Genomic DNA, 72,089 nt, shown 5'->3' on the forward strand with positions numbered 1-72,089 from the left:
GAACCTCAGAAACCATTCTGTTCCTTTGACAAATGAGGAAGCTGCCGCCCAGGGATGGGCTGTGGTTTGTTGCCGACTTTGCACTCGGTGACAGGCAGTCACGGTGGCTCTGAGGCTGTGCTCTTTCTGCTGCCTTGTGGCCAGACTACGTAGTTCGGCAGTTGACTGAGCACGCTCTGCATGCCTGGGATGTCTTGCATCTAGTGCCCGGCCACCCAACGCCTGCCTTACTAAGTAGGCATTTGTCTTTTCTGCAGATGGGGAAGTGCAGGCCCAGAGAGGTTAATTTTCCCATGGGTAGGAAGAGAATGAGCTGGAGTCCCCATTCTCCTCTCCAGAGGGCTCTTTTTAAGTGATGACAACTTCAAGAGCAAAGGTCATCAATTCTCTGAATAGAAGGATATGACTGGATTAGCGTTGCTTTAATTTCTCCTTATTTTTCAACTGCCTGAGGCTATGTCTGTATTATTGGTGAGATAAACCTCCTATAAAAGCAGGTTCTACTGGGGTTTGTCTGCAGTGGCTAGTGGCAGTAATGACCATAGGGGAGAAATATTTTATTTCACTGTTAAAATTGATGTCTCACTATGGCAACTCTATTTCTATGAGGGCTTCGACACATATTACTGTAAAATATTTTATAAACACAAACATACCCATTTCGATATGCTACTTCATTTTTTATGGAAATCATCTCCTAAAATATACACATATTTTTATGCCAGGGCATTGTAGACTAGGTAATGAAATTTTAACTGTATGGGAATATATAAAGTTAGAGCATGTACTCCGGAGGATATCATAGATTCCTGCAACTTTGCCCTATCATTATTTTTTAACTGTTCACAATGACTTGAACAATGCCCAACACAGAGTTGTGCTCGAAGCCTAGTTGGTACATTAGCAGGGGTTACTGGGCACATTGGTCAAAATGTGATCACAGTCGGGTTTTGTTTTCGCTGAGCTATATTACCATTCGGGTTCAGCTGATCAGGTACTGCCCCATTTTATCACAGTGACTTCTGCAAATCTTTTTTTGGTTTTTAAAAGGCACCACTATTTCTGTGTGCATCCGCTGCTGAAAATCTCACAGCCTTTATGGGTTTTGGTTCAAATAATGACTTTTAGGTCCACTAATTACATCATTTAATGAGAAGTTCAAAGCTGCATAGATTTTGTCACCTCAACTTCCTCCTTTGTCACTCAAAATAGTTCTGCATTTTTATCCTTTCTGGCCTCATGCACGTATTATCTCTGAGGAAGCATGTTCTGACTTCCTTTCCCTCTGCCTGTGCTCCTCAGCCCAACTCCTTCCTCCAGGACGTCAGTCCTTCAGAGAAAGTGGTTCTTGCGTCTTCAGTCTTTATGTGTAGTACTGTACCACAGAAAGTGCTCGTCCTGGCGCTGTTGCTTGCCGCTTTTGTCATCTCACTATTCAAAGGATGTTTGAGAACATGAGATGATTTGCAATTTATAATGTACTAAACAAACAATATTATTGGAAACCTGTGGATGATTAAAATGTGCTGCAGTGTCACCATTCCCAAAGCCCCTTCCTTCAATCTGGCAATGTCTCCAGCCACTGCCTAGTCCCTGCCTAACCGCCCGCTGCTTCCAAGCTCCTCGTTCCACTCTGTTCCTCTACTTCCTCACCACCCACTGGCTCCCAGGGCTTCACTGCCGGCTGCTGCCAGAACCACTCCGCTGAGGCCGCTCTGTCCGAGGCCTGTGCTGCAGAGTCCGTGGTCTTTCCTCCGGCATGACCGCTCAGATGGCTTTACTTCTGTTCCCCTGTCTCCCAGCTTAAAAAGCAGGAGCCATGTTTCTCTCCACCTCCTTCATCTCTGTGTTCAGCCAGTGGCCAAGTCCTGCCGCTTCTTCCTCTGTAGAGTATCTTATCTTGTGTGCGGACCATTTTCTACGTCCAGCGTCACCCCATGAGTTTGAGTCTCATTTCCTTTCCTGGTTTAGCCCCCAAATCCTACTCTTCTGCCTTTGTTCTTTCTCTTGTCTGATTCATCTTCTGTAGGGATGCTAGATCTGGCCCTGAATCGCCACTTGAAGGCCTGCTCATTCTGAGCTTGAACTCTTTGTCTGGGCTGTGACTGCCTCCTGGGGAAACCCATATATGGCCCCCCATGGCCTTCATGGTGCAGCTCTACAACCCTTCTGAAGCTGCCTCCCATCGCTCCCTGCTGGAACCACTGATCTGGACACATCTCTTGCTTTCTTCTTGGAACCCTGTCCACATTGAAATGCTCCCCTCCAGCCCCTCCGTGGCCAACCTCCCCATTAGACACATCACCTGAGACTGCCAGGCGTGACTTCTGCAAAGCCCCAGCTCTCTGCATTCCTCCCTTGTTACCAACTGTTTTCTTTCTCGTGAGCTAATACTGTAACTCCTCTAATGGGGTGAACATTTCTTAACATACGTCCTGCTAGGGTTAGATAGAGAACCTGTTTCCTGTGTGTACAGGAAATAAATGTTAAACTGAGCTTCTTCCTCAGGAAAGATTTACACATAAATGCTCAGATGCTGGACCAAAGGGTGGTCATTTCATCTCCCTTGATGATCTGTGAGATCAAGCCATTTTGTGGGAAATGGGAAAGGCAATCATGTTATATACTGGTTTTAAGAAACAATAATGACATGGCTAAAACTCATCTTTGTGGCCCTTCCTTAAATCTTCCTCGTCTGCCGTGCCCACTCTCACCATAGACTTCTGTGATAGATTTTTGTGTTGAGTTTGATGGCCTCCCAGTGCCCTCCAGAAAATGTTACCCTGTGATGTTTAAGAACATCTCAGGGTATTCACATCTAGCAGGATATCTTTGGAGACAAAGGCATTCAAAAGAAGAGAAGTTGAAATATTTTCATGGTAGCCATGGCTGATTATGTTCTTTAGAACCATGTGGTTCTAAGAGCTTTAGGATTTTAGCTCATTTAATCTTATATAAAGCAGTGGGTAATACCATTGCTCCCATCTTATAGGTGAGCAAACCAAGGAAGGTAGAGGTTTGTAACTTGCTATAGGCTTGTAGGTGGTGGAGCTCTGGTTTGAGCCCAGGAGCTCAGTAACCACGCTCTTGTCTACATGCTGCAATCTGCTGTTTTTGTAGACTGGTTCCTAGTTCATTGACCAGGCTCTCTCTTGAGAGAGGGAGTGGTTAAGGGAGTGGGTGGGCAGCAAGCCCTGGTACCCCTCCTCAGATTGTGACAATACCAGAAAAACCTGACCAAGGAAACCCTTGAGTGAAAGCCGAGCATCTCTCATCTCCAAAACCATCCAACGCTTTCCCCATCACTCCCTCCCTTTCAGTCGCTTAAACAAAGAAAACTGGTTCCTTACCTGAGTGTCCAAGGCCTTAGGGCGTGGGGCTGATTGGGATGCTTGCTGCTGAGTTCACTTCCACTGCTGGTGTCTCACGTACACAGGAGTGAGTGACATAAGGCAGGTCTGGGGCCTCTCATAGATACCAGGTGACAGGAAATCAGTGGCTTCTGCTACCTTGGCCTTTGCCCCAATCACTTTGGTTTAATGCACACTGACCAGAGCCAAAGGATATACAAAAAAGTTTCTGCCTTACCAGGAGGTTTCACTTCTTGAAAAAGACCCCCTGGGACTGCCTGGCGTACTTTACGCTACCTTAATTAGAAGAACTTTGCAGCCTCCACCCTGTAAGCAGGTGTAGATGGTGGGTCCCCAAGGGCAAGAAGGGCTCTAGAAATTCTCTAAAGATGGGCTGTTAGGACTTTTACCTTTTTACTTCACTTTTAGGAGTGAGTCGGTGGGAAGAAGGCATCCAAGCAGAGAGATTCAGGAATCATTAAACCCAGTCATTTGGGAGTGTTGTAGGTAATATTGTCCACATTTACCTACACTTAAGGTTCTAGTGTGGCCAGGTATGTCTTGAGTGGGATTTACTAGAAATGACCTAAAAGTATACCTTGGTGCCGTAGAATACATCCTCAGAAGCTTGAGGCAAGAGTTCCATGTTTTGGGATACAAACTGAAGTAGCCCTTTTACCTACAACACTTGCCCCTTTCTTCTATCTGTCTAGTTTCCTTGTGTCCCCTCTCTTTTTCAGTCTGGCCTGGAGCTATGCCACTGCTAGATCAAGTGAGAGAATGAAGGAAGCCAGTAGCCAGGAAAGCGTAAATATTTGGAAAAGGAATCAAAGAAAGTTTTGCCCAAAGATATTGTTTCCCCTGCCCCCACCATATACAACTTTTATGTTCATATGTTGGATTTTTCATTGCTTTTAATTTCCTTGTCCTTTATTTCATTAGAGACCCAAGGGTGTAATTAGGTAATTGTTTGCCTAATCCAAAAAGCTGAAATATGGCAGCTCTCCCCTCTCCCTCCCTCCTTCTATCCCTCTCTCTTCCCACCTTTTCTCTCCCCCACCTCCTTACTCTGTTCTCTGTTTCTCCCTCTGCTTCTCTCTACAACGGTTTGGATTAGAGGGTTAGAGCCGATGACTTGCGGTCATCAAGGATCCATGAGTAAAAGGCATATGGTCACCTCTCGTAAATCTTAAAGAGAGAAGAGTGGAAACACGAGATCTGCTATCTATTTAAGCTTCAGTTCATCTGCTGGAGTCCTTGAATGTTGGTGCCAGGGGTGATAATCGCAGGATATCTGAGCTGTGCATGATTGTGAGGCCTGAAGTTGGAGTCCAGGATGATGCGTGGTCATGGGAATGTAGTTGGCATGGAAATTTGGCACATGCCTGGCATCAGTGAAGCTTGGACTGGGCTCACACCACCTGAGTTTTCATATCCTTTTCTCTGTGTAGGCCCTGTTTTTCCAAGTCTGCCTCAGAGTATTTGCTACTCTGTTTTTTGTGCCAGTGAGATCAGTTAGGTAGCTCTTGGGTGATTCCTCCTGAATAAACTTGAATTTGAATCTATACAAACAAACAAACTTTCACTCTGTCTTTGCTGGTTTGGATTGATTGATGGTGTTGAAACCCCCACTGCAGTCTGGATTTGTCAGTAGCATTCCCTGTGTTCCATATTTTTTTTTCTCTGTAACATTTGAGGATATTAGGTAAAACATTTACACATTTAAAATTCCTCTCCCCTCTTGTCATTACCCCGTGGCCCTCTTGCTGGCGGATGATGATCTCTTAGAGTGTACACAAAAGTTTATGAACTAAACTTTTAGTTCATATTTGTCTTCCTTTTATTCCCCTTACCTCCTAACACTCTTTGTTGTTGTTGTTTGTTTGTTTTGTTTTGTTTTGTTTTGTTGGTCTTTAGAACATTTTGCCTCTCCTATGGAAACTGCGTTCTACGTCATAATTACTTGCGTCCTTGCGTTACTCAGCCATTGGTCTAGATGTCCCTTGAACGTGGGGCTGGTTTTTCTGGTTGCTGTGAGAGAGACTGATTCTGCTTCAGTTCTTTCTCCACCCAGATGATTGTCACCAGGCTCTCCAGTATCAGGAGAGCTGTGTACTTTATGAGGCCTTCCATGTTCCGAGGGACTCCTTGAAATTTTTAACAGGCAAATAAAATGAGTCGAGCACCTACTTCTGTGCCAAGCACTGTCCATTTAATACCTATAGTATCAATTCCATTTTATAATTGTGGGCACTAATGATCAGGAAATGAGGGAAACTGGCCACAGAAGTGATAAAAAGTGATGTTTAGAAAGCAGGATAACCTCAGTTCTACATTTATAAGAAAACCTACCATTCACTGTGTGGTTTTTAAGTTCCAGGCACTGATTAAGTTAGTCCAAGTTTCATTTAAGGCTCATGGAAAACCCATTAGGTAGGAATTAATTGCATTTTAGTCTAGGAATGTAAAGCTCACAAAAGTTAAATAACTTGCAAAGCCACTAAGCTTTAAATCACAAAACTAACGTTTAGACCTAGGTCTAACTTAAAAGCCCTTACTGTTAGGTGATGGAGAGTCTCACCCTTAAATATCCCCACACATCTCAGCCTCACTCAGGTGCCAGATATCTTTCATCAAAACATAATTCCGCTGGAAAAAAATTTTTTAAATAAATACTTTTCATTAGACTCTCACTCCCCTGCCTCCTACCCTCACATATGTACCCATAGGCCTTTCTCCTTCCAGCTTATGGCAGAAATGAAAACCCGATAGTTTATCTCTTTGCATATGCTAAGTGTTTTCTATGCCAAAAGAAGCTCAGGATAATGAGATTTGGAGTTAGGCATGTTGACTCAAATCCTGGTTCTAAAGCCCTACTTCCTTTTGTGGTCTCAGAAAAATCAACCACTTTGAGCTTCAGTTTTCATGTCTGTGACACAGGCTGGATGTACCTACCTCAGAGGACAGTTGTGACAGCTGGGATGACAGAAGGAAGATCCCTAATACTTAGCAGGTGGTTCAGTCAGCGGAAGGAAATGTGATGTACGGCAGCCGTCTCCCTGTGTGGCCTGGGAATCTCCCAGAGTCCTTGAGGCTCTCTTAGGGTGTCTGTGACCTCAAAACAGCTCTTAAAATAATACCAAGACTTTAGTTCCCCTTTCCACAAGTTTACAGCAGTCATCTCCACAGGCTACAGAACGTGAGCTATCACATCAGACTGCATGCAAAAGCAGTCACCAGAATCTAGTTGCCTTCTGTTACACATGAAGAAAACCCATTGGAATCATCTAGAGATCTTTAGAAACCATTGATGCCGGGCTCTCACCACATTCTTTTTTAAAATTTATTTTTATGTTTTTATTATGTTCAGTTAACCAGCATATAGTACATCATAAGTTTTTGTTGTAGTGTTTAACGATTCATTTTGCATATAACACCCAGTGCTCATCCCAGTACGTGTCCTCCTTAATACCCATCACCCGGTTACCCTATCCCTCCACTCCCTCCTTTCTGTAACTCTCACCACATTCTGACTTAATTGCTGTGGGGTGGTATCTGGTGCATTTGGGGGTGGCGGGAGGGTGAGTTATTAAATTTCCTCCAGTGATTTGAATGTGCAGTAAAGTTAAATTGGCCTTTTTTTTCAATGGGTATAAAGTTTTTGTTATGCAAGATGAGTAAGTTCTAGAGATCTACTGTACAACAGAGTACTTAGTTACGAATACAGAATTATACACTTTAAAATATGTTAAGAAGATAGATCTCATTTAAGTGTTCTCATCAAAAAACAAAGAAGCAAAGTCCCACAAAAGATCACAAGAAAATTTTGGAGCTGATGGATATGCTCATTTATGGTGTTGGCCATCAGGGGAGTACATACACATTAAATGTGTGCATTTGTTTGTAAAGAAACTATAATTAAAAACAATTAAAAATAAAAGAATGTTAAGTAAGCTACAAAAATTTGTAAAATTTTTTTTACAAATTTGTAAAACCATGTGTCAGTGTGACTCTTCACACTCACATTTTTTTATTTTGGAAAATAACAGTTATGTTAATAAAAGCTTACTTGTATTAATGTGTAATGAAACTTCAATAATTTTTTTGTGCGTAAAGGGGTTCTGAGACCAAGAGTCCAAGAGACATTGGTATGCTGTTGTAGGGATTAAGACCCTAGACTCTAGAGCCAGACTTGCCTGTTGATACCATGGCTCTGCCGTTGTAGGCTTTGGCACCTGGGGCACTTTGCTTACCTTTTCTAGGCTTCAGCTTCCTTGTCCATGAACTGTGTATAATAATAAAATTTACCTCTTAGACTTTTTGTGAGGTTCAGTGAGTAAAACACAAAAAACACTTAACACGGTACCTGGAATGTTATAGTGGCTTTAACTAATCTATGCCCTCCTTGTTACTATTTTAGTTGTTATGAGTGACTCACATTGGTGATTTTGCAGTAACAGTGCAAAATCTGTAGGCCAAGCCGTTCTTCCAGCCAACTGATTTTTGCACACAACCATGGTATAGGAGCCACTAGGTCGTGTCTTGGAGAAATCAGCAGGAGATGTCATAGACCTGGTCACTCCACACCGTGCTCTTTGGTTCATTTCTCTGTAGAGTGGCAACACTACATTGCTGCCCTTCCGTTCAGAGCACGAATGACTAAGGGAGGAGGTGACACTGAGATGACTGACATGTGACTTGGGGAGAGGAAGAGATGGCATTGCAAAGAGGCAGGATGTATTTTATCAGCCAAAATGTTCCCAGACTCCCCCTCTCTTAAGTCACTCCTCTTTGCTTCCCACAGTTGCCAGCCTTAAGATTCTATGTTCCTTCTGACTTTTTCTCACAAACATAGTTCACCTCTTGATGATATTATAGCACATCTTTATTCCCACGGTGATATTCAGCACCATTAGTCACAACAATAAAAGGGTCTCCTCATAACTGAGAAAGACAGAGAGATGAATAATTCAGTAATGCTGAAGGCCATCAACATAATCAAAATTCCCTGTAACAGAAGAAGAAGGAAAAAGAAGAATCATGATATTAGCACAATAATGGTTTTTTCTGAAGCCAATGAGGTAAAAATTCCCGGTTAAGAAAAGCTTTCTCCCGCATGTCTCAGGTATATCTGACTCTTGTAGAGGATCATGAGAGCATACAGCCGTTGCAGCACAGGAGAGCACAGCACGGCTCGGGACAGCACATTATTTTCTTAGAGAAAGTCAGGCAACACAATCCACTTTCTATATCATGTGCCAGAAATGCCCCCATTTCATGAATATATACAATACAAAGAAATAATTTCAAAAAGTGGTCTGTTCAAACCATAGGAGACTCTTAATCTCACAAAACAAACTGAGGGTTGTCGGGGGAGGGGGGTCGGGAGAGGGGGGTAGGGCTATGGACATTGGGGAGGGTATGTGCTATGGTGAGTGCTGTGAAGTGTGTAAACCTGGCGATTCACAGACCTGTACTCCTGGGGCTAATAATGTATTATATGTTAATTAAAAAATTAAAAAAAATTTTAAAAAGAGGTCTGTTGAAGGAGAAAGAAACATTAAGAAATAGAAAAAAAATAGAAGCAGAACTAGAAAAGGAAAAGAAAAGAGGGGAAAAACCCTACAGGTACAGGCAAAAGAGGAACATGTAGAAAAAGACACAGAAATAAGCATAGGCGAATAGGACCTTCTTCTGTTCTTTTTATCATGGCTAGAGGCCGTTTTCAAATGCTTTCAGCTTGGCAACAGAGAGCGTGAATAGGATACACACCTTGTTAGGAGCCCAGAGGCTGGACACACAAGTGTTTTGCCAGTGAATGTTTGTAAAAGTTTGTGAAGGTCAATATGGTTAATATTCTGTCCTGCAACTGTATCTACATTTTGAGTATACGTTGAAATTTTGTTCATTTTAGAGTCACATTGTTTTTAATGGCCGCATAATATCTCATGGTATAGTTGCCATAATTCATTTATTCTTTAGTGACAGGAAATTATTTCCTTTTCCTCCTCTAATGTTGTGTTTGTTCATTAATGCTCTGAATGATGCTGCAATAAACGTTCTTGTTCATATGCTCTTATATGTAGGTGTTTAATTGCTATGGAGATAGCTACCTGGATCTCTTTCATATAAGTAAACACCTCCTTGCTTTCTAAAATGGTAGTAACATTTCAGATTTCTGCCACTGATACACAGAACATCACTGTCACCATTTCCCTACCTGTGATAATTTTTATAGCTTTAATTTTTACCAATCTAATGAATGTATCTTTGTCCACGAGTAATTTAATTGGCATTTCCCTGACTACTAGTGAATTTGAGTCTCACTCTGAGTCTATTTGGCCACCACGTTTGCATTTTTGTAAATTCCTTCCTCATAATCTCATCCATTTTTAAAATTGTGTTCTTGACTTTTTGTCAGTTATATTCCTTCTTTGTATATAAAAGCATTGAAACTGCTATTATCTCCTTTACAAATATTTTCCACTTTTTAAAAAAATATATGTATTTTACCCTTTTTTGATTTCCAGATCAACATATATTATACATTCCCATCACCCCAGTAAGTTTGCTTGTGTCGATTCCCAGTCAGCGCCCCTCCCCACCCAAAGGCAACCACTATTCTGATTTCTAACACCATTTAATAACTTTTCCTGTTCATTTTTGTATCTGAATTTGTTCATTCAGTTTAGTGGACTGAGGTTCATCCATGCTCTTGCATGTATCAGCAGTCTGTTTTCTTTCTTGTTTCTCAGTAATATTCCATTGTTTGAATAATCAGTTCCTGTAGTCACTCTGTTGTTGATAGACATTTGAATTATTCCTAGTTTTTAACTGTTATGAATAGGTTTTCTGTGAACATTCTTGTATATATTGTTGAGACATAAAATGGGCCTGATTAGCTTTGATAAAAACTACCAAATAGTTTTCCAAGGTGGTTGAGCCATTTTACATTCCCGTCAAAAAGGTATAAGAATTCCATTTGTTTCACATTCCTGCCAACATTGGGTTTTGACAGTCCTTTTCATTGAAGCCATTCAGGTGTGCATGCAAACATTGTGATTTTGAATTTGCATTCCTCTGGTAACTAATAATGTTGAGCACATTTTTACATGCTTCCTGGCTGTTGGCATATCATTTTTTTTTTAAGATTTTATTTATTTATTTGGCAGACAGAGATCACAAGTAGGCAGAGGCAGGCAGAGAGAGAAGGGAAGGAAGCAGGCTCCCTGCTGAGCAGAGAGCCCCACGCGGGGCTCGATCCCAGGACCCTGGGACCATGACCTGAGCCAAGGCAGAGGCTTTAACCCACTGAGCCACCCAGGTGCCCCCTGTTGGCATATCTTTTATTGTGAAGTGTTTGTTCAAGTCCTACTCATTTTTTTGGTCTTTTTATTATTGACACTCAGGAGTGCTTAATATATTCTGGTTATGGGTCTCCAGTCAGATATATGCCTTGAGGAGATTATATCCCATTCTGTGCCTTTCCTTTTCCTTTTCCTTTTCCTTTTTTTAAAAAAATTGAAATGTAATTGACATGTAACATTGTGTAAGTTTAAGGCGAGCAGTCTGTTGATTGCAAGCATTTTATGTTGCAGTATGATTATCACTGTGGCATTAGCTAACACCTCTCTCATGTCATGTGATTATCATTTCACTTTCTGTGATAGGAAAAATTTAAGATCTCATCTCTTTGTAACATTGAAGTATAATGATACAGTATCGTTAGCAACAAGCACAATGCTGTGCATTAGAGCTCCAGAACTTTTTCATCTTCCAATTGGAAGTTTGTATTCTTTGACAAACATCTGTCCCAATTCTCTACCCCACAGCCCCTGGTAACCACCATTCCACTCTGTTTTTATGAATGTGGCTTTTTAAGATTCCACATGTAAGTGATAATTGTACAGTATTTGTTTTCCTCCATCTAGCCAGATGGAGATCTCATTTAGCATAATATCTTTTTTAAAAAGATTTTATTTATTTATTTGACAGACAGAGAGATCACAAGTAGGCAGAGAGGCAGGCAGAGAGAGAGGGGGGAAGCAGGCTCTCTGCCGAGCAGAGAGCCCAATGCAGCGCTCGATCCCAGGACCCTGGGATCATGACCTGAGCCAAAGGCAGAGGCTTCACCCACTGAGCCACCCAGGTGCCCCTAGCATAATATCTTTAAAGTTCATTCACATTGTTGCAAATGGTAGGACCTCCTTCTTTCTTGTCGCTGAATAACATTCCATTGTAAATGTACCACATATACATCCATTGATGCTTAACTTGTTCCCATGTTTTCGTTGTTATAAATAATGCTCCAAAGAATATGAAGATGTTCCTATCTCTTTGAGTTAGTGTTTTCTCTTTTTTCTGATAAATACTCAGAAGTGGAATTGCTGGATTTTATAGTAGTTTTACTTTTAATTTTTTGAGGAGAGGGTCCTCAAGATATGGAGGCATATTGTTTTCCACAGTGGCTGTACCAATTCCCATTCCCAACACTAGTGCACAAGGGTTCCCTTTCCTCCACAACCTCGCCAACACTAGTTATTTCTTGTCTTTTTGATAATGGCCTTCTAACAGATGTGATATTTCATTGTGGTTGTGATTTGCATTTTCCTGATGACTCATGGTACTGAGCATCTTTTTGTGTACCTGTTAACCATCTGTTACATCTTCTTCAGAAAAATGTATATTCAGGTCCTCTGCTCATTTTTTAATTGTTTTTTTTTTTTCTCTTCAGTTGTACAAACTCTTTATATATTTTGCTTAGTAGATATATGATTTGTAAATATTTTTTTCCTATTCTGTAAGCTGCATTTTCATTTTATTGGTGATTTCCTTTGTTGTACAGAAGCTTTTTAGTTTGATGTAGCCCCACTTGTTTATTTTGCTTTTATTGCTTTTACTTTGGGTGTCAAATCCAAAAAAATCATTGCCAGGATGGATATCAAATAGTTTACTACCTGTATTTTCTTCCAGGAGTTTTATGGTTTTAGGTCTTACATTCAAGTCTTTAATCTATTTTTAATTGATTTTTGTATACGGTGTAAGATAGTGGTCTAGTTTCATTCTTTTGTGTGTGGCTGTTTAAGTTTCCTAATACCATTTATTGAAGAGACTGTCCTTTCCCTATCATATACTTTTGGCTCCTTTGTTGTAAATTAATTGGCCATGTATGATTGGGCTTATTTCTGGACTCTCTATTCATTCCACTGATGTGTGTGTCTATTTGTATACTAATACCATGCTGTTTTGATAACGATAGCTTTGTAGCATAGTTTGAAATCAGGAAATGTGATGGTTTCAGCTTTGTTCTCTTTCTTTCTCAAGACTGCTGTTGCTATTTGGGGTCTTTTGTGGTTCCATAAAATTTTCAGAGAAAAATGCCATTGGCGTTTTGATGGGGATTGCGTTAAATCCGTAGATTCCTTTGGGTAGTATGGACATTTTAACAATATTAATCCTTCCAATCCACGAACAGGGGATATCTTCCCATTTCTTTGTATCTTCAGTTTCTTTCATCAGTGTCTTAAAGTTTTTAGTATACAGATCTTTCACTTCCTTGATTAAATTTTCTCTTAAATACTTTATCTTTTTTGATGCAGTTGCAAATGTGATTGTTCTCTTAATTTCTTTCTCATGGCTCTTTATTTTATAGATGTGCAAGTGATTTTTGTATATTGATTTTTGTATCCTGTAATCTTATTGAATAAATTACTAGTTCTAATAGTTTTTTTGGTGGAGTATTTAGGGTTTTCTAGGTATAATATGTCCTCTGCAAAGAGAGATATTTTTACTTTTTTCCTTTCTGATTTGGATGCTTTTTCTTTGTTCTCTTCCCTTCCCCTTCCTCTTCCTTCTTTTTTTCTTTTTCTTCCCTCAATTGCTCCGTACTGCGTGCTCTTGTACTATGTTGAATAGAAATTAAGAGACTAGGCATCCTTGTCTTGTTCCTGATTTTAGAGGGAAATCTTTTGGCTTTTCACTGTTTAGTATCGTGTTAGCTGTGGAGTTGTCATACATGTCCTTTATAATGAGGTATGCTTTTTATCTCAGTGTGTTGAGAATTTAAATTTTTTCAGGTTGAATTTTGTTAGATTCTTTTTCTGCATCTATTGAAATGGTCATATGATTTTCATTCTTCATTGTGTTGATGTGGCGTATCCCATTTATTGATTTGTGTATGTTGAACCATCCTTGCGTCCCTCGAATAAATACCACTTGATAAGTGTATGAGACTTTGGGGGCACTTGGGTGGCTCAGTTGTTAAGCGTCTGTCTTTGGCTCAGGTCGTGATCTCAGGGTCCTGTGATCAAGCCATGCGTCGGGCTCCCTGCTCAGCAGGGACCCTGCTTCTCCCTCTCCCAGTCCCCCTGCTTATGTTCCCTCTCTCACTTTCTGTCAAATAAATAAATAAATTCTTTAAAAAAATAGTGTATGAAGCTTTTAATATACTATTGAATTCAGTTTGCTAACAAATGTGTAGAGGATTTTTGTGTATATGTTCATCAGTGATATTGTCTTGCAATTTTCTTTTCTTGCAGTGTAGTTGTCTGGTGTTGGTGTGGGTAGTCCTGGGCTTATAAAATGAATTTGGATCCTTCTTTTCTGTTTTTGTTTTTGTTTTTTGTTTTTTTTTTTTTTTTGAAGAGCTTAAGGATTGGCATTAATTCTTCTTTAAATTTCTCGTGGAATTCACCAGTGAAGCCATCTGGTTCTGGACTTTTCTCTTTTGGGAGTTTTTGATTACTGACTCGGTATTCTGTGCTCAGGACTAGTAATTACTGTGTTCAGGACTAATTTGCCAATACCAGTTGTTTTCAGTTTTTGTTAGTCTGCTATCTTTACTTCAACTTTATTTTTAAAAAACATCTTCACTGGACATAGAATTCTGGATTGACAGTATTTTATTTCGTCAGTTTAAAATGTCATTCCACTGTTTTCTGGCCCCTATCAGTTTACCTTTGTCCCTTTGATGGTATTTACCCACCACCCCCCCAGCTTCTTTTTATGTTTTGCTCTTTATATACTTCCCCCCCAGAAATCTGAGTATTGTGTGCTGTATGTAGTTTTCCTTGTATTTTCCTGCTTGTGGTTCATGTCCTGTCTTTGATTGCTTTACAAAATCATTAGCCATTCTCTCTGTGAGCACTGGCCTGTGCTACATTTTCATTTTCTCTTTTGTAGTTCTTCAGTTGTATATAGGGCACATTTTTTCCATTCTTCTCCATATGTCCCTTATGTTTGTTCTTTCTAATGTTTTATATCATTTTTTTCTCTTCAGGGATTAGTCTTTGTATTTTATGCTGATTCTCTCCCTGTGTGTTTCTGAAGTGTCTAATACACGGTTTGCCCCATCTGCTGAGGGCTTAGTTTCAGTTCTATAAATTCCAATGACTTCTTTCTAATGGGTGTCAGTCTCCCATAATATTCTGTGACTTGTTCTCTTCTCTCTTAGAAATAACAGCCATGTTTATTGTCAAGTTTATATCTGATGACCCTATCATCTGGGTCACCTCTGAGTGGTTTCTATCACTGATTTATTTTTTTAAATATTTATTTATTTATCTTAGAATGAGAGAGAGAGAGTGGGGAAAGGGGCAGATTGAGAGAGAGAGAGAAAGAGAATCTTGAAGCAGACTCCCCGCTGAGCACAGAGCTTGAAGTGGGCCTCAATCTCAGGATCCTGAGATCATGACCTGAGCCAAAACCAAGAGTCAGACACTTAACCGACTGAGCCATCCAGATGCCCTGATTATTTTGTTTTTGTTTTTCAATTGTTCAGTCCTATCTTCTGGTATGACTAGTTTGTTATGTTTTGTTTTACACTTAATAATAAATGTAATATGCAAAAAAAATGGTAGAAATCCTAAATTATGTTATCTTCCTCTGGGGATGAATTAATTTTCTTCCATCAGACAGATTAAGAGAAGGTTACCATGATCAAAATAACTCAAGAATGAATTTCAGTTTCATGAGGCTGGTCTGTTTCCTTTGTCCTTAGTTCTAGGGTGTAGTCTTTCTTCAGAAGTGAAATTTGTGGATGTTTACCAGACTCCACTCCTCCTCTTGGTGGACTCTGGACAATGTGTGTGTGTCTGCAGTATTCTTCTCGGCTGCCAAAATCTCTTCTTGGCCTCTTAGCCTCTTAGCTTCCTATACACTTCTGAGCTTTTAATCCTACACATCTTAGGTGTCAGCAAATAACTTGTGGAGGAAAGTGATGGAGAATTTTGAATTTTGGGTTTAGTTCAACGTGTACAATTCTTATAGGATCCTTGCACTTTAAATCCTGGCTGCCCTGGTTTCTTTTGTTTGTATTCAAACAGTTGGAAATTTTTTGTTATTTTAATAAGCTTTTAATAAAAGTGATTTTTACTAGAGAGCTGCTCTAAGTTACTCTGTCACAACCAGAAAAAAAGGATTTGTATATGTTACTATTCCTATAAATGCCCTTTGCTAGTATTTTCAGGAAACCAATCATTGGCTATTTTGAGCCTTTCTAATGTGTTCATGATTTATTTATTTATTTACTAGTTTCTGCTCTAATCATTATATATTAATTCCTTTGTTCTTCTTTCTTTGGGCTAATTTTCTCTCCTTTAACCCCTGAGATTAATATTTGGGCCATTATTTTTCAAAGTTTCATATTTTATAGTTTCTATATTTCTGAACTATGAATTGCCTTAAAAATATTGCTTTACCTTCTACCCTCAAGTTTTTGAGTTTTCACTTCATATTGTGATTTCTTCCCTGATCCAATAATTCCTTTGAAGCCTACTTCTTAATATCCAACCACACAGGCTGAAATTATTTTTATCATTGTTTATTGTTTTATTGCATAGGATATACACTAGGACTTCAGCCTTTGGTATGAATCTGGAATTGTCTTGTTTACCAATATATAGTCATCTTCTGTTGGCATGTGTTACAAAAATGTGTATTCTTCATTGTTGGGTATAATAGACTAAATATATCTCTTAGTTCTAGTTTTTTACTTTTGATGATACCGTTAAGTACTAAACCATATCGAAGTCTAAAATCCTTCAAACCTTCACCCTCTTCTCAGGGAAAACTCAGTCCTTAGCAAAGACAAATAACAAAAACACCATTTGCTCCCTTCTCTACTTATATGTTAATGCTGACTGGTATTTTAAATACTTTATTTTTAATCTCAATATATATTATCGTTACTGCATTACACAAGCAGTATTCACTTGTATTTGTCCACACGTTTATCTCATCCTTTGTTCTTCATTCCTTCTTGCATCTCATTGTGCTGTCAATTTCTTTCTACCTGGAGTTCATTCTTTATTCCATTAATTCTAGTCTGCAGGAGGCAAGCTCAATATTTGTATCTCTAAAAATTCTTCATTTCACTTCATTCTTGTAAGATTATTTTTCTTCTCTTTTTTCTGTTTCAAGTTTTTATTTAAATTCTAGTTAGTTAACATACAGTGTAATATTGGTTTCAGCAGTAAAATTCACTGATTCATCATTTACATATAACACCCAGTGCTCATCACAACAGGTGCCCTTCTTAATCCCCATCCCCCACTTAGCCCAGCCCCCACCCACCTCCCTCCAGCAACCCTCAGTTTTTTCTCTATAGTTAGAAGTCTGTTTCCTGGTCTGACTCTCTCTTTATTTTCCCTCCTTTGTTCATCTGTTTTGTGTCTTAAGTTCCACATATGAATGAAATCATACGGTATTTGTCTTTCTCTGACTTATTTTGCTTAGCATACTACACTCTAGCTTCACCCACGTCATTGCAAATGACAAGATTTTGTTCTTTTTTGTGGTTGAGTAATATTCCATTGTGTGTTTGTGTGTATGTGTATATATACACACATCACAGTAATGGGTAGTGAATAATAGAGGTTACTGGTTGGCAGTTATTTTTTTCAGAACACTGAAGATATTGTTCAGTCTTCTGGCTTTTATTGTTGCTTTTGAGAAGTTAGGTATCAGTCCAGTTGCTTCTACTTTTTCCTTTGGTGATTTTCATAGTTTTTTTGTTTTTTTATTTTTTCAGTTTTAATTAAGATTACCGAGAATTGATAATGAAAAGAAACCATGATTTGAAAAATAACTGCACTTTGAGTCAACAAATTGATAAAGTGTACCAAAGCATGATATGCAAAACCAAATATCTAAGTTCAAGATTTTAACATAAGATGTCTCAGGGCTTTATGTTCAAAATAAGGCCACGGAGAGATGTTTTTATGCTAATTCCATGTGAATCCATGTTTTCAAAAAATTAGACCATTGACTCCGCAACTCATCTAGTTCACAAATCTAACCAATTCCCTTCCAGACTACTGTTACTCTCCCCCAAAGTTACCTTATGACTCCTCCAACTGAAGAATTCCTATAAATGTCCTTTTCCATTTCCCCCTATTGTGTCTGAGACCCTGTGCTCTCCCTTGATTGCAAATTTAATAAATTCAGCTTTTAACTGCAATGGTGGCCCACCAAAGGACCACCATTCCTGGTGGTCTTTGAAGGTGCTAAACAGTCACAGAGGCCCCAGAGAGGTCTAGTCAGACTTTTCATGATTATGGTTCTGGTCTGTTGACTCATTTAGTGCCTATTCCATCGACTGCCTATGAGCAACCCTGTCCAGGGTTTACACATCTATGTTGATGAGGCAAGTCCAGCACTTTTTATTAGATAGGGTCATTTTATTTGTCCTAGGAATCAGGTTTCCCAGGACTTTTTCATTATCCCTTCATATCTATTCTTGTTTCCTTTCCTCTTGGTAGGGTAGGGGTGAAGAAAAGGATGGTCTGCCGAAGCTTTGCCGCTAACCATCCTGTCTATCTGCCTTTTCTCTATATTTTTGTGTATCTATAAAAATAAATCCTGGGAAAGGAGTTATGTCTTATTAGCCAGCCACCAGGACTAATAAGTGTCTCTTTGACTAATATTCTTTCTAGGACCAATTATCTTGGATTACTTATTAAAATCTTTTAAAAAACTTCTCCAGTCTTATCTATATGTAGGAAATTGGCTGTAGGAGAGACTCCTCTTCACATATTCTACCTGTATTGTTTCTTGTGTCAGCAGGCAGGGGTGGGTTTTCCAAGGCCTTCACTGTCCCTATTACCTTCTTACTTCCTGGTAATCACTGACTAAATTCTCCAAAATTCTGTATTATATCTTGGCAAATGAATTGACTTTCGTTCTGATAACTCTGATTATATGATAAATTTAGCAGTTTTTTTCCACTAACAGATGTGGACTACTTTTCCTTGCCAGCCGTCTACTTAATCATTCTTTGTGACCTTAGGTAGGTGATTGGTTATTTTGGAGACATCATCAGGGAAAGAATACACTTGAGCCTTGCTGGAGAAGATCTTACTAAAATCAGCACCACCATCACCACCATTACCTCACTTATTACAGACATTAAGCTGTTGTCCTCTAGAAACTTTACAAAAGTAAATGGTCCAAAAGATAGGACTATCTAATACATATGTGGCCCAAACTTCTCAGAATTAGGAACTAGACCACTTCCACTCAAGGTGACTGGAATAAAACTAACTCCGTCAAAATGACCAATGCCATTGGGGCGCCTGAGTGGCTCAGTGGGTTAAAGCCTCTGCCTTCGGCTCAGGTCATGATCTCAGGGTCCTGGGATCGAGCCCCACATCGTTCTCTCTGCTCAGCGGGGAGCCTGCTTCCCCCCTCTCTCTGCCTGTCTCTCTGACTACTTGTGATCTCTGTCTCTCTCTCTCTGCACCGAGTAAATAAATAAAATCTTTAAAAAAAAAATGACCAATGCCATTGATGATGATGGGCTTATACTCTTAGCTCTTTTATCTCCTCTATGCTAATTCAAGGTTCTGGATTATTGGTAGACAATTCTACCAACACATCACTACCAGGACAGCCTTCTTGAAAATCTGTATTGTCATTTTCCTTCATTCACTCATGCTGACAGTAAGGGACAAAAACTCCTGAAACGGATCCAAGAAGAAATAGGAAAACTAAATAAACTAATAACAGGTAATTTAAAAACAAAACAAAACAACAACTTCCCAGAAAGAACAGCCCAGACCTAGGAGACTTTACCAGTGAAGACTTCTAGATGTTTATGGAAAATTCAACATAATTTTTCTCAAACTTTACCAAAAAGTATAAAATGAAGCAATAATTTCTAACTCCTGCTATAATGCAATATTAACCAGACACAAAAAAACCCCAAAGATATCACAAGAAAAGATGAGAATAGACCAATATCCCTTATAAAGATGCAAAAATCTTTAACAAAGTACCAGAAAATTGAATCCAACAACATATTAAAAGAAATTATACAGCATGACTGAGTGGGAATAATCCCAGGAATGTAAGGTTTATTTAAGATAAAAAAGTCAGTCCATGTAATTGCACCATAACAATAGAACAAGGAACAAAAATGACATGATCATCTCAGTTGATACAGAAAAAGCATTTCACTAAATTCAACACACTTGGAAAATATGTTCAACAAGCTAGGAAGAGAAAAAACTTCTTCAGCCTGATCAAATCCATCTAAAAAACCCTCAGCCACCATCATACTTTATGGTGAAAGACAAGATGTTTTCCTTCTAAGTACAGGAAAAAGATGAGGAAGGGATATCTGCTCTTGCAACTGGGATATTTTACTTCTACGAATACTCCCTTTTCCTTAGGTGATTGGTAACGTTCCAGCTTTCCTGACAAATTTTGATGGGTCTTGATGACTAATTTTTCTCTCCATGTAGATTTACATCTTTTACATTCCCTTAAACTAATCCTAGTGGTGTTATGGAAAGAACAGAAATGAATGCCTGTTTTCAGTATATGCCATGTTTTATCAGAAGCCCAGTCTAAATATTCGAGCCAAAATCAAAACCATAAAAACATTCCACTTATGACTCTAACGTATATCTGGGACTATGAATTGCTACCATACTGCGATACCTGCATTTTTCTTCCTGTATCACTCTACCTTTTATATTATACTCATTGTTGTACATGTTTTATCTTCTCTACCCATTTGTGAACTCCGAAGTTGGGAGTTGTAATGTGTTTATTTTTCTATTCCACAATGCCTGATATAACCTATCAGATATTATGATTTCTATAAATGTTTTTTTTAAAGATTTTATTTATTTATTTGACAGACAGAGATCACAAGTAGGCAGAGAGGCAGGCAGAGAGAGGGTGAAGCAGGCTCCCCGCCGAGCAGAGAGCCTGATGCGGGGCTTGATCCCAGGACCCTGAGATCATGACCTGAGCCGAAGGCAGAGGCTTTAACCCACTGAGCCACCCAGGCGCCCCTCTATAAATGTTTGTAAATAAAAAGAAAACACGTATGTCGACACCAGTATTTGGATTTTGCTGATTAGTTGCTAATAAATCTTTATGATTATACCCATTACTCCTCGCCATAAAAATGCAGCATACTCACAATGAATAGGGTAGCAACAGCCTGACACTGAGTAACTGTTTCAGTGTAGCCACAAAAGAAGTGTTGATCTAGAATGAGACCAAATATGAGGAGAATGACTCCAGCTAATGCTCCCAGGGCACTGAGAAAATTCATTAGTCGGCTCAGCTTCACCTGAAAGAGATGAAGACCATAACACTGAGTCTACAGACTAGAAGCAATGGTGGGGGAGATTGGAGGGAGGATTTTAGTCACAGCACTGCAATGCCACAAAGCAGCTGTGTGATCATATATGAGACACTTCACCCCTTCTGGCTTCAGGCTGTCAGCCAGAGAATGAGGGAATCCAGTGAACTTTCAATAACCCTTCCATCCCCCACAATCTGTACCTAAGTTAACTCCCATTTAGTTGTGGGGAGGGGTGCACACTTAGGCATAGCCACATCGCACTGCACGTTGATGCTCTGATAAAAGTCATGACCTATTTACATTTTTGTTTTATGACTCTGTTTAAGTAAACATTGTATTTCTTTGCAATTTTTATTTCTTCCTTAAATTTCAAAACTGCAGGAGAACTGCTGTGTTGGAAATAATTTATTGGCTTGTTAATATCTCACATTTTTGAGTCCTTGAGAAAAGTAAAAATATTCTACATATAATTTACCTGTAAGGGTACCTTCTGCATTCATTAACACTGTATTGTTTATTTTGAACTTCTGCTTATAAGGTTTATTTCATTAATTAAATTATTTATTTTTTAAAAATTTTTTTATTTCTTTTCAGCGTAACAGTATTCATTGTTTTTGCACCACACCCAGTGCTCCATGCAATCTGTGCCCTCCCTAATACCCACCACCTGGTTCCCCCAACCTCCCACCCCCCGCCCCTTCAAAACCCCCAGGTTGTTTTTCAGAGTCCATAGTCTCCCATGGTTCACCTCCCCTTCCAGCTTCCCTCAACTCCCTTCTCCTCTCCATCTACCCTTGTCCTCCATATTATTTGTTATGCTCCACAAATAAGTGAAACCATATAATACTTGACTCTCTCTGCTTGACTTATATCAGTCAGCATAATCTCTTCCAGTCCTGTCCATGTTGCTACAAAAGTTGGGTATTCGTCCTTTCTGATGGAGGCATAATACTCCATAGTGTATATGAACCACATCTTCCTTATCTATTCATCCGTTGAAGGGCATCTAGGTTCTTTCCACAGTTTGGCGACTGTGGCCATTGCAGCTATAAACATTGGGGTACAGATGGCCCTTCTTTTCACTACATCTGTATCTTTGGGGTAAATACCCAGCAGTGCAATTGCAGGGTCCTAGGGAAGCTCTATTTTTAATTTCTTGAGGAATCTCCACACTGTTCTCCAAAGTGGCTGCACCAACTTGCATTCCCACCAACAGTGTAAGAGGGTTCCCCTTTCTCCATATCCTCTTCAACACACGTTGTTTCCTGTCTTGCTAATTTTGGCCATTCTAACTGGTGTAAGGTGGTATCTCAATGTGGTTTTAATTTGAATCTCCCTGATGGCTAGTGATGTATTTTTTAATTAGGTTGTCTTCACAGTGTGCCCGTCATGCGAGTCAAACTATGCTTTTCAAAGCGCTTGACAACACAGAAAGAATGAATGAATGAGTTACTGGAAAACTGAGACCGATTTTACCATTTGGCTTAGGAACTTGGCTTTTATTCTGTGCCTCAGTGTTTTTATATATAAAATAAGAAACTGGATGACCTAGAAAGCTCTTCTGGAACTGGTGTTTTATGATCCTATGGACAAAAGACCAGTGCTGTTGATTGGTATCACTACTTGACAGTTTGTGGAATTATAGTGAGTTAAAGATTTTCCAAATTCATTTTCAATGCTAGAATTATTTACTTCAAAGTTATAAATTTTTAGTGAAGGGGAAAATGTAACTCACCAGAGTTTTTGTGGTTTTTCTTTCCAATGCGACTAGGAAGGCTCCAGAATTAATGAACTATTAAAAAGGATAAACATTTTAGTAATGGGCTTGCTTAACTGCTGTTGAAGTGTTATCAGAGAATAAACTTCTATGTGTTTCATTAACATACCTTCCTTCCTAGTTCACATGATCCTTAGAGCAGTGAGCAGGGTGACAGGCCTGGTAAAATTGTCCACAAATGAGTAGTGGACAAAACATTGAACTAGAAATTAGCTTTAGCCTTAAAGATATGTTTGAACATGAGATTTTTCTTTTTTTCTTTTCTTTTCTTTTATTTATTTATTTATTTTTTTAAGCTTTATTGGGCTTGTTTTCTCATCTACCTTCCTTTTATAGCTGTTGTGGACTGAGCTTTGATATCATTCCACACTGGTGTCAAATCAATTCACAACCAATAAAATCAGATTCTGTCATTCTTATAAGAAACATCCTTCATACCCATTTGCAATCCAGTGTGTCCTGCCAGCTAATATGCTGGGCATTCTAGAAAAAACAAATGCCAAGAATTTTCATGGAGGTGAGTCTCATGTAGTACCATTATTATCTGGTAGAAATTCCAAATTGGACCACAGCACATGCATTTTTAAGTTTCCAGTCCCACTGCCTGGTATTTCTTCAGCCTCATCTCTTCACCCTCACTCTTACAGTCCTCAGGATAGAAAGTGTTCTCCCATACCTTGAGACTTTTGTTCATTGTTCTCCCTTGGCATGCAGCAAGATATCCCTACCCCTTATGCCCAGCCATTTCCCTCTCTCTACCATTCCCCACCACCCTTCCTCCATGTGTGCCCTCATCCTGATTAACCACCCATCCTTTAAAACTCAGCCAAGCTGGAGTGTCTCTGGGCATCTTCCCCTCCTTTTTGTAGGTGCCTTTCCTACAGTGGCAATTCCGGTGTCTGTCACCACTCTGATCACACCCTATGGTGATGACCTGACTCTCTACTTGAGAGACCTTGAGACTAAGAACTGTCTTTTCCCTGAATTCCCACACACAGTCCATTCTCTGGCACTAAACCAGGTGCTTAAATAATGTTTATTGAATGAAATTAAGTAAATGTCTCTGTGTAGCTCAAAGGTACATCTGAGAAGCCCTCCTTGTTTCTTGACTTCTCCAGAGTGTAAACTGATCTTTCATTTCTCCTTACACGAGTACTTCCTACACCTGTGTGATGTCATTTATCACATCACCCTGTAATGGCCTGTTTACATGTTTTCTTGCTGAACCTAGAGCCCTCTGGAGGAAGGACTCATATATTATTATTTTTGTTTGTTTATTTTTTCACCAGTTTTACTGAGATGTAATTGACATACGTTACTGTATAAGCTTAGGGCAAATGCTTAATAATTTGATCTACATATATTGTGAAATGATTATAACATGTTTACTTCATATCAATTATTTCATATAGATACAACTCACCCCTCCTAAAAGAAAGGGAAAGAAAGAAAAAGAGAAGAAAAAGAATATTTTTCTTTGTGATGAGACTCTTTTAAAATTGACTCTCTTAAAAAATGTTCATATATATCATACAGCAGTGTTAATGGAAGTCATCCTATTGTACAATGTATCCCTAGTACTTATTTATCTTATTACTAGAAGCTTGTTCCTTTTGATCACCACCCTCCGTCCCCTCTCTCCTCACTCTCTGCCCATGGTAACCTTAAATCTGAGCTCTTTTTCTATGAATTTTTTAGAATTCTGAATATCAGTGAGATCATGCAGTATTTGTCTTTCCCTGTCTGACTTACTTCACCTAGCATAATGCCCTTAAGGTCTAACCATGTTGTTGCAAGTGGCAGGATTTCTTTGTTTTATTTTTTTTATGGCAGTGTATACACACACACACACACACACACACACATATATACACATGCCCATATATATATATAGAGAGAGAAAGAGTTTTAATAATTCTATATATAGAATTTAACTTTATATATACACACATATGTATATATGTATATATGTATGTATACATATGTGTATACACATATGTATATATGTATGCATACATAGACACATGTATACACACACTTCTTTATCACCCATTCATCTTTTGATGGACACTTAGTTTGTTTACATGTCTTGACTTTTGTGACTAATGCTGCTATGGGCATGGACGTGCAGATATATCTCTGACGTAGGGTTTTCATTGCCTTTGGATGTATTCCCAAAAGGGAATTGCTGGATCATATGGTCATTTTAATTTTTGAGGAAACTTCATACTGTCTTTCATAGTGAGGGTCCATGTATTATTAACCTTTGGATCCTCATTGCCTTCCTCTACGCATCTGACTTATAATAGATAGCAACTCGTTTTTGAATGAACGAATGGACAATTGACATCAAGACCCAAGGGCATATCCCCAAAGGCACCTCAGGACCCAATGATGGAACATCAGTAACTCTGATGAATTAATGGGGAAGTAATTTCAACAAAGTTGATTTTTATTTTATCTTTTCAAAACATATCCTAAAACTGAATGCAGCTCATTTGGTATTTAAGAATTCCCTAGTATCCCTGTTGTCATGGCTTCAAATTGAATTCAGTTGACTATACTCACCAAAACAGAGCTCCAGAATGGATATCCTGAAACGAATATAAAAGGGAACCTGGGGTACGGATTTTCAAGGGTGAAAAGGAAAACAACTCCAAGAGAAAAGTTCATCACTCCAAACAGGATCTGCATAGCCTATAAGTAGAGGGATAAGGCATGGTAAGGAAAAAGCAAAGTGGTAGGTTTCCTTTTAAAAAATATACAGAATCTTCTTTGGGTTAAAAGGATTTGGTGATTACCTTCTTTTATAAATAGGGGAAGGATAGTAGAAGCCCCTTTATGTTGCTCCCAAGTGTTTTCTTGATTCCTTTATCTGATATTTGGTAACAGGTAAAATGATCTAAATTTGTGCTCTGGAAAATGTAGCCCATGGATTGGCAACATTAGGATCACCTGAGAATTAGAGATGCAGACTCTCAGGCTCTATAACCTATATCCTCTGCTTACTGAATAGAATCCCCAGGTTAGACCATGTCATACTCTCCAAGCAGCAGGGAAATGCAAAGCAAAATCACAAAACGGTAGGACCTCACTTCTGTTAAAATGGCTATCATCAAAAAGACAAGATAGCAAATGCTGGTGAGAATGTGGTGCATTGTTGGTGGAGATGTTTCATTATGGAAAAGAGTATGGAGATTCCTCAAAAAATTAAAAAAAAAAACACAAATAATGAAAAAAAAGTAGAGCAGTGGTTTGACCATTGCTAGGGAAGACCGGTGAGAGTGACATAGAGAATGGAAGGTGTGCCATGTGTGACTGTTTGTTCCCTGCCCTCTTACTCTCCACCTGCCTTCTGAGTCCTCTCATTTACTCCAATAGCAACGACGGCTTTTAAGTAGGTGAGTTTTGAAGGATATCCTTTTCTTCAAGTCCGAGTTTTGAGTAAGTTCAACTTAATAGCCACTATCCATTAATCTAAACTATTAAAATTGTTTTCTAACTGGCTTTTCTGCACCAGCTTCCTTTCTCTCTATTCCAATATTATGTCAGTGCTGAAGTAAGATCGCAAAACAGAACCAATCTGGTTACTCCTCTCAGTTTGTTTGAAACAATGCTCCCGAATCTGGTGCTTATCAAATTCGGAGAAGCATTTACAAAACACAGATTTCAACACCCCCCCCCCGCACCCCCCCCCCCCCTGCAACTCCCTCAAAACTCCTATTCTGTAGTTCTGGAACAAGGCCTGGAGACTTGGCATACACATTTTATAAAGCTTCTTAGGTGCATTGTTGATTTCACAGATTGGAAGCTACTTGTCAATATTATAAAGTCTAAGTAAGGATGGATATAAGATTCCTGGCAATTAGGTCTCCAAATTACCTTCCTGGTTGTTTCCTTTTCTACCCAAAATATTATTTTTCACATTTAAAATAAATGTTGGTAAAATATCCATAACAAAATTTACCATACATACGTACCATTTTACTTAAATTAATAGGCTTTATTTTAATTTATTTTTAATTTTTTTTAAAGATTTTATTTATTTATTTGACAGAAAGAGAGCACAAGCAGGGGGGCTGCAGAGGGAGAAGCAGGCTCACTGATCCTTTTGTCTCCATATTTTGGCCTTTCCAGAATGTCACATAGTTGAAACATAGTTGAAATCATATAGTTTGTTGTGTTTACAGGCTGGCTTCTTTCATTAGAAATGTGTATTTTAGGTTCCTCCATGTCTCTTCATGGCTTGTTGGCTTATTTATTATGAGCACTGAATAACATTCCCTTGTATGGATGTACTGCAGTGTATTTATCCATCCTGATTTTTCTTACTTCTTTTTTTGTTTATCTTTTAATCCTCTTAAAGCTTTCAAGTCTAATTTGCTCACTCCCAGCTCTCTTTTGTTATTCCCAAACTATGCTACCAGGAGCTCTTTACTCATGGTGCTTTCTCTATCTAGAATACTCTGCTTTCCTCCTCCTTTTTCATTTCTACTTATAAAATTACACCACTTCTTTAGTGTTCAGATTAAAGTCCAAATTTGCCATAACGTTGCCCCATTGCTTTTAGATAGAAGTGACTGTTCCCTTTCTGGGTTCCCCTGTCCCTCACCCCCAATCATTTATGGCTCTTATTAGATGCTATTGTGAAATGTGGTATTTAATATTGTTATTTTATTCTTTCTAAAGTATGCATTTATTCTCCTCAATGAGAGAAACTAGGTTGTATTTATTTCTATAACCCCTGTAGTGTCTAACATAGGTTTTTGGACATAGTTCAATCCATTTTTGTTAAAGTAATTTGAACTCTTTAGCGGGAGTTTCAGTACAATTATTATTTGAATAGATGCTAAAGCACTTTAGGCTGATGGCCCTTTTCTGCATGTCAATGGGCCACCTTTCTCTACATTTTTCCCCCCTGGAAAAAAAAATCAGTTTCTTTCTATTTTCCACTTTTGAAGGCTTGAGATTGAAATGACAAATATTTTGTAAGATATAGACACTATCACAGTCTTAAACATACTGAATCACATTTTCTGAAAGGAGGATTGGTAAATAAAAAATAATTAACAGTCGGAACGCCTGGGTGGCTCAGTTGGTTAAGCAGCTGCCTTCGGCTCAGTTCATGATCCCAGAGTCCTGGAATCGAGTCCTACATCGGGCTCCTTGCTCCGTAGGGAGCCTGCTTCTCCCTCTGCCTCTGCCTGGCACTCTGCCTGCCTGTGCTCGCTCGCTCGCTCTCCCCCTCTCTCTCTGACAAATAAATAAATAATATCTTTAAAAAAAATTAACAGTCATGAAATGGAGAAGTGTGTGGAGAGATGAGCATTTACAGTATAAGGGGATTTTCTGCAAAAGCCCCACATATAAAAATATATCATATTGTGAAACTGAATTCTGAGTCTTGATTGGGAAAATGTAAAACTGTAGAACTCAGTAACCCAGGATATAAAATCTGATCTATTGACTTCTACTTGATTTTCCCTTTCTTTTCTCTGAACTTAACTAGGAAAAAACTCCTAGGTCGTCAGTTTGGAGATTTTTACTTTAATTGCAGCTTATTTATTTTATATATTCATCTCCGTAGAACCTTGTACATAATTAGATAAGAAATGTGAGATATACTTCCTGAATTGGATGGAAATAAAAGTTGGAATTAGCTCTTACCTTGAAACATTGTGCCACCAGACATTTCTTTTCCTCTTCTTCTCCCCCATCCCTAGTTCAACTTCTGTTGCAAAGTTATAGAATCTATAACACCCTGCTGGGGGTGGCTGATTAAGCCCATGGTTCATAGACTGACTGAAAAAACAGAAATCTATTTCTCATGATTCTGGAGACTGAAAGTTTGAGATTAGGGTGCCAGCATGGTTGGGTTCTGGTGTAGACCCCTTCTGGGTTGTAGACTGCCAGCTTATCTTTTGTAACTTCACATAGTGGAAGGAGAGCTAGCTACCTCTATGACCTCTTCTTATAAGGGTACTAATCCCATTCCTGAGGACTTTATTGTCATGAACAATTACCCCCAAAGCCCCATCTCCAAACACCATTACTTTGGAATTATGTTTTCAACTATGAATTGTGGGGAACACAAACAGTCCATAACACACCCTCAGTAGAGTATACATTGGGGCAAATCTGACTTACCCCTAAGATTTTCATTTTTGTAGCAAGTGATTTTGGAAAAGGGCCGCTCATATCATAGGTTGTGGCTGTAAGTTCTGTTGACCGCAAGTCAGGAACGTTAATCTCTGGAGGAAATACCAGAAACACAGGATTGTGTGCAGAGTTTGAATCCATGATGGTGCAGTTGATATTTTGAAATGGAAAAATGTTCTTGATGGTACTTAAGTCTAGACCATGTTCTTCTTCTGTACCAAGGCTGCCTGGAGCACTGGCATTGTTGTGCTTTGTCTTGGAATTGTAGAATCATAGAGTCACAGAGTCATGGAATCTCAGGATTGGTCGAGATCTCAGGGTTAATGAGTAAAATACCCAGGACTGGAGGTCAGAGGACCTGCCCAGTAGTCCTAATTCAGTCAGGAGCTCACTGTGACCTTGGACAAGTCACATCCTCTTTCTTGGTTTCAGATTCCATATATGCACATTGATCAGGCTTGGCTAGATGACCTGTGAAGACATTTTAGTTTCCAAATAAGTATTGTGAATACTTACTCTAGTTCTCCGTCTTTAGGAGGTAAGGGATAAAACCTCTCAGGCCCTCAGAATTAAGAATTTACTTCTTGAGGTAGACGTAGTGTCTCTTTAGCCTGTAATTTTTGTTTTTGCCACATGATTTTATTAGCTTTGGCTGTGAACAAACCACCTCAAAATTTATTGGCTTCAAACAACCAGCATTTGATTTTGCTCAGAATTCTGTGGGTCATGTGGGTGGTTCTACTGGTCTGGTCAAGGTCAGCTCTTGTGTGCCAGATTTTCTCTGCATCTGTGGTCATTTGGTGGAGTGGCCAAAGCTAGATGATTCAGCATGGCCTCAGTCACATATCTGGCAGTTGGTAGGCTCTTGGTTCTTCTCTAACTCACACATGTTTTTTAAACTTCTGCTGAATCACGTATGCTAATCTCTCAATGACCTAAGCAAATTGCAGAGACAACCCATATTCAAAGGTAAAGAAACAGACTCCATTCATTCACTGGAAGATTTGTACTGTCATATTGTAAGGACATGGATGAAGGGAGAAGAATTTGTATTCATTTATAAACACTACCTTGTCATTCTCGGTGTTTCCTAATAGATCAGATCTTCCTAAATTAAAAATTGTGATGTGACAGCCTCTAGCCACCTGCCAGTTGGAAATATTAAAGGACCAATCATCTTACAGTTTTTCCTCCGAATTTACCTTCCAGTATTCAGTTTTTCATGAACATGGAATCTTAATGGTGATCTTCCCTTGTGAAAATCCTTTGATATTGGGTTAGTGTTCTCTGAGTTAAGCAAACTCTATTCCAGTATACTTTATGATACCATGTCATCCTTATTTACTCATGTTTTAGCTTTCCTCTGAACCTTTTCCAGTTCCTCTTTCTCTTTCTCTTTTTCCCTAAGCATGATGACTAGAGCAAAGTTTTAATAGCCATTTCTAATAGCCTTTCTAATGGTAGAAAGATTACTTGAAGTTTTTATTATGCTTTAATTCATGCAAGCTAATTCTGGAGAGGCAGTTCTGAAAGACTCAATTCTTAGAGCGTAAGAGCTTAGAATTCCATACCCTTTTATTTACTAGGTATGAGGTCTTGGCTAAGTGATACTATTAATTTACATATTTGTATTACTTACTTATTTATTAAAATTTTACATCTTTTGGGGCGCCTGGGTGGCTCAGTGGGTTAAACCCTCTGCCTTCGGCTCAGGTCATGATCTCAGGATCCTGGGATCGAGCCCCACATCGGGCTCTCTGCTCAGCGGGGAGCCTGCTTCCCCCGCCCCTCTCTCTGCCTGCCTCTCTGCCTATTTGTGATCTCTCTCTCTGTCAAATAAATAAATAAATAAATCTTAAAAAAATTACATCTTTTATCTAAAACTGAGAATAGTAGTTACCTTATAGGGCATTTGGTATGTAGTGGGTGCTAAATAAATAGTAATTACAAAAATAATAACAATCAACATTTTTTACTATTATTACTATTTTAGTCATAGTGGCTAAATGCTTCATTTTATGTTTGCGTTATTTCTAAAGTTTATTTCGGTTGGTTCTTGGTTAGCTAAATGTTCGATGTGTTTTTGTAAGCTTAGCTATAGGAACTTTGGAAATGTCACACTGGGTTGGTCCAGAAGTTATTTTACCTCATTTCTGCATTTCAGAATGGCTGTGGAACTCCATAGCCCTCCTGCTAATAAGGCATCTAGGCCCACTGATACATGGGTAAGATAAATTTGTGCACTATCTTCTCCCCATGTCTTTAGGGTTTTTTTATTTTCCAATCTGCCAAAATCAACTCTGGGGATTGTTCTAGCTCTAAAGTGGTTTATGGAATAATTGTATAATATCCCTGTATTCCTCAATGTTCCCAAATCAGGCTTTCATTCAAGCCTCTTATTGCTGGCTACTCCAGGGAAGTTACAATGATGCAAGTGGTTGATGTTCTCAGATTCATAGTTAATGGGATCAGGCCTCTCCTTGTCACAGCTGCCCTAATTTCCTTGTTAGAAAGTTCCAAGAAAGGCCCTCTGTGCTCTTTATCTTTCTCTTCTCTTCCTGCAGCTGAAGCTCAGTTTTGTTTTTAAATTTCTTATCTTTCTCTCTGTTGCAAAATCTCTCCCGTTTAAAAGATCCAGATTCATATTCTAGACAGTAGCTGTCAGTTAGTGTGACCAGATATCACCTGTGTAGGGGCTTGCATATCCTTTAGATTTCTCTTGCTCTTTAAATTATAAATGTCTTATTCCATGAATGATGATAAAACCCAGTGTCCCTCCCAGATATATTTCAGAAGGGGTAATTAGATACGAGGGAAGGGGGTTATTTTAACCTTGGACTAAAGGGGAAATAAAATCATTGCCCAGAACATCACACAGGTAAAAACACTGAATATATCAGAACCTAAAAATAAATTAAAGCCCTTAATTAGAAAGATATGAAGGATACTGAAGTGTAGGGTTTTTTAAATCACTAACATGGTAAGTTTATCTAACAGAAAAGCTCACTGATGGCAAACACTGTAGGCTCCAACCTTCTAATTAAGCTTTCTCACATTTTCCTTCTGTCATGTGAACAACCACAAATTATTAGAAATGTAAGGGGACATGAAATATAGGAACAGAAATAAAAGGAAAAAATCAGAGACTATATAAAAGAGGAAAACTTGACCCAAAATCCACTAATACACTCAGAAGTGTAGGAAGAAATACTGCATCCATGAAATGAGAACACTATAAAATGGAAACAGAGAACAAATACATCTCTTGAAAATGATAGCCAAAGAGAAAATGTCAGTAGAAGCGTTGGGATGTTCAGTAGAGAAAATTAACCAGAATGTACAAAAAAGGAGCAAGGTGATAGAAAATAGAAGAGAAAATACAATAGAAGTAGTAGTAGTAGTAATAATAATAATAAAATGGTTAATTCAGGAGATTTAACAGCAGTTACAGAGAAAGAGAAAAAACAGGGGAGAAAATAATTTAAAAATTTATATTTAAATACTTAGAAGAATTGATAAAAACAGATCCACATGAATAAATTTCAGAGCAGTTGGTATAAAAAAACATCCTTTAAGATTCCAGGAGGGAAAAAACTGAGTCACACACATAAAGGACTAGAAACCAGAATGGCTTTGGACTTTCCAACATCAATACTAGAACTGAGAAAACAGTGAAGTCTAAAATACTCAGAAGAAAGTTGTTCTAATCTAGAATTAAAAAAAAATTAAGAGTTTTATTTATTTACTTGACAGAGAGAGACACAGTGAGAAAGGGAACGCAAGCAGGAGGACGGGGAGAGGAAGAAGCAGGCTCCCTGCTTAGCAGGGAGCCAGACATGGGGCTCGATCCAAGACCTTGAGATCATGACCTGAGCCAAAGGCAGAGGCTCAACCCAATGAGCCACCCAGAAGCCCCCTAATCTAGAATTTTATAGCCAGGACCAACCATCAAACTTTTGAAGATACATGAACTAAAAAATTTTCAGGCATACACAATTTCCAAATTTTATCTTCCATGTGCTTTTTCTCAAAGTGCTACTGGAAACATAAAAGGATGTTCAAACTCATTAGCCATTAAGGAAAATGTAAGTCAAAGCCACAGTAATATATCTCTACAAACATATTAGAGCGGTTAAAACAGAAAAGTGATGATACCAAATGCTAGTGTGGATGCGGAGAATTGGATCTCTCATACATTGCTAATGGTAATGTAAAAATGGTCATGTCCCTTCAGGAAATAGTCTGGCAGGCTCTTATAACTTAGCAGTTGTACTCTGAGACATTTATCCCAAGGAAATGAAATTTTACATTTATACAAAAACCTATACGTGAATGTTTCTAACAGCTTTATTCATAATTGAAAAATACACGAAGCAGCCATCTAATGTCCTTTAGTAGATGAATGCTTAAACGAAATTTGGGATACAAACAACACTGGAATACTACCCAGTAACTAAAAAAATGGACAGTTGATATACACAACAACATGAATGGGCCTCAATAGAATTATGCTTAGTGAAAAAAAATCTCAAGAGTTTAAGTGTAGAATAATTTTACTTATGGAACATTCTTGAAATTACAAAACAATGGAAAGGGAGAAGAATAGTGGTTGCCGGGAGATAGAGATAGGGTTGGTGGTGAGGTATTAATACAAGGAAGTATCAAGAGGAGTTATTTTGTGGATGTGAAACAGTTCTGTATCTTGATTATTGTGATAGTTCCAGAAATATATACCCAGGATAAAATTATATAGAACTAAACACAACTAAACACACAAACATATACACATGCAAATGTAGGACAAAAAAATGTTAGAAACTGAATAAGGTTTGTAGTTTAATTAATTGTAATGTACCAGTGTCAGTTTCCTGGTTTTGCTATTGTGTTCCAACTATATAAGATGTAGCCACTGGAGGAAGTTAGGTGAAGGAAAATCAGACACTTATTTTTGCAGCTTCAAAGAATTTTAAGTCTATAAGTACCTCAAAATGTATGGTTAAAAAAAAACTTTATAGATCTTGAAAAGTAAAAACACTGAAGTATGAAAGTAAAGTGTATATGTGTATTTGTTTTTTATTGTTATGTTAGAAAATTATCCAGAGAATAGTTCTTAAGAACATTAAAATCAATAAATGTGCTTCCATGTTTTGGCTATTATGAATAACGCTTCAATAAACATAGGGCTGCATCTATCTTTTTGAATTAGTGTTTTTCTTTTCTTTGGGTAAATAACCAGTAGTTGAATTATTGGATTATATGGTAGTTCTGTTTTTGTTTTGAGGGACATCCATAGTGTTTTCCACAGGGACTGTACCAATTTACATTCCTGCCAGTAGTGCAAAGGGTTCCTTTTGCTCTACATCCTTGCCAACACTTGTTATTTCTCGTCTTTTTTATTTTAGCCATTCTGACAAGTGTAAGAGGATATATCATCGTGGTTTTGATTTTCATCTTCCTGGTGATTAGCGATGTTGAGCATCTTCTCATGTGTCTGTTGGCCATCTGTATGTCTTCTTGGGGAAGTGTCTATTGAGGTCCGAGGCCCATTTTTTTAATAAGATTGTTTGGGACTTTTTTGGTGTTGACTTGTATAAATTCTTTATATATATCAGATATTAACACCTTATTGAATATATCACTTGTAAATGTCTTCTCCTTTCCAACCAGTTCTTGGGAACTGTAGGTGTAAGGTAGCATCTGAAAAATCAATTCTTCCAGTTTTACCAGAACAAACCTAACTTAAAATAGGAGTAAGTTAGTTTCAGAAAGAAAAATAGGTTGCCTTTAAGTAAATCATAAATGCTCTGGCTCCCTATAGCCCTTTTCACCTTGTTTTATAAACAGCTACTTTACACATTTACATTCCTTTATTGGCTCCTAAACATATCTGATTTTGTCAGCTCTAGACCCAAACTTATTGATGGGACAGTACAAGGTATCTCAAAAAAAGAAGGAAAGGGGTGGGGGCAATGCCTTTGAAAAGCAGAGAAAAGTGGAATTCTTGCAGATTGGAAAGTTGCCTGTGGGCCCGGGGGGCATTGAGGACTTCTGACTTGCTCCCTAGCATTCTTAGTGGAATGAAAAAACCTCAGAGAGGATGGTTTTCAACTTTCTTACGTTTTCACACTGTAAGTCTATCTAGGCACTGTATTTTTGCAATTTGGGGAAAAAATCTTGTATTCCAAGTGTGTTATATAAGTATCAAATTCAGAGGACACTTTGGATCTAATAGGAATTGAGACAATGAGTTTCTCAGTGGTAAGTGGTGTGTACTAGTCATTAATGAAAATGGGCAGAACTGACTGCATGGGTTGGATTCTCAAGAATATGATTGAGTTGTAAATATCTATTTACTGAACACCTGCATTTGTGAACTAAAAGTTAAACATACAAACAAGCACCACATAAATATGTGCTAATATAGCTGAAGCAAAAAGGAAATTATTAGTATTATTCAGAGTAGTTGAATACAAAGTGGCAACCATGTAGGAAGGGTAAGGTAAGGACACTACCAAGGTTGAACCAGCTCAGGCAGTTCAGGCGGCTCATCCTTACTACAAAGGCAAAAGCGACAAGGAGCAGATTGCTAGTCTCTCCAGCTCCATGCCTCATGATTCTACCACACATAAGTTCACTCACCTCTAGTTGGAGAGCTTAGGTTTTTTTTTTGTTGTTGTTTTTAATTTTAAAACTTTTTTATTATTATATTTTTTTAATAGAAAGTTTAACACTTTTCATGAATAGGTGTCTTTTTTTTTATACTTTTTTTTTTTTAATTTTCAGTATAACAGTATTCATTGTTTTTTCACCACACCCAGTGCTCCATGCAATCTGTGCCCTCCCTAATACCCACCACCTGGTTCCCCCACCCTCCCACCCCGCCCCTTCAAAACCCTCAGGTTGTTTTTCAGAGTCCATAGTCTCTCATGGTTCACCTCCCCTTCCAATTTCCCTCAACTCCCTTCTCCTCTCCATCTACCCTTGTCCTCTATATTATTTGTTATGCTCCACCAATAAGTGAAACCATATGATACTTGACTTTCTCTGTTTGACTTATTTCACTCAGCATAATCTCTTCTAGTCCCGTCCATGTTGCTACAAAAGTTGGGTATTCGTCCTTTCTGATGGAGGCATCTTCCTTATCCATTCATCCGTTGAAGGGCATCTTGGTTCTTTCCACAGAGCTTAGGTTTTTAAAAATGATTGAATGCCTGCTTAAAGCAAGCCTTTTTGTGGAATTCTGCCGAAGACACAGCTATGACACAGTCTTGGGTTATTCACAAGGATATGAGAGAATTATGAGAGTGTATGTGATTTCAAAAAAGGAGAAAGATGGGAGAGAAATCCCTGGAAACACTAATTTTAGACTTTTTGAAATGGGAAGAAAAATGCAGAATCCAACAAGTGATGAAGACCGCAGAGAGAAGGGGTGGTTAGCAACTCCAAATGTACTTAAGAAATTGAAGAAATGTTGATAGCCTTGGAGGATGCAGAGTAACTGATGGTTTTTGACCACAAAACGGACAACCAAAGGTCAATTTCCTTTGTCCATTGAGGTTGTAAGTGCTGATAAATTAGAAATGAGTGCAGGCATACAGAAGTGAGCAGATCTTCAGTATGTGACAGTTTGTTACAACATCTGCATCTCTGCCATTCCCTGCCTCCTACTTTTCCTATCCCTAGGTATGTTTTATCCTCTCCCTGTACACTACAGTCTGTACCCATTGCCACATTGCATCTCATTAACAACTGGACAAACTTAGAGCGTATTTCCTCAACACAGATTTGTGGAGTGAGGAGTTGGGTGGGTGATTGGAAACAGCAAAGCAAGGGAATGGTGGGATTGATTTTTATTTCTCACTGACTCTTGGCTCTTGAGCCCTTCGAAAGCCTACCTGGACTTCTTCCTGGTTGACTTACTGAGCCCCTGTAATACACAGAGGAGGCGGCAAGGAATTGTGGCACCATAGAAAAGTAGGTTCGTTAAATATTAAACTGTAAAACAGAAATAGACTCATAGAGAACAAACTGGTGGTTTGGGGGAGGGTGGGTGAAATAGGTGAAGGGAATTAAGAGGTACAAGCTTCCAGTTTTAAAATAAATCATGAGGATGAAAAGCACAGCATAAGGAATATAGTCAATAATATTGCAATCCCTTTGTACAGTGACAGATGGTAACTACAGGTACTGTGGTGAACATTTTATAATGTATACAATTGTCAGATTGCTACATTGTATACCTGCAATTAATTTTGTATGTGAACTATTCAATAAAAAATGTATTTGGTTGTAAAATGAATTGGTGATCATAAATTGAAACACTCACACAAGTAAGAGAGTTTAAATGTGAATTACTCCTTCAAACACAGAAAGTTCTGATATAGCATTAATATTCGTTGCCATTTTATTTTAATTAAGGACAAATCCTTTGCGTGTTCTGCATGCCCTTTGTTTTCTGCTGAGTGAATAAGGTAGCAACTATACTTGAGAACATAGGTTGGAGGAGACTATATTGTTTTTCCTTATTTTGGTTCCATAATTAGGAGCAGTGTGGCATTTGGGTAGATTTTGCCCGTTAGTCAGAGTCTTCAGATTGCTGTTGGTCTTTTGTGTAACATGAGGTAGAAGTTAAAGGAATATCTTCTTGGTATGAAGTTGAGCAAATTGAAATGTCTTTCTGCACATCTAGTTCTGAATTTATATCAGATGCAGAAGTGAACTGTGTGTCTTGTATTGAGCTTTGGCCGGAGGAACTACACTTAAAATCTGGCTTTTTGTCTTCCGACTGCAGGTTGTATAGGTTTTCGCTCTCATGTTTCATGCTTGTTGGTCTGTTGTCTCTTGTTTGCATGGTATCTATCTGCATATCTTCTTTTCGGGTATCTGTGGATTTACGGTCTTGTTGGTTCTTATCTTGATCCTGACTGTCTTGAAACGGAATGCTTTGTAATTGTTGTCGAGTTATGGCGCGCACAGCTTGGACTTCTTGTTGTAGAGCAGTCTGCTTTAGGGATTCTTCCTCCACTAGATCTTGGGTTTGACGGATTTGAGATTCCCACTTTAGGGAACGTGGCATTTCTAATTGCACTTCCTGCACTTTCCAATCTTTGCTTCTCCAGCCTTGAACTCTTGAACTCCAATCTTGGGACTTCTGGTCTAAAAATTGCCAGCCTTGGTATTCCTGGATTTGGAATTGTCCGTCTTGATGTAGCTGCTCTTTGACTCGCAGGTCTTCGGCCTGCTGGGTGTGTTTCACAAGGGATTGTCCCTTATAAACCTGTAGAGCTCTTTCTTGTCTATCTTTGTATTGTTTCTTCAGGGATTGCTTCTCTTTGTCCTGTTGATCTTCATCTTGTCCGTATGGGGATAGTTGCTTTTGGGGTTGTTCCCATAGGACCAGCTGGCCTTCAGATTGCTGATCTGGGTATTGTTGCTTGTCTTGCTTAACTTGGATTTGCTTATCTGTGGAGTGCCTCTTTGGGGATAGCCAGCCCTTGATGTGCTCGTCTAGGGATTTCCTTTTTGGGGATTCTTGGCCTTGAATTTGTGGGTCTGGGGATTTCTGTTTTGCATATTGCAAGGCTTTGTCTTGCTGCTCTAAATTGTGTGACTTTGGAGGTTGTGAAGTTTTGTTTTGCCAGTCTAAGGCTTGCCACTTTGAGGATTTCCTGCTGTGGAATTCCTCCTTGGATTTCCATTCTTGGGTCAATAACTTGACTTCTGATTGCAAGTCTTGATATGCTACCTGCATAAATTGCTGATTTTGTTGTTGAAGGGACTGCTGATCTAAGCGTTGAATATTAGAGGACTGTACAGCATGGAATGTTGGAGCTTCAAATAGCACGACTTGTGCTGGCAGAGCTGGTACTTGGGAAATCAGATCTTGGTTAGTTATGCCTTGGGCTGGTGCATATGGGGACAGCATGTCTTGGGATGCCATGTTTTTAGATGGTGTATCTTGGTATGGTGGATTCCGGTATGGTATGTCTTGGTATGGTACCTTCTGAGATGGGAGGTCTAGGGATTGTGCATCTTGGGATGATATGTCTTGGTATGGCATGTCTTCCGATGTCAGGCCATGAGGCTGTGTGACATAGGGTTTTGGGGCTTGTACTGGCAGAGCTTGGGGTAGCAAGTCTTTGGGTGGTAACGCCTGGAGTTTTTTAGAATAGGATGGAAAAACTTGGATTGGTGAAGCCGAGGACTGCGGCAATTGGGTTTGATTTTTTGGGGGTTGTGTGACAGCAGATTTTAGGTCTTCATCTTTCAGTTGTTCAGTGTATGGAATATTTTCTGTGGGCTTCTTCTCTTTTGTGAGAGGCAAAACTTTCAGCTTAGTTTGTTCTTCTTGAAGTTGTGAAGGTGGAGGGTTATTTTTAAATGGTTCGTCTAGCATAGATGCAGAAGATGTATAGTAAATATTGCTGCCTCTCCTCCTTGAATGTTGAAAGACTAAAGGATTTTTTGAGATTCTTAACTTGAAGAAAGCATAGCCTCCAATGAAAACAGGTTGCTTGTTTGTTGTTGATATATCAGTAGAAGACTGTTCTTGAAGCTCAAATTGTATTGTAGCATTTTCCACAGGGGCAGGTATTTCACTATCTTGAGTAATATCCGAAGGCAAGAAAAATACAATCTATAAAACCAAGGGGTAGGGAAAACATTAATGTAACAACCAACTTTTGATGTTCTTTTCTTCTTGTATTCACAAATGATTTTTCATCTCTGCCTTAAGATAGCACACAGAACATAACATCTACACAAGGAGTCAGAAAACAAATACCATTACCAGCACTGCCTTTGTCATCAACTCATTGGTTTTATTTTGAACAAGTCATCACCCACCACTATCTCAAATATTGAAAAGGGGGAACTTGATTAAGATTATCTGAAATATTCTTCCCATACTTAATATTATAAAGCATCTCAAAAATTTAAAATTATCTACTTGGTATTCATATAATCAGTTTAAAAAAAAAAGATCTATTTATTTATTTCAGTGAGAGAAAGAGCGGTAGGGAGGGGCAGAAAAGGAAGGAGAGAGAAACTCAAGCAGACTCTGCATTGAATGTGGAACCCAATGCGGGGCTCAGTCTCAAGGTCTGACCTTGAGATCAGACCTGAACTGAAACCAAGAGTCCAATGCTTAACTGACTGTGCCACCCAGGTGTCTTCATACATTCAGTTTTATAATGATTTACTGTCCACCTACTAGATGAAGTAGATACTGGAGATAAAAATAATTGGATGTAGGTTTTGTCTGTAAGGTGCTCACAGTGATAGGTATACCAAGATATAACTAGATAGCAATACAATTTAGCAAATGTTATTATAGAAATCAGTACTAAGTGCTTTATGGGAATGAAGAAGGTGACCTAAATTTGAGTGCCAGGAAATGCTTCATTGAGGAGTGGTATTTGATCCATGTCTTGATGGATGAGTAGGAAATTCCTTAGGCAAAAAGGTCAGATGAAGCAAGATAAAAGTCAAAATCCAGGTAGAAAGAAACAGTGGGTAACAAAACACCAGGTTATGATGCAGCATTGTGTCATGGCAGATGGTAAGTAGTTAGATATTGTTAGATAGAATGCTAGGCGCTGTAAATTGAATGTTTGTGTCCCTCCAGATTTGTATGTTGAAACCTAATCTCCAATGTGATAATATTTAGAGGTAGGCTCTTTGGGAGGGAGATTAGATTATGGGGCTGGGGCCTTTGTAAATGGAATTAGTGCCCTTATAAAAGGACCCCAAAGAGCTCCCTTGCCTCTTACTCCATTCAAGGACACAGTGAGATTACCAGCTATGAACCAGGACTCTGAATATATCAGTTTTGATCTTGGACTTCGCAGGTTTCAGAACTATGAGTAATAAATATTTGTTGTTTAAGGCCTTCTATCTTTGGTATAGCAGCCCAAATGAACTAAGACATAAATAGATACCAAGAAGTGGGAGTGCTACTGTAACAAATATCTAAAAATATAGAAGCAGATTTGGAACTGGGTAATGTTTGGAGACTGGAAGAGTTTAGAGGTGCATACCAGAAAAAGCTTATATTGCTGTGAATGGACCATTAAGGGCAATTGTGAGAGCCCAGGAAGAAAAAAGGAGAGCCAGAGATAAAATCTCAGTCTTCTTAGAGAATATCTAAGTAATCCTGAATGAAATGTTGGTGGAAATATGAAAGATAAAGGTCATTCTGATGAGATCTCAGACAGAAATGAGGACCGTGTTATTAGAAACTAGAAGAAAAGCAATCTTGGCTATAAAGTGGCAAAGAACTTAGCCAAATTATATTTGTGTTCTAGTGTTTTATGGAAGGTAAAACTTGTAATAGTGAATAAAGTGATGGAATTTCATGTAGTAAATGATATTAATAACAAATAACAAGTATTTTGTGAAATAAATAATGAAATTTAGCTGAAGCGATTTCTAAACAGTGCTGAATGTGAGACTTATCTCCTTCGGACAGCTAATAGTAAAATGTGAGAAGAGAGAAATTACTTAAAAATGGAATTGTTAAGCAAAAAGGAAACAGGACTTAATTGTTTGGAAGATTCCCAGTTTAACCATACTGCAGAAAATGAGAACACTAAGAGTCTGCCCAAGTGACTTTTTTGATGAAGAAATTGGTATAGATCAGCCATCTCAACAATACCAGAACCTGTTCTCCAAAACAATGCAAAAAAGACAACAAAGGTGATTCAGAGAGCATCAGGGCTGCCACTCCTATATTGCGCCCAGAGTAAAGGGCCCTGGGAGAAGAATGGTTTTGAAGGATAGGACCACCTCTCTGGTTTCAAGCTAAGCCAGGATGCCCCTTCTCAGTGTCTCCAAGGTGGGCCACTGCAGAGAGCTGCTGCATGACTGCAACCAGCTGAGCCATGGGATCATGACCACCTCCACCGAGATTTCAAAAGACAGTGCTTCCCCGACAGAGCCATGGGCTTGGGACCCCAACCCAGAAGAGCTACAGGCATGGGACTCCTGCCCAGGAGAGCCACAGGGCTCAGGCAGAGAGCTGCTGCAGGGGTAGAGCTCAGGTGAAGAGCTACTGTGGTGCCTTCACACTGAGCCACAGGGAAGATGTCACCCCCCAGTGAGCTTGGAAGTCAGAGCATTGAGCCAAAGAGGATTATTCTTGCCTTAAGGTTTGTTTTGCCCTGTTCAGTTTTAGACATAAGTGAGACTTGAACTTCTTTTATTTTTTAAATTAAAAATTTTTTTTTATATTTCTCCTTTTTGGAAGAATACACCATTGTATTTTGGAAGTTTAGTGTCATAACATGTTTGGTTTCATAGGTTCACAGCTAGAGGAAAATTTGCTTCAGGATGGATCATATGTCCAGTCTTACCCCTATCTGATTTAGATGATACTTATATGAGACTTTGGACTTGACTTTAAAGTTAGTGCTGAAAAAAGATAAAACTTGTGGGCCTATTGGGATAGAAATAATATATAAATAATATATGAAAAGGACATGAATTTGGGGAGTGGGAAGGGATGGAATACTATAGATTGAATGTGTTTCCCCTAAATTTGTAAGTTGAACTTAATCCCCAGCGTGATGGTATTTGGAGGTGGGGCCTTTGGGAGGTGATTAGATCATGAGGGTGAAGCCCTTATGAATGGAATTAGTACTTTTATAAAAAGAAACCCAGACAGTGCCCTTTCCCGTCCCTCCATGTGAAGACACAGTGAGAAGATGGCATCTATGAACCAAGAAGTGGGCACCCACGAGGCTCTGAATCTACGAGCACTCTGATCTTGGACTTCCAGCCTCCAGAACTTGGAGAAATTTTTGTTATTCAAGCTACCTAGTCCATGGTATTTTTGTTATAGTAACATGAATGTACCAAGACTATAGGCCAGGAAATTTGAGCTTTCCTCTACAGACAAGTGAGATCTATGAAAAATTTTTAAACTATATGACAGCAGCTGACACTATCTTTAGCCAATGCTTCCCATTCTTCCCTTTTTTTTTTTTTTTTTTTTTTTTGAGAGTGGTTGACATTACAGACCAATCTACTGAGTCCTGTCAGCCTGTGCCCTTTCTAAGGTCATACACAGAGTCAGAATAGACTACTTGTTCTATTTGATGAAGTGATTGGAATTCTGAGTGATTAAATGACCTAATTATGGTTGCCTCTTTGATTTATGGCTGGTCTAAAATGAATCTTCATGTTCTCTTATACTACACATTGTCATTCCCACCTTCTAATTGGTTTTCACATCTATATTTTATCACTATTAGAAGGGTATTTATGTGATACATTTTTACTCATCCTCAAACTTTTGTTTCATTTGAATTGTAATTTTTTTCATTTGTTAAAAGATTTAGAAGCATGAATTATAAGTTCTTTAACTTTATTCAAGATTTTAAGTGTATAATTTTAAATGTACTCATCGGTGATTACCAGGTGCTGGATAAGTTTCCAAAGTCTTCTCAAGTAATACTTATAATATTCCTATGAGGTTATTTGAGAGAACTGAGTTCCAGCCAGTGTCTAGGAGTCATATACTGCAGTTGAATTCTGGATCCTGTGCTTTTCTCTCCATCTAATCTATCCTAATTTCTAATACATGCTTCTTTATAATAATCACTTCACGACCTTATTCCAGGGTGGCTATCACTAAAGACTATATAAAATAATGCTTTGGGCATGGTGATTGGCACAGAGAAGTTAATCCATAAATATTAAGTATTCCCATTCTCTTTCCTTTTTTTGAGTTCAGAGTGCATATTACATAGTACCTTTGCATTCTCTGCTGTACCTTGCAGAGCATAATTGCTATGCCATTAAAAAGCCCTTTTTGTGGAATTAAATTGAGTAGTTATTCAGTGTGAGTAATTTGTTTTAATATTGCTCCTAAAGGGTTTCGTACTGTCCTGTGGTTGTGTCAAGAAAAGAACAACACATCAAATACCTGGGCTTAGATAATATAATAAAAATGCAAGCTTGAGATGAAAAATTATAAAAGTTGATGCTCATTCATGATTAAAGAAGTTCCCTACAAATGAGGATAAATTTAGTTTATGAAAACCCTATAGGTAACATCATATTTAAGGGTAAAATGTAAAACTTTCAATCTATGGTTTGGAACAAAAAAAGATTGGCTATATTCAGCATTTAAAAAAATTGTACTGGAGGCTCTACACAGTGCAAAAGTCAAGAAAAATAAGGAATAAAATTTGTAGATACAAATGTTTTCATTTACTAGTATAACCACTATCTACTTAGAAAATTCTAGGAAATCTATATAAATGCTACTAGAATTAATAAGTTTATTAAAGTCTTAGTATGCCGGTATATAAAAATAAATTGCATTTCTATATGTAGGAATAGATATTAGGAAAATAAAGTTTTAAAATACATGTACAATAGCAAAAAAAAACATGAAATAGGGATAAATTTAACAAAATATGAAAACTACAATATATTGCTGAGAGAAATGAAAGGAGATGTAAGAAAATGTAGACATATTCTATGACATGGGCAAGCAGACTAAATATCACTAATAAGTAAATTTTTTCCTAAATCACTTATAAGTTTAGTGAAACTTCAATCAAAAGCCTAACAACATTTTTTTAGGAATTGATAAACTAGTTCTAAAACTTAAATGGAAATCTATAGGATGTAGGCTAGCCAAAAATGATTTTGAAAACAACAAATTTAGAAGATTGACACTATCTGATTTTAAGAATTATTCTAGGGGAACCTCAGAGAAGAAAGCAGAATAGGAAGCTCCTGGAATCTGCCTGTTCAGAGACAACAATTGTACTGGTAGAAGCACTCTGAAATAACTATTCTGCAGCTCTGGATTTTATGTGTGAACACTTGCAGCTTCCAGATGGAAGCTTGGCTGGTAGATTCATGGCTTTTGTCAGTCACTTTAAACCTTCAGCTAGGTAGTGACTACTTATCTCCCACTCCAAGTCCCTGACAGGCAGCTGGGAGGTGGCAACCCATGCTGTTGGAGCCAGGGTAGGCAATTAGGGTCATGTTTTCCAAATATCAGGTTTTCTGTATTCTTACTGTGGCTTGCTGCTTCTGACAACTGATATGTAGGCACAGAGGCTAGATGCCATTATTTCAACCCATATTGGCTGAAACAGCTTCTAGAGGAAATTATTCAACTTCCAACTATTTTTGTTTGTTTTTTTTTGGTTAATTTTGTTTTCTTGATATTTAAGAACAATGGTATTTATGGAAGAATGTAGAAACCCACCATGCATCCCCAGAAAATGGTGCAGGATCAGAAAAGACCTGAGAAGACCTGAAGCTTTCCTCTCAGGCTTATCTCTGGCACAGAGATGTTTTACAACAATAAAAACAAACAAACAAAACCGCCCAGCAAAACCCTAAGGCACAAAACTCTGATTTCCAGAGTTAACACATTATAAGATTCAAATATTGACTTTTCAATAAAAGAAATCTCAAGGTATACAAAGAATCAGGAAAGTATGGTCTATTCAGTGGAACAAAACTAATGAACACAAACATACCCAAGAAAGCCCAGACTTCATGTTTACTAGACAAAGACTTTCAAATAACTCTAATAAGGATGCTAAAAGGGCTAAAGAAAGTCATAGGAAAATGATGTATGAACAAAATGAGAATATCAATAAGGAGATGTAAATTATAAAGCAGAACTCAAAGGAATTTCTGGAGCCAAAAAGTACATTAAAATATACACTAAGGGGTTCCAAAACAGATTTGAGGAGGCAGAAGAAATAACCAATGAACTTGAAGATAGAACAATTGAAATTATTGAGGAATTATTGAGGAACAGAATAAGAATTTACAAAAGTGAACAGAGCCCAAGTGTCTTGCTATAAGGCATATAGAAAACAAAAAATGGTAGAAGTTCTTCTTTGCTAGTATTTACTTTAAATGCGAAAGGTTTAAACTCTCCAGTCAAGAGACAAGGACTGGTTAAATGGATTAAAAAAAAAAAAAAGAAACAGTTCAGTTATATACTGTGTACGAGAGACTCACTGTAGATCCAAAGGCACAAAGAGATTGAAAGTGAAATTATTGAAAAATTATTTGATGCCAATAGCAACCAAAGGAAAGCTTGGGGAGGGGCTATACTAATATCAGATAAACTTTAAACCAAAAAAATTATAGGAGACAATGAAGGATTTATATATTCATACAAGTTTCAGTAGAAGATGAGGATATAACAATTATAAACTTCTACCCATCTGATAACAGACCCTCAAAATATATGAAGCAAAATTGGTAAAGTGGAAGAGAGAAATAGACTATTCGACAAGAATAGTTGGAAGCTTCTATACTCCACTTTCAAAATTGGTAGAATGACCAGACAGATGATAAGTAAAGAAACAGAGGGCTAAACAACACAGTAAATCAATTAGACTTGACAGAACATTCCAACCAACAACAGCAAAAAGCACATTCACGTGGGATATTCTTCAGGATGGACTACATATTATGCCACAGAACAAGTCTCGATAGATTTAAAAGATACTGTACAAAGTACCTGTTCTGTCCATACCTGGATGAAGATAGAAACTAATAATACAAGGAAAACTGAAAAAAATTCACAATCTTTTTTTTAAGATTTTATTTATTTATTTGACAGACAGAGGTCACAAGTAGGCAGAGAGGCAGACAGAGAGGAGGAAGCAGGCTCCCTGCTGAGCAGAGAGCCCGATGCAGGGCCCGATCCCAGGACCCCGGGATCATGACCTGAGCCGAAGGCAGAGGCTTTAACCCACTGAGCCACCCAGGCGCCCCCAAAATTCACAAATATTAAAGAAGAATTAATACTATTCCTTCTCTTAATGCTTCTAAAAAACTGAAGAGGAGGGAAAAATTTCCAATTCATTCTATGAGGCTGACTTTACTCCGATACCAAAGCCAGATAAAGACATTGCAAGAATAGAAAATTGTCAGTGTTCCTATCAAAATTCCAACAGCCTTTTTCTCAAAAATGGCAAAATCATTTCTCAAATTCATATGGAATTCCAGAGGGCCCAAGTGGTCAAAAAATGTCTTGAAAAAGAATAGTGTTGAAAGAATCACACTTCCCAACTTTGAAACTCAATCCCAACTACAGTAAATAAGACAGTACGGTACTGGCATAAAGGCAGACATATAGACTAATGGAGTCAAATACAGAGTCAAGAAATAAACTCTTATGTATGGTAGATGGATTTTTTTTTAAAGATATGTTTATTTGAGGGAGAGAGAGAGTTTATGGGAAGGGGCAGAGGGAGAGGGAGAGAGATTCCCACGCAGATTCTGCCCTGAGCATGGATCCTGACACAGAGCTCGGTCCCACGACTGATCATGACCTGAGCTGAAACCAAGAGTCAGATGCTCAACTGACTGTGCCACCTCATGGACAGATTTTTGACAAGAGTGCTAAGACCATTCAGTGGGGGAAAGGATAGTTTCAACAAATAGTGCTAGAAAACCATATATCCACATGCAAAAAATGAACTTAGAGCCTTGCCTTACACCATATGTAAAATTGAACTCAAAATGGATCAAAAAATCTAGTGCTAAAAGTAGCCAAATCTACAAAACTCATAGAAAATATTGAGGGACTTCTTCGTGACATTGGATTTGGCAGTGATTTCATAGATATGACACTAAAAGCACAGACAACAAAAGAAACAAGTAGTAATTGAACCTCATCAAAATTAAGAACTGTTGTGCATCAAAAAATGCTGCCAAGAACAGGAAAAGACCACTTAGAGAATGACAGAAGATATTTACAAATCATATATTGACTAAGGGGTTAATATCTAGAATATAAAAAGAACTCCTACAGTTCAACAACAACAAAACAACCCAATTAAAAATGTGCAAAGGAATATAATAAACATTTCTCCAAAGAAGAAGATATACAATCAATAGGTACATGAACAGATGCTCAACATCACTAATTGCTGGGAAATTTGAATCAAAATCATGATGAGCTGTCTACCACCGTATACCCATTAAGATGGTTATTATAATGAAAAGAAAGGAAATAACAAATGTTCATGAGGATGTATGTGGAGAAATTGGAACCCTTGTTCACTGCTGATGGGAATGTAAAATGATGCAGCCATTGTCAAAACGTTTTTGCAGTTTCTCCAAAGGTTAAATACAGAACTATCACATGACTCAGGAATTACACTCTTAGATATGTATCCAAAATAATTGACTAGAACAGATATTTGTACACCAACATTCTTACCGGCATTATTCACAATAGCCAAATGGTACAGAAAAGCGGTGTCCATCAATAGTTGAAGCTAGACAAAATGTGAAATATACACAAAATGGACTACTGTTCATCTATAAAAGGAATGAAATTTTGATAGATGAGTATGAATGAACCTGAAAAACATTATGTTTAGTAAAGCCAAACAGATACAGAAGGATAAATATTATATGATTCCACTTTTATAAATTATTTGAATAATCAGTAGATAATGGAAAGTAGATGTAGAGACATAAAATAGACTAGGAGCTACCAGGGGCTGGAAGGAGGAGGAAAGGGGCATTATGTTTATGGCACAGAGTTTGTATTGGGATAATGGAAAAGTTTGGGCATAGATAGTAGTGACGGTTACACATCATTCTGAATATATTTAATGCCACTGGATTGTATACTTAACAAATGGTTAAAATGATAACTAGTATGTTATGTATATTTTATCACAATAAAAAAAGGTTACTATACTAAAGCTGCAGAAATTAAGACAGTGTGGAATATGTGGAAGAATAGACATATAGATCAATGGGACAAGGTAGCATCCACAAGAGACCTATAAATAAGAGGTCAGTTATTTTCAGCCAAGGTGCCAAGGTAATGGGGGAAACCAATGCATTTGCAACAAATGGCATTGGCACAGCTGGGTATCTCCATGGTGGGGGTTACATGAACGTCTTACCTCACTGCTGCATAGCATGTAAAAGTTAACTTGAAATCTGTTACAGACCTAAACACAAAAGCTAATTCTACAAGAAAATAGAGAAGAAGATCTTTACAATTTTGGTATAGGCAAAGCTTTGTTAAAACACAAAAAGGACTAACCATAAAAGAAAATAAATCATAAATCGGACTTGAACAAATTCGTTATTTGAAAGAAACTATTAAGAAAATAAAAAGGCAAACCAAGGCTGGGGAAAATGTTAGCAATACACATATCTCAAAAAAGGACTTTTATTAAGAATCATTTAAGTTCTTATAACTCAATAAGATAATGTAATAAAAGTTGGCTAACGATTTGAACACACATCTCCAAAAAAAAAAGAAAAGATATACAAATGGACAATAAACACAAAAATAGTCATTGACAATTGTCATCAGGGAAATGCAAATTAAAACTACAATGAGATTCCACTATATGCCCACTAGAAAAGCAAAGTTATTAATATAACTGGCAATTCCAAGTGTCCGTACTTATATAGAGCAACCCGGCAGGAAGAAAAGGAGTTATATCTGAACAGGGATGACTGGATAGCAGAGAAGACAGGAAAAAGAAGCGTAGTTATCTCAAAAGGTAGAGTGAACCATCAATGTTATATACCTCTCATATATTGCTGATAAGAATGCAAAATTTTTTACAGCCGCTTTGGAGAACTGTTTGACATTTTCTTACAAAGTTAAAAGTCCCCTTGCCATCTCACCTAGCAACCAAATCCAAGATACGATGCTCCAAGAGAAACAAAACCACATGTCTACACAAAGACATGAACTCAAATGTTCATGGCAACCAAGTGCCCATCAGGAAGTACATGGATAAACAAGCTGTGGCATGCCCTCACGTAAAAGGAACACAGTGTTGATACATGCAACATCATGGGTGAAGCTCATGAATGCGTTGCTTGGTGAAAGGAGCTGAGACACAAAAAAGAAGACTTATTTATAATCTTATTATAATTATACTTATTTATAATTATATTTAATTATATTTATTAATATATTAATATATATTTAATTATATTATATATTATATATAATATAATTATATTTAGTATAATTATATTATAATTATACTTAATTATAATATAATTTATTTATATGAATTTGAAAAAGTAAAAACTAATCAAGACAGAGATACTGACTGTGAAGAGGTTCCAGAGAATCTTTTGGAGTGACAGGAATGCACTAAATACTTTTTTAATATTTATTTATTTATTGGAGAGAGAGAGAGAGAGAGAGAGAGAGCACAAGCAAGGGAACAGCAGAGGGAGAGGGAGAAGGAAGCTCCCCGATGAGAGAGCCCAGTGTGGGGTGGATCCCAGGACCCAGAGATTATGACCGGAGCTGAAGGCAGACACTCAATCAACTGATCCACCCGGGGGTCCCAGGAATTCACTATCTTGATTATGATGGTAGCAAAACAGGGGGTTATAATTTGTCTTAACTTCTTGAATTAGGTATTCTTTTTTTTAAAAAGATTTTATTTATTTATTTGACAGAGATCACAAGCAGGCAGAGAGGCAGGCAGAGAAAGAGGAAGGGAAGCAGGCTCCCGCCTGAGCAGAGAGCCCTATGCGGGGCTCAATCCCAGGACCCTGGGATCAGGACCTGAGCCGAAGGCAGAGGCTTTAACCCACTGAGCCACCCAGGCGCCCCTTGAATTAGGTATTTTTAAAATGGGTGCATTATACTGTTAGTAAACTATACTTCTATAAAATTAATGTAAAAAAGAAAAAAAACCCGCCTAACCCAGGGCGTGGAACTGTTTTTTGGGATTCAGAGAACAGGTTCTGGAGCCTCTTCATTTTAGTCAGAACCCTGATGTTCTGTGACACCAGAGAGGGTGCTCTTTGTGCTTTAGTTCTTTCATAGGTCAAATAGGGAGTCTTGATAGGTTTGATAAGTATCACTGTTAAATATTTTTCTTCTCTGCTTCCGCTCTGGTGAGGGGATTGTCTCACACACCCTTATGGCGTAGGAATAAGCTCCTCATGACATAATAATATAGGTTCTCATTAAGTCTGTTTCTCTTCATTTATTTTGCCAGGGAGATAAGGAGCTGTGTCTGAACAGAGTCTACCAGATATCGTAGAGGGCAGGAGAATTAAGCATCGTTATCTCCAAGTGTGGAATGAGCCATCAATGTTAAGCTTTTCTCTCTTTGACCCTCTTCACCTTAGAAGTTCTAGTTCAGCATCTGAGAATACTGCTCTGGCAACTAATAGACCAGAGGTCATCTTGCAGCATCCCAGCAGGAACCCATTCGTCTAACAACACTGAACGCACCTCATCAGAGTTTGTCCAGCACTTGCTTCTGAAGGAGGCGATAGTCACCGCGATGCTGAGCTCCACTATGCTGATGATCAGTAAGACCGACAAGATTCCCTGCAAGTAATGAGGACGGCGTTTGGAATGAAAGCTCTATCATTTTAAAGATATAAGCCAAAGACTATTTATACTGTATGACCAGTTAGGGGAAAACCCACATTTTATATGCTCCCGTAGCCATCAATGATTGAACAATTTTCATCTTATGTCTTTTTGATAAGCAGAGATAACAAACTCCAGTGCTTATAGGAGCCAAGCAACCATCCCAAATGAGTGGAACAGTTAGGAGGGGAGACAGTAGAGAATAAGGGTATTCCTAGAATGTGTCCATTAATCAGTTCTGAGCAGTAGTTAACCACGTGGGAACATGGGCCCTGTGATGTTTTTTTTCTTTCCTAAGGAAGCTGGATATGCATATTTTTAATGTGAAAATTTCCAGCTATTCATTGACTTGTGTGAACCAAATAGAACATAGCTGCAGGCTGGATATAGCCCACAGATTGCTGTTTTGCACACTCTGCTTTAAGTTAAGAGCTCGATCAAAAAGCAGGGTAAGAAGCAGCGTGGTGTCCAGAAAGCCTGGGCTGGGGCACTGTAAGAACTGGGTGCAGTCAGGCCATACTTAATCTGGTCAAGTAACTGGGTCTGTCTGAAACTTGGTTTTGCTGCAATGCCTTCAGAGGCTTGGGTATTCTTCCATTTGTCGGTAAAACTGAGATGTATGAAGTGTCTACTATAAATTTGCTGTTGGGGAAGATAGACCCACCCCTGGCCATTGTGGAACTTAGATCATAATAAGGGAGGCAGACAGTGGAAAATAATTAGACAATTGTTTACTTAACTAAGTTGTGATAAGCGCCATGAAAAAGTATTGGGAACTACACCCTACTATAATGGGAGATCCCAACAAGCCTGCACTGGGAGGGGTAGAGGGCAATCAGGAAGGACTTCTGAGGTTCAAGAACAAGGAGGAGTTTTAATTGGGGGGTGGTGGGTGGAAAAGGGTAGGAACCAGGCCAGAAAACATTGGAAGCAAGAGAAAGCTGGTCTTATGGTCCTGGGACAGTGGGTATTTAACACATGAAGGAATCTGAGGAAGTGCTGGATGTGTGGAGTAAGAAAGATAAAGACCTGGAACAGTGTTGGAAAGGTAGGCAAGGTAGGTGTTACAGGGTCTTGTAAGCCTTTTAAGATTTGGATTTCAATTCTGTGTTTCACAAAAAGTCACTGTGTAATATGCTCAGACTTGCATTTTTAAATGATGGCTTTGGTCATGGTATAGACAGTGGATTGGTCTTTGAGACAGAGGTCCACTCAGGAGATGTCTAGAGCCCACTGTTCTGGCTTTTTTTTAAAAAGTTTATTTGTGACATTTAAATTAAACCAAGGAATAGTGGAGTCATACACGTGAGATTTTGGAACAGATTCTTCCTGATTCTATATACAGAAACTAATCCTGCAGTTGCCATCCGAGCAGAGTAAAAAATCTGGACATTTAACACTTTCAGTGTTTCTGAAAGTGTTTCTTCCTGATACATACTTCCTGATACATACTAACATAATGTACAGTAGTGGTCTCCTGTCCACTAGATAAAAGAGTAAGCGATTATAATGCTCTATGTCTTCGCCCAATTAGGACAGTATTATGTTCCTCATATAGTTTTCTGGCTTTCCTTAGTGACTTTTTTTGAGTCTAATTCTGGAATTTATCTCAGAACATATGAGCATTCTTTAGGCTTGCCTTTATGGATGATTGTAAGGATTCAATAAGATCTCGTATCCAGGAACTGGTAGCTCTTTTCTCTTTCCTTCTTTTTTGGGGGAGACACTTCCTGTGATTCTTTTTCACTTCAGTCCACACAGGTCAAATCTCATTAACATTTTAGGAACAAAGCCTTCAAGGTGTGGCTGACAGAAATAAAATGAAAGCCAGGATTTCATTGGGGAAGTAAAGGGCAAGGCCTTTTGGAGTCCTTGACATTCATAAAAATGATGTCATTGAATGCTTACTAGATACATACTGAAAACTACACCTACAGTTGTGTTTCCTGGCAATAATGAATCATCTCGTCTGCTGCAATGAATACAATTGCTACATTTGTGTAAAATAACTTATGTTCTAAAATTATTAGAATACCTTATTAAGTGGCTCAAACACCTGCTCCCACTATATTTTGTTTTTAGTATTAATTGGGTAAACTGTATTTTTTAAGGATTTTATTTATTTATTTGAGAGAAAGAGATTGTGTGAGAAAGGGCACAACCTGGGGAAGGGACAAAAGGAGAGGGAGAGGCAGACTCCCCACTGATCAGAGAGACCCATGCGATGCTGGGTTTGATAACAGTTCACTGAGATCATGACCTTAGCCAAAGGCAGCCGCTTAACCAACTAAGGCAACCAGGTGCCCCAATTGGGTAAACTTTTTAGATCATTTTGTCCTCACTAATTCTTTAAAGATAAAATTTAATCCAATCCTTGTCAGTACTAATGGTAATAAACAAAACCTATTGACTGTTTACACTGTGACAGGCGGTGTTCTAATTTAAGTAATCCTCATGACAACCCAATGCAGGACATATTCTTAACATCTTCATTTTCCGCAAAAGAAAACTGGGGCTCAGAGAACTTACAAAAGTCGGATTCAGATCCTGAATCACAATATAGTTCTCAACAGTCAGCTCAAATGCTAACTCAATTTCCATTATTGGAATCAAAATTAATGAACTGATGCATCGTGAACATAGTTCACATAAGATTGTACAGATTCACGTTACAGAGTAGGACCACTTACATTGAAAAGAACTCTACCTATGACACATATTCCTTCGAGGGAAGGCATCTGACAGTACTTGTGTTGATATCTGTAGCTGATAATGGTTAGAGTAATCCCAGCCACCGCAACCAAGGAACTGATGACATTCATGGCCATGACACCTTGTCCCTGGAAAATAGTTTTTAAAATAATATTAAAATAAATAAAACCCAACCCAAACCAAAAATACCTTGTAAGAAATTCTTAGTGCCTTTGTCTTTCCAGATACTCCTCAGGGATGAATTCCTCTGTTAGGTCAATATGCCTGAAAAGCATGATAAGTTAAATCCTGAGTCATTGAAGTCAGAAGAGAAACTAAGTTTTAGAATGAGCTAGGAAGACAAGAACGAGGACAGGTAGAGAAGAAGGAGTGCTCTATGGCTAATGCTAAAGAAAACATTCCCTCTGTCCTATTGCATGGTCTTTCATAATCTACAAGCAAAATGGTGTGTCAGGAAATATCTTCACCTTATAATTAGACCTGATTTTGAGTCCTATTAAACTAGGACCTTGTACAAAGTAACTTAATCCCTTGGAAGTCTCAATTTTTACCCTCAAAAAAATGAGAATAATGTCACTAATTTATCCACTTATTCACTTATTTTAACAAGTGTTTAGTGTGCCCCAACTATGTGTCCAGCACTGCCTTAGGCCATAGACACAAAGATCGACACAGTAGATGAGATCCTGTCTTTGTGTGGCTTGCATTCATTCTCCCAGGGATTTGAGCAGTAACCAACCAAATCACTAACATATTTACGGATTGCAACAAATTTAGACTGGGGTTTAGTGATTTCCTTGATTTCAGTGTCTCAACATGTAAGTTATGAAAAGTCCTGCTTGCCCCATTACTATATAATATATATTATATATTGTATATATGATATACATATTATATTATTTTACATATATATACATTTACATAATATTTTACATATATGTTATACATATATTACATATATATTTGTATATAAATAGATATATATTTTACATGTCATTCATATATATATACACATATATATGTATATATATGTAATAAGACAGCCCTCTCCCCTTTCCTGACCTTCCTAAAGGAAAAGAAAATGCCAGGAAGGGGGAACTGTCTTATTCATACCTACTCCCAGCACTGCTATTGCTTTCTTATTTATTTTTTAAAATTTTTAAAATTATTTTTATTAACATATAATGTGTTATTTGCCCCAGGGGTACAGGTCTGTGAATCATCATGCTATTGCTTTTTTAAAGGAAAAACAAAAGCCTCATATCTCAATTCAGTAGATCTTTACTCTATCTTGATTTATGTATGCCTATTGTGATGGGCAAGGCAGTGGTGCATTTACAGAGCCTTTCCTGTCCAGGAGCAGCTGTGGCTTAGTGTGGCAGGACTTGGAAGTATACCTATGACTTCATGCTTAGCCCATGCACAGGTCTTTATTACACAGGCATTTTTGGTAGAAAATGCACAGGGACATACAAATGTTCTGTTTCTATCAATCCTCAGTCTTTTGCTCTTTCTGAGCTCTGTTCTGGCTCCCATAGGACATTTTTTTTTTTAGATTTTTTAATTTATTTATTTGTCAGAGAGAGAGAGAGAGCGAGCACAGGCAGACACAGTGGCAGAGGGAGAAGCAGGCTCCCTGCGGAGCAAGGAGCCCGATGCGGGACTCGATCCCAGGACGCTGGGATCATGACCTGAGCCGAAGGCAGCCGCCCAACCAACTGAGCCACCCAGGCGTCCCCCCATAGGACATTTAATGGACTAAAATTTCTAAGTAAGCAATCCCCCATGTGCTTTTGGCTTTATGGTTTACAAACAATATCCCAGCCTTTGTCTCATCTGATCCTCATTATGGCTTTGTGATGTAGGCAGATCACTTCTTACCCCATATGACAGCTGAATAAGATTCAGAAACTAAGTGATTGTGAGTAATCCTGTAGTTGGTGGAAGAGCTGGGATGGAAAACCAGATCTTCTGATGCCCAAAATTCAGTGTTCTTGCACTGTGTTTTCCTGCCTGCCTTCGTCTGTGCAGCTCTCAGTGAGTCAGGGATCGGTCTGCCTACCCTTAGTTTATTCCTGAGCTCTGAAGGGAATCGATATGGAGGGGAAAAAAGCATCTGGACTTATCTGCATTGTCTGTATCTATTTCTACAGGTAGAGAGAGATGGTGGCTTTCATGCTCTCAGAGCTTTCCTATGGCCTATCGCTATCCCTAGAGGAAAGTGGCAAAGGACCATAAAAACACAGTTAAAATGGCTTTAAAAGAACCCTTACATCTCCAGAGCCTTAAAAAATGAATTGTTAGAAAGTAGTACAAATGTCAAGTATCTTTTATACATAATATATTTTTTAAAAAAGATTTTATATATTTGAGAGAGAGCATGAGCAGGGGTGAGGGGCAGAGGGAGAGGGAAAAGCAGACTCCCCACTGAGCAGGGAGCCCAATGCAGGGCTCAATCCCAGGACCCTGAAATCATGACCTGAGCCGAAGGCAGATGCTTAAGCCCCTGAGCCACCCAGGCACTCCTGTATGTAATATCTTATTAAATTCTCAGAATAACCCTTTGAAGTAGGTACTTTAGGTACTTTTCCTTCTAAGCTGATACAGGAATGAGTGTTAGCCTTGATTCCATCCCAGAATGATCTGGCATCAATGTCAGACTCTTTCCTTCAGACTTTGGGCAGGTCCCAAAGAAAATCTTCTGTAGGTAGGGGTGAGGGGCAGGGAGATTACAGCGATCCTGGGACTGTTTTTGGTTAGAGTAGGGTTTTTCAAACTTGGCACTACAGACATTTTGGGCTAAATCATTTATCTTTTGTAATGATAGACTTTTCTGTGCATTTTAGGATGTTTAGACACATTCCTGACTTCTATGCCTGGGTAACAATAGTACCCTGCAACCCAGTTGTGACAACTAAAAATGTCTTCAGATACTGTCAGATATTTCTGGGGGAGGAGACAAAATTATTCCCAGTTAAGAACCATTGAGTTAGAGGAATGTAGACTGGTTTCCAACAAGTAACTCTCTCAGATTACTTGACCAGGGAAATGGGAACTAGTAGAAGGGCAAAGGCTAATGGCAACCCTGACAAATAGCAATGTCCTGAACTGCAAATTTGGTGTCTAAAGATTTTCCTGGGAGATCCTTTATTACTAAAGACTTTATATACAAAGATGATGCAAAGCAAGTAGAAGGTCATAAATTACAAAGAAGTCACAAAAGTAACTTACCTGGCATTTTCCCTTATCATTTGTTCCTGTGATGAGGCATCCTGTAATAACATACTGTTAAGAAGAAAAGATATAAAAGTTAACAGGTGATGTCCTTGACTCCCTTACAATAGAATCTCCAAAGTAAATTATATTGTAATATCGCATATTGTAATTTCCTTTGGAGAGTCTATTGTAGTCTATATCTGTGACTCTCCTCGACCATATAGTCTTTCGACCTGAGCATCGCGGAGGAGGAATAGTAGGAGGAGGAATAGTAGGCACTGATGTAAGATGAAATATTGTGTTGGGCATAAGCAGCACTAAACAACACCCCTTTTGCCAGGGTCAGCTGGAAGAGTCAGGCTCCTCCTTAACGTCCCAGACATACCACCCAGATGTTTTGCCCAGATGGGCTCTAAACAGGAAGATAATTCTGGGCTCTGGGCCTTGTGGAGAGAAGGGACAGGTGAGCCGTGTCTGTTCTAGCTGATGGAGGGAGAATTTCTCATGCCACTCCTTTATCTGAAATGTAAAGAGTCTACCTATCTATGGACCCTCAGGGTGCTCTTATATCTTGGCTCAGCGTAATCCTCATCAAAATATCCAACAACATTTTTCACAGAACTAGAACAAATAATACAGAAGTACTGAATTTGTCTGGAACCACAAAAGACCCTGAACAGCCAAAGCAATCTTGAGAAAGAAAAACAAGCTGGAGGTATCACAGTTCCAGATTTCAAGGTATCATACAAAGTTGCAGTAATCAAAACAGTATGGTACTGGCACGAAAATAGACATAGAGATCATAGAGAGCCCAGAAAGAAACCCATGATTATAGGTTCAGTTAATCTGTGACAAAAGAGGGAAGAATAAATAATGGGGAAAAGACAGTCTCTTCAATGAATGATGCTGGGAAAACTGGACAGCTACATGTAAAAAAGAATGAAACTGGACCACTTTCTTTAGCACCATATACAAAAATAAATTCAAAATGGATTAAACACCTAAACCTGAAACTATAAAAATCTTAGAAGGGAACATAGGCAGTAATTCCTCTGACATTGGCCATAGAAACATTTTTATGGACATGTCTTCTAAGGCAAGGGTTTAACAAAAGCAAAAATAAAATTATTGGGGCTACCTCAAGATAAAAGCTTTTGCACAGTGAAGGAAACCATCAACAAAATTTTAAAAGATAACCTACTGAATGGGAGAAGATTTTTGCAGATGATATATCCAATAAGGGGTTAATATCCAAAATATATAAAGAATTTACACAACTGAACACCAAAAAAAAAAAAAAAAAAAGCAAACAATCTGATTAAAAAATGGGCAGAGGACCTGAATAGACATTTTCCCAAAGAAGACATACACATGGCCAACAGACACATGAAAAGATGTTCTATGTTATTAATCAGAGCAAATCAAAACCATAATTGGGATATCACCTTACACCGGTTAAGATGACTAAAATAAAGAAGATAAGAAATAACAAGTCTTGATGAGAATGTGAAGAAAAAGGAACTCTCATGCAATGTCACTGTGGAAAATAGTATGGAGGTTCTTAAAAAAATTAAAAGTAGAAAAACTATATGATCCAGTAATTCCACTACTGATTATTTATCCAAAGAAAATGAGAAAACGCCAATTCAAAAAAAAATAGATATGCACCCCTATGTTTATTGCAGCATTATTTACAACCACCAAAATATGGAAGCAAACCTAAGTGTCCATTGATAGACAAATCGAAAAGGAAAATGTGGTATATATGGTGGAATATTACACAGTATTGAAAAGGATGAGATTGTGCCATTTGAGACAACATGGATGGAACTATAAGGTTTGATGCTAAGTGAAATAAGTCACACGGAAGAAGACAGATACCATGTGACTTCACTCATATGTGGCATCTAAAAAAATATGAATGAACAAACTAAAAGCAGATTCAGTCCTATAAATACAGAGAACAAACAGTTGCCAGAGGGGAGGGGGTGGGGGAATGGAGAAAATGGGTGAAAGGGAGAGGGACAAACAGGCTTCCAGTTATGGAATGAGTAAGCCATGGGAGTAAATGATACAGCATAAGGCATATAGTCAGTGATACTGAGTTAGAGGTGTATGGTGATGGATGGCAGCTACACTTGTGGTGAGCATAGCATAATGTATAAACTTGTCAAATCACTCTGTTGTACACCTGAAACTAATGTAACATTGTGTGTCAACTACACTCAAGTAAGAATTATTATCTACTCTCAAATTCCAATTCTGTATTTGCAAAGGAGAAAGTTGGATATTTGCTCGTCTGAATTCCCATTGGTAGTAAGGAGCAGATGACTTATCCTACACACAGGGCTTTGGAAACTTTTAAACACTGTACACCTAGAAGCGTCACTATTGTGATGCTGGTAGTGCAATGACCAGATGGAGTGACTTCTCTTGCCAAGAAGGGACTGGCTATCTGGTCTCCTTGGGGACCATATTCATAGGATTCATTATTCCAGGACCTGAGGCAGCTCAAACCAGTCTTGACTGTAATTTGTCAAAAGCTCCTGAGAATACTCACAACAAATGCTCCCCAGAATGGATATCCTGTGAGGAAAACGAGGGGAAATTTCTGGGAGAAACTGATGTAATTAAATGCAAATATAGTTCCGACGCCCAAAATGATCAGTGCCAGGAGGATCTGGATAGCCTGTGAGGAAAGAAATGGGTCCATGAGATCACAAGTGCTCCAGCCTTTTTGGATTCTTCTAGGTTCCTGGGACATCCTGCTATTTTTATGTCACACTTCCCTCCACATGAACGCCTTCCTCTTCCATGTGCCAACGGCCTTCCGATTTGCAAAAAGTCCGCTGTCTCTTTCCTCATCACGCTTACCTGGTTCCTTCACATTCCTAACTCTCATCCTTCCCTACCTATTATATCCCCTCTATTACCAATTTACCTTGCACCAGATTTAACTATAAACCTGACCTACTTGCAAGCTTCTTCGGGACGGACTGCAAACTATTCACTCTTACCTTTTTCCCTTCTGTACCTCCAGCATCCTATTATCCCCACCCCCCACCGCACATATTTTCCACATTCAGTATATGCTTTTGGAGTTACAGCTCAAGCCCACTTCTCTCAAAGTCTGAAGTTTGTTGACCTAGAGTGTAGAAGCTGGGGTGAGCTCTCTGTCTCATCTGCTCTTTGGGCGAAGGCTTGTCTAGAGGTACGACTAAACCGGTGGGTTTATCAGCCTGTTAGGAGTCTGCACCGTGGTGATCTTGGGGTTGGCAGCTCTTCTCAGGACAGTTCTCCTCAAGCATTCTGGGTTTTCTCCAGGCCACAACTGTGGAGCACTCTACCAAGGGTTGTGTATTTTCCTCTTGTACCAGGGATGGAGGCTGTGTGTACAGCCTTTCTCTGGGTACATTTATGACTGAAAATTTTTTTGTCTACCTCGTGGCTCACTACAGAGCTTTGAATATAATTTTCAAAGAACTCCCAATGTCGGGACGCCTGGGTGGCTCAGTTGGTTAAGCGGCTGCCTTCGGCTCAGGTCATGATCCCAGCGTCCTGGGATTGAGTCCCACATCAGGCTCCTTGCTCGGCGGGGAGCCTGCTTCTCCCTCTGCCTCTGCCTACCATTCTGTCTGCCTGTGCTTGCTCGCTCTCTCTCTAACAAATAAATAAATTAAAAAAAAAAAAAAAGAACTCCCAATGTCAATGACAGCACAAAGGGGCAGTTTAACCTCTCCATGGGTGGCTTTTAGCCCCACGGGAGGTGCTACCTCACCCTGAGGTCACTGCCTCAATAAAATATTTGGAAAAATTACACCAGTTTCCTATATCCTTTCTGCTAGGATTCAGAGAGCAGTACTAACTCCTCATGAAACAATCCCAGGATTTCCTCAGTATTAGGAAGTTACAGCCAAACTGTGGAAGGAGCCCAGATGTCCATCAACAGCTGAATGGGTAAAGAAGATGTGGTCTATATCTACAATAGAATATTACTCAGCCATAAAAAGGATGAAATTTACATTGATGTGGTTGGAACTGGGAGGTATTATGCTAAGTGAAATAAGTCAGTCAGAGAAAGACAATTACATATGGTTTCACTTATATGTGGAGCATAAGAAACAGAGCAGAGGATGATAGAGGAAGGGAGGGAAAAGTGAATGGGAATAAATCAAAGAGGGGGAAAAACCATAAGAAACTCTTAAGTATAGGAAACAAACTGAGGGTTGCTGGAGGGGAGGTAGGTGGGGGGACGGCATAACTGGGTGGTGGGCATTAAGGACGGCAGGTGATGAGAAGAGCACTGAGTGTCATGTGCAGCTGATGATTAACTTAATTCTACATCTAAAACTAATGATGTACTATATGTTGGCTAATTGAATTTAAATTTAAAAAAAGAAAGATGTTTTCTAAATAAATAAATAAATACTCTATTTCCCAGAGTTCCATAAGCCCCCAGGAGCATCTCTAAGGCATGCTTATAAATAAGACATATCTAAGGCAAACTGTGGGCATTTTCTAAGCAGAATATTTATTTCTCTTATTTATCAAAATCTAGGGAAATGGTATTATTGGCTACATATTGGCTCTTCTACTGAAGATCAAGTTATTTGTACAAGCAAGTGACTTAGAGGTTTTTATGATTAATCAAGAAGGAAACATTACAGACAAAAGGTGAGAGAAAAGAAGGGGAATCAAATCCCTCCCTGAAAAATATCCCTCCCTGAAAAAATCCGTATGGTCACACCTGGAAAAATAGCTTCATTTCTCCCTTCCAGGAAAACCCATGGATGGGAGAGGACTTACCCCTAAGACTTTTGGTTCTCCCTTCAGGAAATCCAACAGTGAGGCATGAGGTCCATAGGGAAATGCAGTTAGTACTTTATCATTTGGTTGTATAGTGATCACATGGGTCGATCTTTTGACCTCGGATGATGACTCCATGTTTCAATGGTAGAACTCTATTAAAAGAGTGAGTGATTGAACATTGCAGCGGAAATCATGGTCTTCCATCAGTTTCTCATGGAGTCCTTAGCAGTGAGCCTTTGTGACTGCTCGCCTCACTCCTAGAACCACAGAATCACAGTCATTGAGTCACAGAGTCTTAGAATTCTAGAGCATATCCAGGCCCTAGATCCAGGTGAAGGATAGTCCAGTTTTCCAGAAGACCAACTTCCTTGTCAGTTTGATTACAAGCGGAATCTACAAAAATAAATAGATGATGTATATGAAAACAAATCCCAGTACCCGTGTTCAAGAGTGCTTTGTTTTAACATCTGTTAAACAGTTCTATCCTTTTAACAATTCTATAGTCCCAAAACTGAGGTATGGAAAGACTACATTGCCCAAGGTAACATACAAAGGGATTGGGAAAGGAGCCAAACTCCACCTGTCTTATCTCTCAAATTTGTGTTTCTTCCACCCTCTTTCAAAAGGAGTTTTCCACTTGTAGTTGATGAGTTGTCTCATTTGCTGTTTGATCCTATTCCTTCATAGTGTAAAAATCCGTATTTAAGGAGGTATAGGGCCGGATGTAATGGCCACTTTATGAGAGCATATTTTAGCTTTCAGAAAGGCAAGTAAAGCTAATCCTGCTCAAAGCCTTCCTGATTTCAAACTACACAAGTACGGTAAAAAGAACAAAAAGTGCCTTTTGGAATTGTGCTTCCCACATTTAATTGATTATAATTCTGTATTTTTTATGATTTTAACTATTAAACCACAAAGGTAAATGGTTTCACAAATCCAAAAAAATTGTATGCACAAATGTTGTCTTGAGTAATTCCTAGTTTGTGACAACCATGCCTAGCAGGGTTTCTCAGCCTCAGCCCTGCTGGCATTCAGGGTCTAATAATTCTTTGCCGTAAGGAGTTGTTCTGTGCATTGTAGGATATTTGGCAAGATGCTACTACCGAATCCCCAGTTGTGACAGCCAAAATTGTCTGCAGACATTGCCAAATGTCCCGTGGGGGTGGGGGTGGGGCAAAATCATTTCAGGTTGAGAACCACTTCTGGAGAGAAATAATGGCAGACTGTTCTCTCTTATTTATTTATTCTTTTTTCTGATAGAATGACTCTTTGTTTTCACATCCAGGGTACATATTTCTCAATACAACATTTCCCTACCAACATCTATTCAAGTAAATTTTAATTTATGTACCCAAAGCACAAGGCAGCCTTTCAAACAAAACCAAGTGTGGGATCCGTCTGTATTTAAATTGTAAGCAGAACTGATAGATCATCAGAATCATGTAAAGTTATGAAAAGCAGGCTGGGTCCAAAAAGGGGAAGTGCCCCCAGGCTGGCTCTGACTCAGACCACAGCCATGCACTGCCAAAAAAAAGCCAACCGTTGTGATTATGTGGCATTGAAGGAATCACAGGATTTTAAGCATTTTTATAGCCTGACATGTTAATTTACTATTCACACGTAGATATTTTATTGCCTTTTACTTATATTTTGAGAAACCGGATGGGAGTTTGGGTTTACTGAAAGCATATGGTTTTTCCCTTAGAATGCTGGAAAAGAGCTGTCTTCGCGCAGCATACCTGGTTTTTAGGAAGGAATAAGTGATATGCAGCAGAAGACACTTCAAATTTCATTGCCTTAGTTATTTCAAAAACAGCTCATTTTATTATTTCATTATTTATTATGTTTATTTATTTCATTATTTATTATTTATTATTATTTAATTTATTTTAATAAATTAAAATATATATAAAATATATATAAAAATAAAAATATTAAATAAATAAATAATAATAATAATAAATAAAAATAAAAATATATAATATATATAAATAATAATAAATTTAATTTATTATTTATTATTCATTATTTATTGTTTTTATTTATTTATTTATTATTTTATTTATTTATATAATTTATATAAATAATATATAAAATATATATAATAATTTATATAAATTATAATTTATATAATTATTTATTAATTAATCTATTATATTTATTTATTTCATTATTTATTATTTATTATTATCACAGCTCATTTTATTATTTCAACTAAGTTATAGTTGTCAGCTTCAGCTCTCTGCCCCTGCTTCTGACTTTCAAGCTTCTTAAAGATGGGTTGTCTCACATCAGCCCACAGACTCAGACCAGAAGGAACTAGGCTATTCCATGGAAAGGCGAAATGACAGGATCTCTGTGGGATAGCTACAAGCAGGGAGATATACTTTGGGTCGAAATGGCATTCCCTCTTGCTTTCCACCAGCAGAAGGCCACTCAGCATGTGACAGGTAACACTTAGCATGTGCCAATGCTGCTTTAAATAAAACGAGATATTTACTCCCTCACTAAATTCCTCCTTCTGCTTATACTATCACATCCATTTTATTTTAAATTTTTTTTAAAGATTTTATTTATTTATTTGATGGAGAGAGAGAGATCACAAGTAGGCAGAGGCAGGCAGAGAGAGAGAGGAGGAAGCGGGCTCCCCACCGAGCAGAGAGCCCAGTGTGGGGCTCAGTCCCAGGACCCTGAGATCATGACCTGAGCTGAAGGCAGAGGCTTAACCCACTGAGCCACCCACACGCCCCTATCACATCCACTTTAAAGAAGAGGAAACTGAGGACAGATGTTACTGCTGGTAAGGGTTGAAGCCAAAATCTGAGCTTGGCTTTCCCCGCTTTCATTTTCTATGCAACAATCTATTAGTTTTTCTTTTTTAATTGCTATTATCTACCACAAATTTTTAGGAGCTCAAAACAACACACATTTATCATCTTATGATTTTCATGGATTGGGAGTTGAGGCATAGCCTGGTTGGGTACCTCTGTTCAGGGACTCACAGGGATGCCTACAAAGTGTCAAACAGCATGTATTTTCATCTAGAAGCTCAAGAGGGGAAAAACCCACTTGCAAGGGCAGTCAGATAATTGACAGAATCTATTTCCTTGTGCTTGTATGACTCAGGGCCCTGGGTTCTGCCAGCTGAATGCCCTGGTCCTCTTTTTCTCAACATGACTGCTTACATCAGGCCAATATCTGGAATATTATTCCAGATAATTCTGGATACATTCCAGATAGCATTATCTGAAATATTATTCCAGATAATTCTAAATATAATTCTTCAAGTATTCTGAAGAGCTTTCCTATTAACAGAAAAACAAAAAATAAGAAATACATCTTGGATTAAATATTTTATTGCATTGCTTGGCTTATAGAATGAGGAGGAATCTCCAAGGTCCTCCATCCCCTGTGTAAAATACTAACACACACACACACACACACACACACACACACAGGTTTGAAAACACAAACAGGAGCTGAAAACCTCAGCAGAGAGTAGTAAGGGAGTATCCTAGCTTACAGACTGGTGGGGGCAGACATAAAATTAACAAACAAAGAAAATACATAGTATGACAGATGGTCATAAGTGCTTTGGGGAAAAAAGGAAGTGAATGGGAGAGAGACCCATAATTTTGTGTGGGTCGGTGCGGGGAATTTTACTGCAATTAGGAGATTTGAAAAAAGACCGAAAGAAGTGAGAAAGGAAGCAATGGAAGTAATTGCAGGAAAAGTACTCCAGGTAGAGGGCCTGCCAGTGTAAAATTTCTAAAGAAAGAATGTGTTAAGGAACAGCAAAAGGCCCATGTGCCTGGGGGGGATAGTCAGAAGGTCAGAGCAGATGGGACAGTTCAGATCCTGTAAAGACATTTAGGGACTCTGGCTTTTCTTTGGAATGGCACAGAATGGGTTTGAGCAGAGGAATGACATGGTCTGATTTTAGATGGGGAAAAAAATCTGTTATCTGCTCTATGGAGAACAAACCAAGTGGTGTGGGTGCCCAGCCAGTTGCCCATTGCAGTAATGCCCATGGGAGATGATGAGCCAGAGGACTCATGAGATGGTGAGAAGTAATCAGACTCAATATTTTTTGAAGTTTTAATGATAGACTGGATATTGTGTATGAAAAAAATAGAAGAGCCAAAGACAACTCCTTGGTTTTTGGAAGATGATGTTTCAAAGGAAGTTGACTATGGAGAAGTGAGGGGCCTTAATAACTAGACAGGCCAAGGAGTCAAAAGTAACTTTTTCAAAAACATTTTTATTCAATTATAACATAGAAGCGAGAGAACACAAGTCACATATGTACGACACCAGCATCCAGATCAAGGAAAAGAACGTTTCTGCAAGGCCATAGGGAACCCCTGGGTTCCCTTCCTATAACTATCTACCCCCCAAGGGTAACCACCATCCTGCTTCTAACACCACCTGCTAATTCAGCTTGTGTTTAAACTTTATACACATACAGTATTTACTCTTTTATAAATGGCCCTTTCCCCCCTGAACATTATGTTTGTGGGATTTATCTATATAGCTGCATGTAATTATAGTCTGCCCATTCACATTACTGTTTAGTACTCCATTGTATGAATATACTACAATTTTTATTTCTCTCTTTTATTGTTTATAGTCATTTGGATAGTTTCCTTTTGGAGGCAATTATGCGTATTGGCTCTATGACCATTTTTGTGCATGTCATTTGGAAAACATGTATGAATTTCTGCTGCATCCTTGTCTTGGGATAGGACCCAATGCCTAGATCCAGGGGACAATATTGGGACCCTCTTTATTAGGTAGGTCATGTTGTTTATTGTTTTTTCCAATACAGTAATAAAGTGGATATTCATTCTATATGGCTAATTTCTTATTTGGTCTAGAATTTAGATCGGGAAGAGTGTTATGATAAATTATAATCTTTGAAGCCACATATTTAAGAATAAAGTCATAAAATGAGACAGAATACTGAGCCACATTTAGTTGGCAGAAATGCACTTCACCTGGCAGAAATGGACCCATATATTTTTAAAGTACTTTTAATTTAAAAGTTCCTGCAGTCCCTAATATCCAGTGTTTAAGCAAAATAGTGTGAAAATAATATAGGCTCAGAGCCTGCAAAGCCATGTGACTCGGCCGCTTCACACTAACACAAGAATGCACATTTTCTCTTCTTATTCATGGGTAGGTGAATCACTTTCTGTTCAGCTTACCCACCTGGGCTTTTGAGAGATTATTTTCAAGAGCAATGAAATCGCTCACACTGAGCAAGTGCAACACAAAAGTTGTTTTCTGAAAGTTTCTTTCAAAGTCTATAGTAGCTGAAATTTCAGGAAATTCTAATCACGCTTTGCCAGGAGTGCTGGATTTCTCCTTTTTCTTCTGAAGCATTACTTTCATACATGACCTTGAAGAGCTTTTTGACATGTTGAATATGACCTTGGCAAGGAAAATGTGCTCTAGAAAAGAGAAAATGTATTATTTTATTATTATTATTTTTAAAATTATTATTATTTTAATTAACATATAATGTATTATTTGCTTCAGGGGTACAGGTCTGTAAATGAAATCTTAAAAAAAATTATGGCTTTTAGAGGAAAAGCGAAGATTTTTAAATTGTAATGTCACGCCCTAAGAGGGGTTAAGGAAGAACACAGAAAAGCATAAACAGAACAGAGATGCCTTAGTAAGATCTCATCACATAGCAAGAGAATGGAGCCATGGAGACTCTACCAAGGCAGGTGGCTGTGTCTGTGACAAGAAGGAGGAGATGCTAGTTTTCATTCTCAGCCAGTTCGTCTGTATCACTCATTCTCCAAGTGATTTTATCCAACCCTCACTTCTTTCATAAGGGCTGGGGGCTCGTGATTTCTGGTTTTTTTTTTTTTTAACATTTTATTTATTCATTTGAGAGAGAAAAAGAGAGCATAAGTTGGGGGAAGTGCACAGGAGAGGAAGAGGGAGAAACAGACTCCCTGCTGAGCAGGGAGCCTGATGCATGGCTCAATTCCAGGACCCCGAGATCATGATCTGAGCCGAAAGCGGACACTTAACCGACTGAGCCACCCAGCCATCCCGGGGCAGATGATTTCTAAAGCCATTCCAACATCATATTAAGTGGTTCTCTAACTGACTTGCTGGCCAGAAGTCACCCACTAATAATCTCACATACCAGTGTCATCATGAAGGGGAACCCATTCTTAGAACTCTCTCCTTACTATGAAAATCACCTTCTACATGAACCTCAGGACCAACAACTGACTCCTTTTTCTGACACTTTCTCAACCTGGATCATCGCAGCTCGAATGTTGGGACCCAGCAAACTTCAGGTGACATACCAGAGTACTCACGCCACGGTTGTTGGAGTACACCTCTTGCCACCAAAGGATGGAAGCATATGCAGCCAGTAAGAGCTCCAGCGCAGTGAAGACCAGCATCACCACCAGCACCCCCTGTGAATCAAGCCAGGGATGGTTGGTGCCTGACTGCAGAGGGGAGCCTGGGGCTTGAAAGCTCTAGCAGTGGACAGAAAGGGAAGCGGCAGTAAGAGTAACCCTTCCTTTATCTCTAGTTTTTTTATGTTTATCTTTGTTATGATGTTTCTAGTGTGGATTTGTTTTTATTTATCCAGGAACAGTCTCCGTTCATACCTTCCATCTGAAATCTCATTTTTTTTTTAATTTTGAAATTTTGCCGGTAATTTATCTTTGTAGATTTCTTCTCTCCTTGGCCATCCTCCAAACAAGAGCTGGGACCAGAAAACCTGAGAAGTCTGCTTTTCTGGTCCCAGCTCTTGTTTGATTACCTGGCTGCAGGATCCTTCTTAGCTTCTGGAACATAAGATGCCTTTCTTCCTTGATTTTTTTCCTTCTTTCCGTCCTCTCTTCTTTCCTTCTTCCAAACTCAGATATACATTTTCAATGTTTTGATGTGTTACTTTGCTTAGGTTATCTTTGTGTTGATAAAGAAAGAATGGGTGTTTGGGGTCAGTCCTTTTGCAAATTCTTTGATTTTGCAGGAAGTTCTCTGGTTGTCTAAGATCAGGAGACAGTTTGATGTATTGAGAGTAGTTTTCATCGAGTTAAACCCTCAGTGTCCTGGCAGGGAGGATGTCTCCTTCACCCTCCCAGCTTTGCCTGATGTCTGCCTTGCACCAGGGTAGTGCTGTCTCCCAGGCTTCCTTGCACTGATTTCTAACCTGATGCATTTCTGTGCCCTTTCACTTCCTCAAGCTGTAAGCCCTTCTACTTCCTCAGAGGGGTTGCTTTTGACAGCCTCTGGGTCACATGGGCAGAAACTTGCACATATTTTCCGGGATCCATGAGACAGATCCAAGGGAAGAAGAGATACTAAATTTGTCGCCCTGGCTCCTTGCTAGAGGAGTCACAAAGGAAGAGATTTTTCTCCTTAAAAGGCCAGAGCTTATGGTTTTAAAACTATGAACCTGTGGATAAAGGATTGACTAAGCCAGGATTTTTACCAAACAGGTGATGACCATCCAGCTTGGGGGGAATTTCGGCAAGAAAACGCTGCCCAGAGATGTTGGCATTTTTGCTAGGAGTGGAATCCACTGATGGGCCATCTCCCATCCCCTTCTCCCTCTGCTAGCCTTCCTGGGCCAAAGTACAGTAATTATGTGCTTGGGCTTAAGTCCAAGTTCTATAGCTAACTTACTGTGGCTACATTAATCGCAAATCAAATAAAATTCAAATAAAGAGGGATATTTCTGCCGGTGTTGAGGGGGAAAGAAGCCTGCTCAACAAAGGGGGCACCCCGAGAGCTAAACCTATTGAGAAAGGAATATTTTTTAATGTAAGAAGGACTGTTGACCACCTCTTCTTTATCCATTTTTCTATGGATGGGCTCTTAGGTTGCTTCCATATCTTGGCTATGGTAGGTAATGCAGCAGTAAACGCAAGGGTGCATGTATCTTTTCAAAAGAGCATCTTTTTTTTCTTTGAGTCAATGCTCAGTAGTGGAATTACTGGATCGTATGGTATTATTTTTAATTTTTTTAGGAAACTTCATACTGTTTTCCCAAGTGGCTACACCATTTCACATTCTCATCAATGGTGCGTGTTGTTCCCTTTTCTCCACATCCTCACCAACACTTGTTTCTTGTCTTTCTGATACTAGCCATTCTGACACACATGGAGTGATACCTCACTGCAGTTTTGAATTGCATTTCCGTGATGATTAGTGATGTTGAACGTCTTTTCATGTGTCTGTTGGCCATCTGGTGTGTCTTCTTTGGGAAAATAGCTATTCATGTCTTCTGCCCATTTTTAAAAAAGATTTTATTTATTTATTTGAGAGACAGAGATCACAAGTAGGCAGAGAGGCAGGCAGAGAGAGAGAGGAGGAAGCAGGCTCCCCGCCGAGCAGAGAGCCCGATGCGGGGCTCGATCCCAGGACCCTGAGATCATGACCTGAGCCAAAGGCAGAGGCTTTAACCCACTGAGCCACCCAGATGCCCCTCTTCTGCCCATTTTTAAAGTTGGATTATTTGTTTTTCCAGTGTTGAGTTGTGTAAGTTTTTATGTATTTTAGATATTAACCCCGTATAGGATATGTCACTTGCAAATATCTTCTCCCATTTAGTAGGTTGCCTTTTCTTTTTGTCGATGTTTTCCCTTGCTGTCTAGAAGCTTTTTTATTTTGGGTGGAGTCTCAGTAGTTTATTTCTGCTTATTTTTCTTGCCAGATGAGACATATCTTGAACCCACAGCCCTTCTTGATTTCCTATTTTTACTTGGCACAGTGCATCCCCTATATTTTGCAGTCTGATGATAGGACTTTTTCAACCCCCCCTTTTTTTTCCCGTCTGCTTCCAGGAGTTCAGATCAACAAGATATAGACTGCTGAAAAAGCAGAAATCATGCAAAAGAGAGAAGCTGAAATTTCACATGACAGGATATTGAGTCTGAAGCTACTTACTGTTAGACTGACGCTATCCAGGAGACAGCCCTTGAATTCATATATCGAATAATAGTACATCGAATAAGGCAGTGTGGATAGATACTCCCTTTCTGAGTCACACCGTTGAGAGGCAATCTCTAGGGCTGCCAGGCCATCAGCAAGCAGGAAGAGGCCTGCTCCAGCAGTGAGAGAACTCACTGCACTTGAGGTCAGGCTGCTTACGGCCTGAAAAAGATAAATCTGTATTGGGATCTCATGGCTGAAGCAGCGTGTGAAGCTGTTATCCTTCCGTCCATTACACTACAGTGGTGCTTCCCTGAGTCTGTTTCCTCTCTAATCTGTGTGCTCCTGGGGACACGGACTGTGTTTTATTCACCTCTGTATCCCTCTTCACTATCTAATTTATCACTTGATATAATTAACAAATGTTTGTTGAGTGCAGTGCATGAATGCATGAATGATTCCTTCTTCAGGGTAGGGATTCTGGCTCCTTGGCTCTCTGCAGACAGAGGTGGCCCTGCTCAAACCACTACCAGTCTATTCCTTGACTTCCTCAACAGCCTTAGAATCATTCTGTTGCTTTAAGATGTTCTAGAATATGGCCTTTGGTGGCCTCTGTACCTTTTCTTTCCATAAAAGAGAAAACTGGAGAAGCTGGAATACTTACTTATAGGTGGGTCAGGCCTGAGAACCACATGGACCACACTCTCTCCTGGGTCATGTTCTACATTTTAGAGTAAAAGTTTCTCACAGAAAATGGTTCCTCTGCAAAGATACTGATGTGCTAGATTCTGTGCTAGGTTCCCAGTATATGTTCTTTTCTACTTAAACAGCATTATAGGATACTGTGTGGTGGGAAGGTGGTTGCTCTTCTGTCTTCTCCCTGGACCTGGTAGCTATGTGGCTTCAAGTGCTCAGTTACTGAAGGAAGAGCAGACAGAGTGGGTAGTGCCTTTGCCTAGAGCTGCCACATGGGTAATGGAGCCCACATGTTGGCTTTTGTCTTATGTACGAGGTCCACATCATGCTCAAGTATAGTTTTCCCTTTTACGGTGTTCAGGACACTTGGAAAGCCACCTGTGAGATCCAAATGTTCATCTTCCACATTTTATAAATGAGAATACTGAAACCCAGAGAAGGAAGGAACTTTTTTGAGCACACAGATGGGTCAGT

At 38.7% G+C, this 72,089-nt stretch overlaps 2 protein-coding genes across 2 annotated transcripts in view; both read right to left on the reverse strand.

Annotated features, from left to right (window-relative positions):
* Positions 1–8,262: 8,262 nt before the first annotated feature.
* MS4A5 (membrane spanning 4-domains A5) lies at positions 8,263–29,026 on the reverse strand (the record flags this gene model as incomplete). The annotated part of the gene is made up of 5 exons (XM_080817109.1): positions 8,263–8,358; positions 20,782–20,934; positions 22,685–22,741; positions 25,295–25,423; positions 28,874–29,026. The coding sequence occupies 5 exons, from the start codon at positions 29,024–29,026 to the stop codon at positions 8,263–8,265; spliced, it is 588 nt and encodes a 195-aa protein (XP_080673235.1).
* Positions 29,027–62,254: 33,228 nt separating this feature from the next.
* Positions 62,255–72,089, reverse strand: part of MS4A7 (membrane spanning 4-domains A7) — a gene marked incomplete at both ends in the record, with an annotated part of 17,076 nt that continues 7,241 nt past the window's right edge. The window contains 3 exons of the mRNA XM_080816181.1: positions 62,255–62,260; positions 68,336–68,449; positions 70,935–71,141. Of these exons, the coding sequence (XP_080672307.1) occupies positions 62,255–62,260; positions 68,336–68,449; positions 70,935–71,141 (327 nt within the window). The remainder of the gene's footprint in view (positions 62,261–68,335; positions 68,450–70,934; positions 71,142–72,089) is intronic.

Source organism: Martes martes (assembly GCF_963455335.1).
Source record: "Martes martes genome assembly, chromosome: 10".
Taxonomy (NCBI): Eukaryota; Metazoa; Chordata; class Mammalia; order Carnivora; family Mustelidae; genus Martes; species Martes martes.